Here is a 69,844-nt window from a genome sequence, read left to right on the forward strand (position 1 = left end):
GGTTCGGGTACCTCGGAACTGGTACCGTGTACCAAGGTTCAGTACCCTGCAACAGAATGGCGCAGGCTTTACGCGTTGGCACACCTCGCAAGCACCGATGTACTTGCGCACCCACTTATACTGGTGGTGCCAGTAGAAGTCACGCGTGAGAAGGACGTATGTCTTCTCACGTCCGAGATGTCCCGCAGACGGGACATCGTGATACTCGTACATGATCCTGAGTCGCAGGTCATGGTCATTCGGCACGACAACGCGATCCGCGTTGTCGTCGACTGCATTATAAAGCAGTATTCCGTCGTGCACTCTATAGCGGTGTGCACGCGCTCGAAGGTGCTTGGGCAGCTTCTGACGGGACTTGTCAGAAGGCGCTGTGCCATAGGTCAGCAAGAGCTTCGTGTCCGCGTCGTGCGCGTACGCGGCCTTCACATCGTCCAGCAGAGACGATGTGGGTTTGCTCGATCTCATGGCGTCAATGGCATTGACGTCAGCAGCTTCTACGTAGTCTGGCCGACGTGATAACGCGTCGGCCACTACATTCAATCTTTCGGGTTTGTATTCGACCCCGAAGTTATACTCCGCAAAGAATGAGAGCCATCTCGCCATTCTTTGTGATATGTGTGGTGTCTTCACTGCAGTGCGCAGTGATGCATGGTCGGTGTAGACCACAAACGGTCTACTTCCAAGCAAATACACTCGGAACTTTGCGAGTGTGTATTTCATGGCAAGGGGTTCCTTGTCATGTACCGGATAGTTGCGCTCAGCTGGCGTCAGCTGACACGACTGGTAATAGACGACACGATCACGGCCCTCGTGATCGTGCTGCATCAACGCACATCCGATCGCGAAATTGGATGCGTCACACAGTACGTGAAATGGGCGATCTTGGTCAGCCACTGCCAAGATCGGCGCCTCAGTCAAGCGCCGCTTGACTGCATCAGGCTCTGCTGGCAATCGGTTGTCCAATCCCACACAGCTTCCTTCTTAAGAAGTTGTGACAGCGGGCGGATCTTGCCCGCGTAATCCTCCACGTACTTGCACAAGTACGTGGCCAAGCCAAGGAACTGCCTCAGTTCCTTGACACTTGAAGGCGTTGGCCATTCATTAATCACTCTGACCTTTTCCGGGTCAGGGCGAACGCCATTTTTCCCTACGAGACACCCGAGGACGGGTATCTCGCTCGCCCCGAAGATACACTTCTTCAGGTTCGCGTGGAGCTTATGCTTTCGCATAAGCTCAAGTAGCTTCCGAAGATGCACCCGGTGCATCTCAATGTCGGTCTTCCCGAGCACAGCCCGGCTGTGAATGAACACATCATCGAAGTAGCTCGGTGCGAAGTCGCGCACCGAGCGCAACAAGTGCGTCACGCACCTGTTGAAAGTCGCAGGGGCGTTCTTGAGTCCCTGCGGCATCCCTAGCCACTCCCAGAGCATGACGCTTGGCGTGCTCACTGCCGTGAGAGGGATATCGCTCTCACGCATTAGGATCTGACAGAGTCCATCTCGCAAGTCGAGAGCACTGTAAACGGTGCTCCCGGCCATCGAATCGATGATAACATCTTTTCGCGGTATCGGCGTCTGCGCCGGTACCGTCGCATCGTTCAGCTTGTTGTAGGCATGAACGATGCGCCATCCGCCCTGTGGCTTTTTGACACAGAACGTCGGAGCACTGTGCGGGGACTTTGATTCCCGCATTTGTCCTGCTTTGCGACGACTTTCAAAGAAGTCGTCGATTGCTTTTACTTGTTCTCGCGGCAGTGGCCACTGCCGCGTGACACAGTACTTCGTGCCCGGCACGAGATCAATCTCGTGCTGAATGCCCTTGTCCTGCGGAAGCTCCGCAGGAATCTCTTCCGGGAGTACGTCTTTGTACTCCCTCAACAATTCGTAATAGGGACTCGACTTCAGCGAGTCCCAACCTTGTTCCTCGAAGCGCTCTCGCTCCGTTTTCGCACTGAGAGTGTCTTCACTCTCAGTGGTATTTCCCATGAAGAGCTGCCTCAACTCTTCGCTCTCGCTCTCCGTTCTATCGCTGTTCGAAAGAACGCAGACCTGCTCGATGCATCCATCGTGCAAGTCGCGCGTGAAGCGCTTCCAGCTCATGACTAGAAGCGAAGTCAACTCCGACGCCGTCGTCGGAGGATTAGCGAGTTTCATTTCACGATACTGGAATCCAGTGTCGGTGCGCGTTAAGACGCTTAGCGTCTCGACATCCGGCGTCACCGCCTCAGTCTGCTCAGCAGACTGTTCACGTGGCGTCTCGGTCCCGGACCGAGACTTGCGCAGCGTTCTCCGCATGCGCCGTCTTCTTGTTGTGCGGAGCCCGGCTCCGCACAGTTGTTCTTCTGGTCCAGGCCCGGCCGTGAACAGTTGTTCGCTGGCAGACCCTGTCTGCGGGCGCGCGATATCAAGCCCGGCTTGATCGCATGGCGCTTCGTCGTGCAGCCCGGCTGCACGACAGCATGCAAATTGCGTCACTGCGGTACGTTTGCAACCGTCCGCACTGGTTGCAGCGTCAACTCCCGGAGTTGACACGCCTTTATCACCTCGACTCCAGTTATTGGCGGAGCCCCTCATCACCGAGGGTGCGTCGACTCCCGGAGTCGACGCGTCGTCGTCGACCTGACCTCTTCGGGTCAGGGACTGTCCCGCGCGTACTTGAACGCGAGTGTTGGTTCCCGGAACCGACACATCCTCATCTTCCGACGTCGGCAGCACCGTCGACGTGGATCCCACTTGCGCGCATCCTCGCGCACCCCTTGGGCACTCCGGGACAGCAGCATTAAGCGCTGTCTCGACTGGTAAGTCGTGCGCACCTGCTGGTGCGTGCGCTGCGGTAACAGGGCCATCGCTCTCTGTTCCGCTGCCGCGACCGAAGCGCACGAGCGTGCGCTTCTTCCAGTCAATTACTGGATCATGCCGTGCAAGCCACGACATGCCCATTACCACGTCGAACTTATCGTCCAGGTCCAGGACGATAAAGTGTTCGACAAACACTCGTTGTTTGTACGAGAAACGCACGTTCACGACGCGCTTCTCGGTCTTCATGATGGCACCTGGTGCCAGTCGTACTTCCAGAAGACTTCGAGGTACATTTACCTCCTCGAAGTCAAGTCTCGGCAGGCTCCGTAGTCGAACAAAGTTGTTCGACGCGCCCGAATCTACCAAAGCTCGAAGAGAGTCACTCGCTCTCTTCGAGTAAACCTTCAAGATGACCAGGTTCGGCCTGTCATCTTGCTTCTTGCAGCGAGATCTGGTCTCACTGGGGGCTGCAGTCCTCAGTGTCGCGTGCTCAATGTCGGCGCGTGACTGCATTACCAGTAGGGCACCCCGCGCCTACTGGATGTTCACGTTTTTTGTTTGTTCGCGGCGATGCCCGGTATCGCCACGACGGTCACCATTGTAGTGCACGGGAGCCGTGCACTCTCTGGCAAAGTGACCGATCCTTCCGCAACGGAAGCTTCGCACATTACTTCCGTGCTGCCGGTGACCAGCAGCCGTTGCATTCGAGAGGGCCATTGGTTCCGGACCTCCCGTGCTCACTACCGGGCGCGGTTGCGACCTCAGCATATGCGCATGCAGTTTAGCCTGCCGCAGGCTAAACTCTTCTTGCATTGCGACAGTAATCGCAGCTTCGAGAGTACTCGGGTACTCTCGGAAGAGATAGGTCTTCACGGGCCCATCTCTCAGTCCTTTCATGAACGTGACGACTTTAGTCGCCTCGTCTATCGGGTTGGTCACGATGTTCAAGACCAAGTACCGTGCACGCTGCGCGTAAGCATGAACGTCATGCTTACCCTGCTGAAGGTCGAGGAACTCCGCCCTCGACCGGAACTCGTTTTGATGGGGCTCAAACGCTTGTCTGAGGTCCTCTTTGAATATCTCGTACGTGCTGAAGCACGTAGGATCTGAGAGTCGGCGTCCGTACACCCAACACCTCGCTCGTCCGCCAAGACATGACATGGCGAACGCAACATTTGACAACGGGTCGACGATACGTCGGGCCGCAATGGCTGTGTCGAGTTCGACAAGCCATCGGAGGAAAGGCTCGCCCTCTATTCCTACATAATTGCTCACGCTCAATTTTAATGCTTGAGCACGCGGTGTCGTCCCCGACGACGCCGTCGCTGAGAAAGCAACATCACGCTGCTCCTTCATGATGAACCCCAGAGCAACACCATGTTGCTCCGTCGGCGATAGCGTACGCATCGTAGCTATCGCCACCTCCCCAATGACTGTTGACAGCCGTTGGAGGGCCTCCCACTCTGGGTCCGACAGGTGGGGGCAGTCCGCGCGCGCAACATCCGTTGCAGGCGTATTGGAGCTCTCCATGGGCACCTCCGTGCTCATGAGGTTCTCGGCTCCGCGTTCGTACACCTCGTACGAACGTCACGTAGTTGGTCGTTGGACGGACTACAAAGTGCTATCAGGTGTAGTGGGCCTACTTTGGCTCACTACTTTAGCTTACACGTCGCGCTACGTGTATGAGGAAGCGTAAGTACTAAGTAATAATTTTTAATTAATTATACTTGAGTACACAAGTATAATATAAATAAAATAAAACACCAAGTAGCTAGGTTAAGGTAAAATGAGAACTGTATTGTTTGTAAATTGATCTTCCTCCTAAATCTGCTAAAACTGTTTATCATCTATGAAAGGGGTTGACAGTCAAAGCCCCGCCAATATGCACGTCTCTAATTGGTAGAAAGATGCTGCTTTCTACCAATAGGATCTTTGGGTAGGTGTGGACCACTCTTTGTGGTGGCCCACTTCAATGTATCCATTGGTGTGACTTACACCAAGGTGAGGAAGTATCCAAAACTTTTAACAGATATTTTATATGTTAAACCATAACTGACAAATGTCATGCACAAGTGACTGTTGACACTTGTGTGTGTAACCCCGTTACAGTGGCCGTCGTGGCGATACCGGGCATCGCCGCGAACAAACAAAAAACGTGAACACCCAGTAGGCGCGGGGTGCCCTACTGGTAATGCAGTCACGCGTGCCGACATTGAGCACGCGACACTGAGGACTGCAGCCCCCAGTGAGACCAGATCTCGCTGCAAGAAGCAAGATGACAGGCCGAACCTGGTCATCTTGAAGGTTTACTCGAAGAGAGCGAGTGACTCTCTTCGAGCTTTGGTAGATTCGGGCGCGTCGAACAACTTTGTTCGACTACGGAGCCTGCCGAGACTTGACTTCGAGGAGGTAAATGTACCTCGAAGTCTTCTGGAAGTACGACTGGCACCAGGTGCCATCATGAAGACCGAGAAGCGCGTCGTGAACGTGTGTTTCTCGTACAAACAACGAGTGTTTGTCGAACACTTTATCGTCCTGGACCTGGACGATAAGTTCGACGTGGTAATGGGCATGTCGTGGCTTGCACGGCATGATCCAGTAATTGACTGGAAGAAGCGCACGCTCGTGCGCTTCGGTCGCGGCAGCGGAACAGAGAGCGATGGCCCTGTTACCGCAGCGCACGCACCAGCAGGTGCGCACGACTTACCAGTCGAGACAGCGCTTAATGCTGCTGTCCCGGAGTGCCCAAGGGGTGCGCGAGGATGCGCGCAAGTGGGATCCACGTCGGCGGTGCTGCCGACGTCGGAAGATGAGGATGTGTCGGTTCCGGGAACCAACACTCGCGCTCAAGTACGCGCGGGACAGTCCCTGACCCGAAGAGGTCAGGTCGACGACGACGCGTCGACTCCGGGAGTCGACGCACCCTCGGTGATGAGGGGCTCCGCCAATAACTGGAGTCGAGGTGATAAAGGCGTGTCAACTCCGGGAGTTGACGCTGCAACCAGTGCGGACGGTTGCAAACGTACCGCAGTGACGCAATTTGCATGCTGTCGTGCAGCCGGGCTGCACGACGAAGCGCCATGCGATCAAGCCGGGCTTGATATCGCGCGCCCGCAGACAGGGTCTGCCAGCGAAGGAACACATTACAGTGCAGCCGGGCTGCACGAAGAAACATGCGGTCAAGCCGGGCTTGATACCGCGCGCCCGCGGACAGGGTCCGCCGGCGAACAACTGTTCACGGCCGGGCCTGGACCCGAAGAACAACTGTGCGGAGCCGGGCTCCGCACAACAAGAAGACGGCGCATGCGGAGAACGCTGCGCAAGTCTCGGTCCGGGACCGAGACGCCACGTGAACAGTCTGCTGAGCAGACTGAGGCGGTGACGCCGGATGTCGAGACGCTAAGCGTCTTAACGCGCACCGACACTGGATTCCAGTATCGTGAAATGAAACTCGCTAATCCTCCGACGACGGCGTCGGAGTTGACTTCGCTTCTAGTCATGAGCTGGAAGCGCTTCACGCGCGACTTGCACGATGGACGCATCGAGCAGGTCTGCGTTCTTTCGAACAGCGAAAGAACGGAGAGCGAGAGCGAAGAGTTGAGGCAGCTCTTCATGGGAAATACCACTGAGAGTGAAGACACTCTCAGTGCGAAGACGAAGCCAGAGCGCTTCGAGGAACAAGGTTGGGACTCGCTGAAGTCGAGTCCCTATTACGAATTGTTGAGGGAGTACAAAGACGTACTCCCGGAAGAGACTCCTGCGGAGCTTCCGCAGGATAAGGGCATTCAGCACGAGATTGATCTCGTGCCGGGCACGAAGTACTGTGTCACGCGGCAGTGGTCACTGCCGCGAGAACAAGTAAAAGCGATCGACGACTTCTTTGAAAGTCGTCGCAAAGCAGGACAAATGCGGGAATCAAAGTCCCCGCACAGTGCTCCGACGTTCGGTGCCAAAAAGCCACAGGGCGGATGGCGCATCGTTCATGCCTACAACAAGCTGAACGATGCGACGGTACCGGCGCAGACGCCGATACCGCGAAAAGATGTTATCATCGATTCGATGGCCGGGAACACCGTTTACAGTGCTCTCGACTTGCGAGATGGACTCTATCAGATCCTAATGCGTGAGAGCGATATCCCTCTCACGGCAGTGAGCACGCCAAGCGTCATGCTCTGGGAGTGGCTAGGGATGCCGCAGGGACTCAAGAACGCCCCTGCGACTTTCAACAGGTGCGTGACGCACTTGTTGCGCTCGGTGCGCGACTTCGCACCGAGCTACTTCGATGATGTGTTCATTCACAGCCGGGCTGTGCTCGGGAAGACCGACATTGAGATGCACCGGGTGCATCTTCGGAAGCTACTTGAGCTTATGCGAAAGCATAAGCTCCACGCGAACCTGAAGAAGTGTATCTTCGGGGCGAGCGAGATACCCGTCCTCGGGTGTCTCGTAGGGAAAAATGGCGTTCGCCCTGACCCGGAAAAGGTCAGAGTGATTAATGAATGGCCAACACCTTCAAGTGTCAAGGAACTGAGGCAGTTCCTTGGCTTGGCCACGTACTTGTGCAAGTACGTGGAGGATTACGCGGGCAAGATCCGCCCGCTGTCACAACTTCTTAAGAAGGAAGCTGTGTGGAATTGGACAACCGATTGCCAAAAGGCATTCGATGCAGTCAAGCGGCGCTTGACTGAGGCGCCGATCTTGGCAGTGGCTGACCAAGATCGCCCATTTCACGTACTGTGTGACGCATCCAATTTCGCGATCGGATGTGCGTTGATGCAGCACGATCACGAGGGCCGTGATCGTGTCGTCTATTACCAGTCGTGTCAGCTGACGCCAGCTGAGCGCAACTATCCGGTACATGACAAGGAACCCCTTGCCATGAAATACACACTCGCAAAGTTCCGAGTGTATTTGCTTGGAAGTAGACCGTTTGTGGTCTACACCGACCATGCATCACTGCGCACTGCAGTGAAGACACCACACATATCACAAAGAATGGCGAGATGGCTCTCATTCTTTGCGGAGTATAACTTCGGGGTCGAATACAAACCCGAAAGATTGAATGTAGTGGCCGACGCGTTATCACGTCGGCCAGACTACGTAGAAGCTGCTGACGTCAATGCCATTGACGCCATGAGATCGAGCAAACCCACATCGTCTCTGCTGGACGATGTGAAGGCCGCGTACGCGCACGACGCGGACACGAAGCTCTTGCTGGCCTATGGCACAGTGCCTTCTGACAAGTCCCGTCAGAAGCTGCCCAAGCACCTTCGTGCGCGTGCACACCGCTATAGAGTGCACGACGGAATACTACTTTATAATGCAGTCGACGACAACGCCGATCGCGTTGTCGTGCCGAATGACCATGACCTGCGACTCAGGATCATGTACGAGTGCCATGATGCCCCGACTGCGGGACATCTCGGACGTGAGAAGACATACGTCCTTCTCACGCGTGACTTCTACTGGCACCACCAGTATAAGTGGGTGCGCAAGTACATCGGTGCTTGCAAGGTGTGCCAACGCGTAAAGCCTGCGCGAATGGCGCAGGCTCCTTTACAATCACTACCGACTCCGTTGGAGTGTTGGAAGTCCATGTCTTTGGACTTCATCTTTGGTCTTCCCCGGACAGCGGAGGGAATACCGGTGTTGTGGTCTTCGTCGACCGCTTCAGCAAGATGGTCCATCTTGCTGCGGTGCCGGCAGAAGTGACAGCGAAGTAGACGGTCCGTCTGTTCGTCGACGTGGTGTTCAAACACCATGGCATGCCGACCGACATTGTGTCGGACAGAGACCCGCGCTTCACAGCGAATCTGTGGCAAGAAGTGTTTACACTTCTTGGGAGTCAACTTTCCATGTCGACTGCGGATCATCCGCAGACGGACGGTCAAACCGAGCGCGTGAATCGCGTGCTCGTCGATATGTTGAAGAGCTACGCTCACTCGTTCCAACACTGGAGCGAGTGTTTGTCGATGACGGAGTTCGCCATCAACAACTCGGTGCATGCCTCGACCGGGCATACACCGTTTTATGTGAATGCCATGCGGCATCCCCGTCTGTCGAGTTTACTCGGAGTGGTGGCCCCCACTTTAAGTGGGGGAGGATCTACGACTGCAACACAGCAGCCGCAGAAAGCCGCTGACACCTGCACAGTGTCAGCCGCGACAACAAGGAACAAGACAACCAGGTCTGCGCGGGACGCAGAACTTGGCAGGAAAAACCAAGGGTCGGCGCAGGGCGCCGACACCCAGAACAAGGAGAACGAGTCTGTGCAGGGCACAGACTACACAAGGATCAAGGACCACGGGTCTGCGCAGGGCGCAGACACCGCGAAGAACCACGCAGAGGCCGAGCCTCTTGCGGAGAGCGAGCTGAACTCGTTCAGCTCGGATGCGATTGACTTCATCAATAAAAGACAAGCCGTAATTCGGTTTGTCCAGGACGCGATTGCAACTTCTGTGGATAGACAGAAGCTGAATGCTGATGATGTTGGCAGGGGCAACACAAATGAATTCAAAGTTAGTTCATTGGTTTTGTTATCTACTCAAAACCTGCCTAAACATGCAGTTTCGGATTTCGGAGCAAGTAAGCTTGCTCCACTCTTCATCGGGCCATTCACGGTGATGGCACGCCACGGTAACGCATACACGCTAGACATACCGTCTAGGATGGGGCTCCACCCGACATTTTATGTCGGGCGGTTAAAGCCATACCTCCAGCACGAGCAAAGTGGCTCGTCTGACCCGAAGAGACAGAGTCGGCAGGGGAAACCCTCCTCTCCAGCGCGTAGTCGCGCTGGAGCAGTTAATACAGTCGGGCCTACAGCCCGACCGGCACGTTCAAGGCGGTCTGGGAGACCGCCACAGCCGGGACACGAAGGTACAGAGCGGCAACCGCCGCGCTCTGAAGGTACTCCACGACCGTCGCATGGTCGTGGAGCGACACGAGATGAAGGTCAACACGGCGTTGACCATCGGGGCGTGTTTCCACCACCTCCGCCACCGCTGCGAGACGCACGCGGAGAAATTCGCTGGATCGTCCAGCGAATTGTTGATCATAGGAAAACAATCCGAGGTCCGGATTGTTTTCGCATTCGCTGGAGAGGTTTCCCTCCCCAGCACGACACATGGGAACCATGGAACGTCCTGATGGAAGACGTTCCGGACATGGTGAAGGAATCCGAAACCCAACACGCACTACCAGCAAGAAGGTAGTGCGAGCGCTGTAGTAATCTACAACGCCTGACGACTCGCGTGCTAGGTAATTAGCACGGAGACCATTGAAGCTTTCAGGTATACATATAGTATACCTGTTGTGGTCGCGGTTGCTAATATGCACCGCCACCTGGACGGACAGTGCGCACGGCGCACGGACACCTGCCTCCACCGCAACAGCGTGGAGTTGCTAATACTTGCCTCGCTTCGAGAAGGACTCGAAGTGCTTTGGCGCTTGCTTACCCGATCACGGTAAGCAACAGAAACTCGCTTAGAGATGTCGACGCACAGACGCGGTCGACATCGAAGAATCGTACACAGACACTGTGTTGTCTGTTCCCGTGGTAGCGGCGCACCTCGCGCTACCGCGCATGGTACTCAGCAACAGAGAGCTAACCCTATGTTGCAACGGCAGTCTTCAGCTTGGTCGTGCTCATTGCGGATGAGCACGGAAACCCCCAGCACAAACAATTGACAAGCAGTCAATATTAATTGACGTGTCGAGACCGACACGTCTAAGCTTAACGGGGGGGGGGGGGGGGGGGTAACGGGGTTACACACACAAGTGTCAACAGTCACTTGTGCATGACATTTGTCAGTTATGGTTTAACATATAAAATATCTGTTAAAAGTTTTAGATACTTCCTCACCTTGGTGTGACTTACACCAATGCATACATTGAAGTGGGCCACCACAATGAGTGGTCCACACCTACCCAAAGATCCTATTGGTAGAAAGCAGCATCTTTCTACCAATTAGAGCGTGCATATTGGCGGGGCTCTGACTGTCAACCCCTTTCATAGATGATAAACAGTTTTAGCATATTTAGGAGGAAGATCAATTTACAAACAATACAGTTCTCAGTTTACCTTAACCTAGCTACTTGGTGTTTTATTTTATTTATATTATACTTGTGTACTCAAGTATAATTAATTAAAATTATTGCTAAGTATTTACGCTTCCTCATACACGTAGCGCGACGTGTAAGCTAAAGTAGTGAGCCAAAGTAGGCCCACAACACTTACAGTCTACGATCAGGCTTTCCGATACCGCGTTACACAGCCTTTATAGAGATGCGTCGGAATCTATGGTTCGTAAGTACCGACAGTTTTTATTTATCGTGGGGACGTGTATTTATCTGATTCCAGAGCTCGTTCGAGATAGCAAAAAATCTGCCAGTGTATATTACGTACGACAGCTTTTGATTTTTTTCTTGAAATGCCCGCCCCTTCGAACTAACAAAGTCGTGTGCCTCACGATAATAAGCTCTGAAATTTCGTTTACCTAAATCGGCAGTATCAAGCACTTTCACTTTCGAAGACAGAACTGCAAGCAGTGACAAGTTTCTTGGTGACGCACTCTCAAGGCCTATTACCTGGTCTGGAATTCAGCGATGAACCTGCCAACCGAACCACCTTTTGGAGTCGGACGCGAAAAATCTAGCTAAAAAAATATGATTTACTAAGTTTGGGGGATAACGAAGCCCTGTCAAGATCGGGCCGATTCAACTGTAAGTACTGTTGAGGTCATCGAATTCATCAACGAGGAAGGTCATCACGCCGTAGATGCTAATTTAATCGGTATTTTCCGTGTGGCACTGTGTTGGTTGACCCTGTAGAAGTTCAGCCAGAGCAGCAGCAGCAGCAGCGCTCATATTCACCAAAAGGGTCACGAGTAACCACACGGACCAGCCGCAGTAACGTAGCGAGGACCGGACAATCGTGGGGAAACACGAAAGCAGCTAAGACTTACAGCAATAACATGCGTTCCATCTAGCTCACCGGAACGTGCTTCTAAAGTCATCTGATCGATTTACTAGCACCCAGGTATACCCTCTTCGCTCGGTTGCTTCTGTGCAAGATTTCAATCATACAGGTAATGGATCTTTCTGTGCATACTCGCTCTTCCGAAGATCGGGTGCTCTTCTTCGCCGCCAACCCAAGCGCCATGCGTGGCACAACATCATCTGCACCAGGGACAATGCGAGCAAAGGTTGGATTACCTGGTTGTGGACGTGTAGAAAAACAATCAAACAAGATCGTAGAAAGGCGATGACGTCAAGCGCATGTTCACTTGCAGTGGCACCAGCTAGACGATCCACACCACCCCTCCGCAACGATCTGCACGCTAGTCATTTGACTTGTGCTCTACCAAGGCTGCTATACCCGAGTCACCACCGGCGCGTTTGAGATTTCCCGCCGCAAGGCTCTCCCCCAGTGTCAGGGTTAGTGTCAGGTTCACTCGACGCACTACTGTTATTTCGACCGCAGAGAGAGGATGATATCCCTCCGCGAACGAAACAAAGCTACGAAATTTAGTTGACCTAAATTTGAAAAAGCAGATGAAACAAAGTTACGCCCTGCGTCGATTTTTTTTCTCGTAGCTTACGCATCGTGGACGCGGTCACTGGCAAGCTCTGATTGCTCTAGTCTGCGAGTGAGGAAGGAATTTTACAAAACACAAAGACCCATATTACCTTGGATCAGTGACGACTTCTGTGCTGCGAAGTAATTGTTGTTATGATCTGAAGCGTAAAGATTGATCATATAACCGATGATAGATCGACAGGAAAGTTCTACATGCTCTACAGTGAATTCGCAAATGTAAATTGTGAAGAAAGTGATGGAGTGATACGAATGTTGCAGGTTGCAAATCGCGGTCACGGCAGGATCACCCGTCACCTCCGTCCTCAGCTCAACGCCATTTTGACGAGCAAAAACCACCTCGGCAGTTAGAGCGCTTGTTTGACTCCAGGTGCCGCGCGATCAGCTCGCTTGGAGAGGCATCGCATGTGTCAACCTTCGTGCTACATCAGAATATTTGGCTAATAGATTTCAAGAATACGAACTTATTAAGTAATAGATTTCGCACTTAGCAGAGGTGGACGGCACAGGTATCATATTAATATCGACCATCGGTGCAACAATCAGTGCAACTGCGTTTTGATTGGTAAAAAGTCGGTCTAAACTACACGCGGAGCGCTGGGTGTCCGCCATTCTTCTTGTCGCGGCGAAGAGCTGTCAGGATCGCTGTCACTGGCCGCTGGCGTCCGTACGCTGCGTAGATCCTGTCGATAGCGACGTCGCTCGAGGGTCCCGCTCGAGCGAGGTACGCCACACTATCCCAGAAAGCTTTCCGTCGCGAATATGCGAACTTATTTGCTCCTCTCTCTCTGCTCGTGTGAATTCTTTTGCAGGTTTGGTTCCATTCAAGCCGAACTCATACTCGCGCCACAACTGGAACAAATCTCGCGGCCTCTTGGCCAGCCGCACGACTCTGCGAACTGCACCAACACCAGCAGCAACGTCAGAAACCTCACTGCCCTCTGTCAGCGTTCGGACAACAGGCTGCAATGCGATGCGTCGCATCACAGCCATCATTCTTCGGTGCTCCTGCTGCATTTCTGTTCTCAGCCGAAGGACCTCATTCATGGTGTTTGAGAGCTGGCGCTGCACTCCAAATAACTGTGAGTGTAATGCTGTGAACTCCGTTCGAGTATTGTCTGCGCTCATCCTGGTGGGAATGTTTCTGTGTTCTACAGGTGTGTTGCTATCAGAATATGGGCCGTCTTCTGTGAGCTCAATAAGCTGGAGTTGTGCACCCTCCCCCACGACCTGAATGGGAACCCGTTTGACGGGATTTACCGTAGGGTTTCCGCCAGCATCCCGATACGCTGTAATCACGCGCTGTTTCAGCGCCGTAGGGATTAATGCATAGTCAAACGAGCCGTCGGGCACCAGCGACGCCCACAACAAGACTATACTCAGTTCGTGTGCTACGCCTTCTCCCATTTTCTGCTTGATGACGCTGCCGATTCGGTTGACGAGCAAGTTATCGGTGACAAATCTCATGCCATCTTCGATAACGTAAAAGCACGGGCCCAGTGGACCTGTTAGCACGCTGGCCGTTGCGGCGTCCGGATAAGGCTGCGTGTTATCAATATAAATGTCGACGACACTCTTCTGGGCACGCCACCTCCCGCGACGATTTATAAAATCTCTGGTCAAACCACTTCTTGTCCCGTAAGTCGCTGCCCCTTACGCACGCTGTGAGTCCCCAGGTTGCCTTGCTTTAGCTTGTGAAATTTATCACCGTCAAATATCTCTTGCAGAATGTGTCGGACAACACGATCTCCGTCCACCGCGTTCCCAAACACGTAGGGAGACGCACTACTACTCGCCATTTCAAGGTGAACAGCCAAATTCAACAGGACACACACTCGTGGGTCTAAGCTACCCAGCAAAATCTGCTCCGGGGCGTCACGCTCCTCGGAAATATTCTTTGACCTGCGTAGTTGACAGAGTAATGTGTGAGGGTGCTGTGTATGTTAGGAGTGAAGCTGTCGAACTTTAGCTGCATCATGTCGTCGATTCTTGTAATCATGTGCCATTGCAAAGTGAGAACACTGCTAATGACGTACTTGATGCTGCCTTTGTCATGATTAGAGCGCACAACCTCGAGGAGGTTAATGAACTCTTCGTATTCGATGGGACGCCGGGCGGCGGACTGCACTCCTTCTCGGCGAACCTCGAAGCGTTTCACCGTTTTGATCACCTTATTCACCAGCTCCGAGCGCGTCGGATTGCGTTCTTTTCGAATCGGGTCCCAGGTAACAGCAACACGAGGCATAAAGCACGAGATAGCTTTTGGCGAATGCGAGTGGAAGATCTGGCAAACACTGGCTTAGCGTCCTCGCCAGGGTATGGCTCACCAAACGCACGAAAATTCATCCACCGGCTAACATCTTCAGGTGTGATGGTTAGCAGCATCTCAGTCGTAAATACGGTCTCCGCAGTGTAGGCACGAGCATCGTTAAAGCTCATGAACTCCGTCAAAATCGCTCTGTAGCGCTTCGGTCTCATTTTTCTCCGTCTTGCACTCCACATCGCAAAGCCAGTTTTGCAACAAGGGGAAAAATGACCACGTCTTTTTTGTATGGAGCTGGTAGCATATCCATGCGACAATACAAACGCCTAGAGCAACAGAAATTGCAAACGATACCTCAAAGTTAGCAGGGGTTCCGCCATCTTTGAGGGCGATACCACAGCCTAGAGCCGTTATCCACCAATAGGATCGCTCGCTCAGCGGAAATACTACCTTGGTTGCAAAAGGCCAATTACATATTAATATCGACCATCGGTGCAACAATCAGTGCAACTGCGTTTTGATTGGTAAAAAGTCGGTCTAAACTACACGCGGAGCGCTGGGTGTCCGCCATTCTTCTTGTCGCGGCGAAGAGCTGTCAGGATCGCTGTCACTGGCCGCTGGCGTCCGTACGCTGCGTAGATCCTGTCGATAGCGACGTCGCTCGTGAGTCCCGCTCGAACGAGGTACGCCACACTATCCCAGAAAGCTTTCCGTCGCGAATATGCGAACTTATTTGCTCCTCTCTCTGCTCGTGTGAATTCTTTTGCAGGTTTAGTTCCATTCAAGCCGAACTCATACTCGTGCCACAACTGGAACAAATCTCGCGGCCTCTTGGCCAGCCGCACGACTCTGCGTGCACCAACACCAGCAGCAACGTCAGAAACCTCACTGCCCTCTGTCAGCGTTCGGACAACAGGCTGCAATGCGATGCGTCGCATCACAGCCATCATTCTTCGGTGCTCCTGCTGCATTTCTGTTCTCAGCCGAAGGACCTCATTCATGGTGTTTGAGAGCTGGCGCTGCACTCCAAATAACTGTGAGTGTAATGCTGTGAACTCCGTTCGAGTATTGTCTGCGCTCATCCTGGTGGGAATGTTGCTGTGTTCTACAGGTGTGTTGCTATCAGAATATGGGCCGTCTTCTGTGAGCTCAATAAGCTGGAGTTGTGCACCCTCCCCCACGACCTGAATGGGAACCCGTTTGACGGGATTTACCGTAGGGTTTCCGCCAGCATCCCGATACGCTGTAATCACGCGCTGTTTCAGCGCCGTAGGGATAATGCATAGTCAAACGAGCCGTCGGGCACCAGCGACGCCCACAACAAGACTATATTCAGTTCGTGTGCTACGCCTTCTCCCATTTTCTGCTTGATGACGCTGCCGATTCGGTTGACGAGCAAGTTATCGGTGACAAATCTCATGCCATCTTCGATAACGTAAAAGCACGGGCCCAGTGGACCTGTTAGCACGCTGGCCGTTGCGGCGTCCGGATAAGGCTGCGTGTTATCAATATAAATGTCGACGACACTCTTCTGGGCACGCCACCTCCCGCGACGATTTATAAAATCTCTGGTCAAACCACTTCTTGTCCCGTAAGTCGCTGCCCCTTTACGCAAGCTGTGAGTCCCCAGGTTGCCTTGCTTTAGCTTGTGAAATTTATCACCGTCAAATATCTCTTGCAGAAAGCGTCGGACAACACGATCTCCGTCCACCGCGTTCCCAAACACGTAGGGAGACGCACTACTACTCGCCATTTCAAGGTGAACAGCCAAATTCAACAGGACACACACTCGTGGGTCTAAGCTACCAGCAAAATCTGCTCCGGGGCGTCACGCTCCTCGGAAATATTCTTTGACCAGCGTAGTTGACAGAGTAATGTGTGAGGGTGCTGTATGTTAGGAGTGAAGCTGTCGAACTTTAGCTGCATCATGTCGTCGATTCTTGTAATCATGTGCCATTGCAAAGTGAGAACACTGCTAATGACGCACTTGATGCTGTCTTTGTCATGATTAGAGCGCACCACCTCGAGGAGGTTAATGAACTCTTCGTATTCGATGGGACGCCGGGCGGCGGACTGCACTCCTTCTCGGCGAACCTCGAAGCGTTTCACCGTTTTGATCACCTTATTCACCAGCTCCGAGCGCGTCGCATTGCCTTCTTTTCGAATCGGGTCCCAGGTAACAGCAACACGAGGCATAAAGCACGAGATAGCTTTTTGGCGAATGCGAGAGTGGAAGATCTGGCAAACACTGGCTTAGCGTCCTCGCCAGGGTATGGCTCACCAAACGCACGAAAATTCATCCACCGGCTAACATCTTCAGGTGTGATGGTTAGCAGCATCTCAGTCGTAAATACGGTCTCCGCAGTGTAGGCACGAGCATCGTTAAAGCTCATGAACTCCGTCAAAATCGCTCTGTAGCGCTTCGGTCTCATTTTTCTCCGTCTTGCACTCCACATCGCAAAGCCAGTTTTGCAACAAGGGAAAATGACCACGTCTTTTGTATGGAGCTGGTAGCATATCCATGCGACAATACAAACGCCTAGAGCAACAGAAATTGCAAACGATACCTCAAAGTTAGCAGGGGTTCCGCCATCTTTGAGGGCGATACCACAGCCTAGAGCCGTTATCCACCAATAGGATCGCTCGCTCAGCGGAAATACTACCTTGGTTGCAAAAGGCCAATTACATATTAATATCGACCATCGGTGCAACAATCAGTGCAACTGCGTTTTGATTGGTAAAAAGTCGGTCTAAACTACACGCGGAGCGCTGGGTGTCCGCCATTCTTCTTGTCGCGGCGAAGAGCTGTCAGGATCGCTGTCACTGGCCGCTGGCGTCCGTACGCTGCGTAGATCCTGTCGATAGCGACGTCGCTCGTGAGTCCCGCTCGAACGAGGTACGCCACACTATCCCAGAAAGCTTTCCGTCGCGAATATGCGAACTTATTTGCTCCTCTCTCTGCTCGTGTGAATTCTTTTGCAGGTTTAGTTCCATTCAAGCCGAACTCATACTCGTGCCACAACTGGAACAAATCTCGCGGCCTCTTGGCCAGCCGCACGACTCTGCGTGCACCAACACCAGCAGCAACGTCAGAAACCTCACTGCCCTCTGTCAGCGTTCGGACAACAGGCTGCAATGCGATGCGTCGCATCACAGCCATCATTCTTCGGTGCTCCTGCTGCATTTCTGTTCTCAGCCGAAGGACCTCATTCATGGTGTTTGAGAGCTGGCGCTGCACTCCAAATAACTGTGAGTGTAATGCTGTGAACTCCGTTCGAGTATTGTCTGCGCTCATCCTGGTGGGAATGTTGCTGTGTTCTACAGGTGTGTTGCTATCAGAATATGGGCCGTCTTCTGTGAGCTCAATAAGCTGGAGTTGTGCACCCTCCCCCACGACCTGAATGGGAACCCGTTTGACGGGATTTACCGTAGGGTTTCCGCCAGCATCCCGATACGCTGTAATCACGCGCTGTTTCAGCGCCGTAGGGATTAATGCATAGTCAAACGAGCCGTCGGGCACCAGCGACGCCCACAACAAGACTATACTCAGTTCGTGTGCTACGCCTTCTCCCATTTTCTGCTTGATGACGCTGCCGATTCGGTTGACGAGCAAGTTATCGGTGACAAATCTCATGCCATCTTCGATAACGTAAAAGCACGGGCCCAGTGGACCTGTTAGCACGCTGGCCGTTGCGGCGTCCGGATAAGGCTGCGTGTTATCAATATAAATGTCGACGACACTCTTCTGGGCACGCCACCTCCCGCGACGATTTATAAAATCTCTGGTCAAACCACTTCTTGTCCCGTAAGTCGCTGCCCCTTTACGCAAGCTGTGAGTCCCCAGGTTGCCTTGCTTTAGCTTGTGAAATTTATCACCGTCAAATATCTCTTGCAGAAAGCGTCGGACAACACGATCTCCGTCCACCGCGTTCCCAAACACGTAGGGAGACGCACTACTACTCGCCATTTCAAGGTGAACAGCCAAATTCAACAGAACACACACTCGTGGGTCTAAGCTACCCAGCAAAATCTGCTCCGGGGCGTCACGCTCCTCGGAAATATTCTTTGACCAGCGTAGTTGACAGAGTAATGTGTGAGGGTGCTGTATGTTAGGAGTGAAGCTGTCGAACTTTAGCTGCATCATGTCGTCGATTCTTGTAATCATGTGCCATTGCAAAGTGAGAACACTGCTAATGACGCACTTGATGCTGTCTTTGTCATGATTAGAGCGCACCACCTCGAGGAGGTTAATGAACTCTTCGTATTCGATGGGACGCCGGGCGGCGGACTGCACTCCTTCTCGGCGAACCTCGAAGCGTTTCACCGTTTTGATCACCTTATTCACCAGCTCCGAGCGCGTCGCATTGCCTTCTTTTCGAATCGGGTCCCAGGTAACAGCAACACGAGGCATAAAGCACGAGATAGCTTTTTGGCGAATGCGAGAGTGGAAGATCTGGCAAACACTGGCTTAGCGTCCTCGCCAGGGTATGGCTCACCAAACGCACGAAAATTCATCCACCGGCTAACATCTTCAGGTGTGATGGTTAGCAGCATCTCAGTCGTAAATACGGTCTCCGCAGTGTAGGCACGAGCATCGTTAAAGCTCATGAACTCCGTCAAAATCGCTCTGTAGCGCTTCGGTCTCATTTTTCTCCGTCTTGCACTCCACATCGCAAAGCCAGTTTTGCAACAAGGGGAAAAATGACCACGTCTTTTTTGTATGGAGCTGGTAGCATATCCATGCGACAATACAAACGCCTAGAGCAACAGAAATTGCAAACGATACCTCAAAGTTAGCAGGGGTTCCGCCATCTTTGAGGGCGATACCACAGCCTAGAGCCGTTATCCACCAATAGGATCGCTCGCTCAGCGGAAATACTACCTTGGTTGCAAAAGGCCAATTACATCCAGGTAATTTATGGTTTCATGCCAGTTATTATACATATTAAGCAGGACAAAACTAGCATAATCTCTTCGACATCAATATTTGATTTTGAAGGGTATTTGACTTGGCAAAATCGCACAGCCGCTGGCGCCGCTTTTTAGCTCTGAAATAAATTTCAGAGAGCAATTTCAAATCGCGATTCGCTTCAACCGGGGTTCTTTAGCTATCCCAGCCTACGCAAAGCTCTCGTTATAGGGGGGGGGGGGGGGGGGGGGGGGGGCGAGAGAGGTAACGTACGACGCGCGAGCAGGAATCATCACATGCTGAGCGAGTTCTGGGCTGGCTAAGAACGCGAGGGATGGAGGGTGCTGGGGCAGCGGCGGCTTGAAACATTCCGTGTTTAGCGGTGACCATGGAGTGCGATGCGTTTCGCATGGAGAGGATGCTGAATTTTGCAGGAGCTTTGGAGGGCATGCGTTTCGACTTCATCAAGTCGCGCATGGACAAAGTCTTCGCAATCGAACTCGAGTCCGAAGACGAGTACTTTAACGCGCTGATATCGCTCTCGGAGTACTCGTTTAGGGCATTCAATAAGGATGCGAGGCACCCTATCCCGGGCACCGACATGAAGAAGAGCGACGGGTCCTTCAATAACCTGTTCCACTATGACTACTCCAACAATGTTGACTACGCCTTCATCTACGACTGCCTGGCCAATCCGCTGATCCGAACGCCAGTCTACCAACAGTACTGTGCCAAGCACAGGAATGAGCTCAATGGTATGTGTTTCGATTGCCTGGAGCGCTATCGAGTGGTCACACGCAGCCTCATCCCGCTGATGAAAACGTTGCGCAAAGACCTGTGCAGTATCTACTTCGTGGACGTTCTGTATGATCTCATCCGCTTCGAGAACCGCGATCTGTACGCCTTCATCGCCTATGTGGTCAACCAGTTCAGTGATGGTTCGAGCTTCAAGAGCTTCGTCTCCGAATTCGGAAAGAAGAAGGCGTGTCAGTTGCTGAAAACCATGAACCGCCCATTCCGTCGCATTGACTTCAAATTTGTTCTAAAGAAGTATGTGCCATTGCTCTACATGGTATATTCTTACTGCGCCGACGTGCGAGTGGACTGTCTGGACCGTGTGTACGACTACATGCTGCATGAGGGCCTCTCCGTCTTCAAGACGGTACCAAGCAATCTGGTGGTGGTGGGCTACAAGGTGGATAATCAGCACCGCATCGACATCCTTGAAACAAACGCCGTCCTGGACTTTGCGGGGGCTCGCCAGTTTCAAATTGCCTCGCACACGCTGCTTGAGGGTCTGAACTTCGGATTTTACGATGCCCGCCTCATCGTGTATCAGGAGAACAACACCGTGAATCGTCGAATTGGGAAGCAGTTGCGCAAGATCTACGCCGACTTCAGCTTCAACGGACGCTCGGTTTTCAGCGGCCGAATCATCAGCTCCGAAGATGTGATCGTCGTGGGATTCTTGAAGCAGAGTGAGAACACCTTTCAGAATTTCCGTCTGGATATTCATATCGAGTCAATCATCCCCAACAGCACCAGTGTCGACTCGATGCGATTCATCAAGCACTCGAAGTGGAACTTTGAGGACAATGCTGCCGACGCTTGCTACACCCAGGGCAAGGAGTGACACAGTGATGCCGTGAAAGCGAAGTACTGGTTGACTCATTAACGTCCGCGATTCGCTATGACCACCGTGCTCTCCATGTAAATCATCTGCAGAAACGCAGTGCATTAATCTCGGGAAACGTGTAGTTCAAGTTCTGCAATATCAGTCATGTTGTGATCGATTGCCGTGCTCATTTTCGCCGAGTGTCTAGGCACCAAATCTGTATTGATTATTGAATGCACGCTCAGGGAATGCGTCAAAGACCGGAGGAAGCACGCGTAAATTGGTTTGCGGTTCCGCGAGTGCCAGGCTCCGCACACCAAACTGGTCTGCCCACCAGTTACGTTGTTCACGTTACGCCCGGTAATCAAATCGGGAAGCATGCGAGACCAAATCCCTTCGCTAACTCGCCGATACTGTCACATCAATATCGAGTCGAGCGCCGCTTCTCAGCCATCGCAGCAGAAGGCACTTGGATGTCTGCGACCCGCTAGAACCGCAACTGCAACCGACTTCTCAGTGCTTTCCGCACTACATGTATTCGTGTTGACTCTCGAGTCCCCGTTGGTATCGAAATGCTGCAGAGGGCTACGATCAGAGTCTCGGTGTGCGATGGGGTCAGGTTGTTGTTTTTGACATAGTGTTGACAAAAAGCAAGATGGTGTTGTCAAAAAGTAAGAATCCGCGCGAAAAGGCAAGGATGCTTTAGGAAAGTGCGCATTCGGAAACTTTACGCAAGTTTACGCTAACTTTACGCACTGCGCACAAACTTATATATCGGCGGAACTATGCAAACCAGGTTCTTCAGGAAGGATCTATGGCGCGTTCTTGTGTCCGCCTGTTTGGAAGACTGGGTACGCGTTCTTTCACTCGCATACCAACGCAATTTGCATATCCGATAGCGTCGCAAAACACGATTTTGCGATTAGAGTACGGGCTTCAGCGTCTGGATGACCATGTTACACGGCACCACAGGCGTGGCTTACCGTTCGAATCCTCGCTAAATAGAGGCTCTTTGTTAAGATTTTTTTAGAAAAGAGAACCTCTCTTTGTTAAGTTATGCTTTTTTAAGGAAGAGTGCTCTTCGTAGAAAAGTCATGCTTCATGCAATATCGTTGGACGGCTTGTCCAGCCAGGCTAACATGAACGGGGCGTGAGGATAGCTTGGTCCGCCTGATCATGTGTGTGCACTACCCGAACAGTGCGAGCTTCCATTCGATTCCGAGCTACTGGTGCAGACACAAAGCTGCACGATGGAAGCGCTTGCAAGCGACAATTCCAGCTCGAGTTGCCGCTGACACGTTACTGTTGGCTCATTCGTGGACATGGGCGTGCTCGACGATGCTGCAAGCGTCGCACCGCTGTGGACGCTACGAGACTTCAACGGTGAAGTAGCATACGGACAGAGAGTTGAAGTTAAGCCGTTGAGGCTAGTCATTCCAGTAAGAAATCGGTAAGAATAAGTAGTGAAAGTTGTGTGTGGTTGTGACTATGAGGGAGAAGGGCAGATCCAGGAAATACTCCGCGGAGTTTTCCGGGATGGATCATGTGCCGCTTGGTGTGGGCCGGAGTGGTCACTGTTAACCGTAGGGGGTTTGGTTGAGGCTTTCCCCGGTGCAACACAACCTAACACTGCTCACTTTTGAATTTTCATTCTCCCACACAAGTGTTCTCGCTACGCTCGATTACAACTTCGACGTCTAGTTCTGACGAGAGCCAGAATCTATCATAGATGCTACCTCGCCCTGCCTGTGCTCCTCCCCCGCTTGCCGCCTGCGGAGGCTGCTCGCGCGGCGGCGAGCAGTCGAAGTTCACAAGTGCAGGCCAAAAATATACTATCCAGAAACGTATTTCACTACGCATAAACTTGTATAAGGGCGGGAGTATGCAAAAGAGTTTCTCCCGGATCCAGAAAGATCTATGGCGCGTTCTTGTGTCCGCCCGAAAACCGTCCGCTGCACCACTCACTGTAGTAGCAGTTGTAGCCATCTCCCGATTCGTACCTAGTCGGAATATGTTCGCAGTATGCAGCCATACTGCGAACCAGTCGGCCTGTCAAAAATGGATCGACCTGGGATGCACGTGCTGACGCGCCCTAGCGCGCGCCCAATGGAGGTGCGTGTGGCCTCGGATGCATCCATGACCATGAGCTTCGCGCTGCCGGCCTCGTTTTTGCTGGCGCGTGCTGCGCGCGCCTCGGCGGTCGCTGCAGTGGAAGAAGAGAAAAGTGTCAAAAACGCTGTCGAAAATGTCGAGGACTCGTGGGAAAAGCGCGACTGGGAGCTCGAGGCTCCGTCAACTGTCAAAAACTCGACAGCGCAGGAAGATGACGACGACTGGGAACAGGACGCGACGCCCGAGCTGCCCGACGACTTCCCGCGGCTCATCGTGAATTTGACACGGGTGCAGCGCCACCACTTCCCGGCCGAGTCGGACGAAGACAATTTTGACATGATGGAGGTGTTCCACCGTGTCAAAAATACGCTGCACGAGCACTTTTCCCAACTAGCAGAGGTATTATTTGAACAAAGTAAGTGGTCGATGCTGTTTCTACTAAAAAAGACGAAGAAAACTAGTGTACTAACTTTATTTTTCTGTTTTTGGCATCTTTGACAGAGTCCTGCTTTCACTGCACCTACGGGTCCACGCGCGCCATGATGGACGGACTGCACCTGGCCTACCCGGAGGACTTTTTCGCCATGGTGGACTACCCCACAGTGATTGATGACGTACCACTGCACGAGTATCTGCACACGCTATCGTACCCGTCCAAGTGGAAGAGTGTTGAGTACCTGAAGGACTGCCTGAGAAGGTGCTCGCGAGATATTCGCTGGAAGAGGGACGTGATCACGGAGCTGGAGCTGCTGGCTGAACAAGAATGTGTGCTGTATGAAGAGCAGCAGAAACAACTGGGCGACGAGATCGACGAGGTGCGCGGAAAGGTTTTTGGTGTTGCAATTTTTGTATTCGTGTTTGGAGGGGTTGATGGGTTTTGTTGGTTTGTATGTTGTCGATTTTTCGGCTGTGTAGCTGACGCGCCTACGCGACTCATTCCGTGAGAAATTGGAGAAAATGACACAGCAAGAGGGCAAGCCCAAGGGCCAGTACTTGATGCTGCGCAAGCTGGAGGACATCGAAAACAGGTTGATGCTGCTGCTGGATGAGTATCTGAAAGAACCCGAGTTGGAAGAAGAAGAGTGCTACAGTGCGTTTGGCAACCCCGGAGGAGAGGGCGGCGTGACCACCGGTATGAATGTGCTGGATATGGTGATCGCCATGGTGTTCGGTCGCCTGCCTCTCGATTTTAGCCAAGAGACCACGACGGAGGAGCACTTTCAAATGCTGTTCGACCACCATATTCACATTTTGCGACTGTGGAAAAAGGACTTCGGACGGCTGCCTCCGAAGTCGCGAGCTGCTCCACCGCCAGCTAATGGTTCAGATGCTGGTAGCGTTCACGAATTATCTGGTGAAGGGCGTGCAGCACCTGATGCTTTTGATGAAGAAGAACAGGCTAAGGAGTTCTCGTCGTACTGTCGGGTAGACGATAGCGACGCGTTTGGCTCGGACGGACCGGCAGCATCTGAGAGGTTAGACGACGGCTGGGAGAGTTTGGATATTGAAGAGAACACCCGCAATTACGAGAGTTCAAACGATAGAGACGCCCGCGAAGACAACGATTCAGACGGTTATGGCGCTGATTTTGACAGTGACGAAAGCGAAGACGAAGACGAGTTGACAGAGGCTGCTGCCGCGCGGCAGAAGCTTGAAGCTTCCGAGCCTAAAGAAGCAGCACAGCCCTCGGCCCCTGCTCGGCTACGCCGGAGACGCATTAAGCATACCAGGCGGTCCAAAAAGTTGCAAAAGTCGAAGACTTCAAGACGTGATAGCGATGCGGAGCAGGAAGCTGTTCCGTTCCAGCCGTTCGCATGCACAGGAGCAGTTGGCCTGCTACGACTTGCCAAAGAGAACGAAATGTTTTGAATAACAAATGTAGTGCGACCGAAATGTACACCTTCAATTGGAAGCTTGCGCACGTTAGGCGAAAAGGATGAGCGTGGTACCTTCATTGAGCATCAAGAGTACTAAGGATAAGTTTTCGGGCCCTTGCCGTAGAACTTGTAGTCAGCCTCATGCGTCTTCCAGTCCTTGGTCCCGATTGCTGCTTGCCCGAGTCGCGCCAGTCCCAACTCTTCAAACAATTGCTGAGGCGGTTTTCTTGCTGCCTTCCACAGCGCGAATTGCAACTTCTGGATAGTGGCCTTATTGAGCGCTGAAGCCACTTTCGAGGTCGTATCCTTGATAACCAAGTCAACATTCACTGACGAGCGCTCTTCTGTGCTGGCGTCCTTCTCAACATCTCGCTGCCTTGATGCCGGGGGCGGGAAGAAATCTTGGGCTTCCCTGAGAGTGTTGCAGCGGGCGTGACATCGGAGGTCGCAAGGAAGACAGCAATTGCAGCTGAAATGACGTGGGCGAAGCGCATAATTCTCTCAGGCGAACTGTTGCAAGCTTACGCGTTGCAGTGCGAAGCGAGAACTGAAAAGAGTGACTCGATTTCAAAGCTTGCATGCAGCAAGCGTGTGATAGCAACGTATCCCGCGCATCACTAAAATGATCATGTTAGCGCTGACAGCAAAGATGACTTGATTCAAAACTAAGGCTAGCGAGACTATATTTTTTGAAGTCTAGAGCTTTATTGCTGAACGCGTGCAAGTAAATAGTTCAGCGGCACACTGCAGTTTCAGTTAGAGAAGGAGTTTTATTTTAACCTGTACGGATTGAGCTAGTCGAATTGCTACGCATCGAAGCAACGTGAGCGGTAAGCGTCTCGACACCATTATATGACTACTGTGGGTTCGAAACCTGCTCGCGCGTTGAAGTGCACGAGATATGCAGAGCTTTCGGTAGAAGCCTGATCCCAACTCACGGCTGTTGTTTACTCTACAATGGAAACCTTCCATTACCGTAGGCTGTGGAAAACACCATCTTGCTGGCACGGCAAAGGGTATCTTCAGCGAAATCATCGACAACACACAACACCATTTCCCGGGCACGCACAGAATATTCTCAACGTAATCGCGCTGTGGCTTGGCAGGTCGGGAAAATCTCTACAAACCGCTGCCCTAAAGCAACAAGTGGGAAAAAGTTGTGAATAGGCTGCCTTTTCAAAAACTTGTGCCGCACATGTATTTGAGAACACCAGCCAGAAGATTACATGTAGTACTGGTAAGATACCATACCAACTATACCCGATGAAATTATGACAGCTCAACTGTCGATATCATCTGAAACCCATTACATACATCAGGTATATCATGATTGGGATTACCGGTACCAATAAAAACTGTCATCGACCTTGTGCTTCGTGGTTTTCTATCGGATTCCCAGAATGACTTGCCTGGAGTATGGGAGCCAAGGTGAGCCAGTGACTGACTCGCAAATAGCGAATAGCGGAGACTACAATATCTTGTCAACAACAAAAAACGATTTCAAGTAATTTGAGAACGTCAAACAGAACCGTCAACGAGCAACGCAAATGCGTTGGCATATTGCTGCAGAGTCCTTTACTACTGGCCCAGTAGTCCTGGCCCAGAGCTGCAGAGACTGTCACCAGTACGAGTCTGTCCAAGCTCAGGTTTTCCGATAGCGGAGGCCGGACCATTTTGCGAACTCAAAACTAGCGACCTTGATGGGACTCGAACCCACAACCCCCTGATTAGAAGTCAGATGCGCTATCCATTGCGCCACAAGGTCAGCTTGTTAATACAGCCAACCAATGCAGCACAATCCTGTGCATAGGAGCAGAAATTGGTGTGAAATACAGAGACGTTCTCCAAAAACACAACTGGTCAAGGTGTCACCACACCACGAACTTATCGAGGCTGCATTGGGCACTGCACCGACTGGAATCTGCCAATAAGTGAGCAACAGGAAGCTACCAGCAGGCGTCGGGCTGAGCCTGCGTGACCGAGAGTCGAGATGAAAGGTGTCTATTTATCTATACCACTGGCTGTCTCGGTAGCAAGAAATCGGAATAATCTACTCCACTCCGTCCGTCTGGCGGAAGCGCTTCAAAATGCCCATGAAGAACGCCTTGCGGTTGTTCACGAGGTCGCTCACGCAGCGATTGTACTCGTCCAGCGCCTTCTTCGCCGTCTCGTAGTCGAACCACGACAGGAAGTCGATCATGCGGTCGTCCACGTCTTCCTTTTGCAGCTTGTATTCCGGGCCGTCGATGTGTTTCTGGATCAGCGCCTTGGTCTTCTCTACCTGCACGTTGCTCTGCTTCTTGCGCAGCAGGTCGATCTTGTTGCGCCGGTTTTCCGACTTGTTGCCGCCGCCGCTGGCGGTCAGCTCGACGTTAATTCGGCGGCCCTGCAGCAGCGTGTGGTGTCGGGAGAGCGCAGCGCCCAGCGCCTTGCTGTCCTTGACCTCGATGAAGGCCGTTCCTTTGAACTTCTTGGTCTTCTTATCCGTGAGCATGCGCAGCTTGATCTCGCCCGCCTCGGCGAAGTGCTTGCGGATGGACGCCTCGGTGGCTCGGAAGGGCAGCTGGCCCACGAAGAGCGTGAGGTGGATGCTCTTGTGGTTGGCGGGCTTGCCGTCCTCGTCGGTCTGCTGCTTCTTGTTCTGCTTTTGCTTCTTCTGGGGCGGCTTGGTCTCCTCCACGCCCTCGGCCTTGCGCTTGGCCTGACGCTTGAGCAGCCGCCGCTGCTGCGCGTTAAGTTGCTCGCCGTCTGCAGCTACCGCGACATCCGCCTTGGCGTCTTCCGCCACCTGCTTCTCCAGTCGCGCCAGACGACGCCGCTCCTTGGTGTTGAGTTGCGCGCCGCTGTCTTGAGTTGTTGCAGCGGCAGCATCAGCCTCAGTCTTGACGGGCTCTTCCTTGACGGGTTCCGGCTCGGGCTTGACGACGGGCTCCTCCTTCACTGCTGCTGGGGGTTCCTGCTTGACGTCCGCGCTCTCTGCTGCTGCTGCTTCTGCTGCTGCTGTTGCGCCCTCGGCCTGCTGGCGCTGCTGCTCGCGCAGGAGCTTGCGGCGCTGCTTGGCGTTGAGCGTGGAAGGCAGCGCGTCCATGTTATTGGCAATGGTATCGGATTGATTGGCTGGCGGGTTTTTGTGTAGACATGGTGTGCACAGCTGCTCCAGACGTACACCACCGGATCCACTTCAACTTGGACAGCTTTTCGACGTTAACAGCAAGTTAGTTTTATTGCACTGTGGCATCAGAACACAAACGACGTCGACAGCTTGCGCGAGGTGCCGCCCCCGCCTTTAGTTTTCCTTCGGGAGTGCGCGGCGAGCGGCGCGAACATGTCGTCGTCGATGGTGCCCATGGAGTTCGCCACCGCGAACACCGTGGCCGAGTTGCGCCGGAACCTGTCGGTGCCGAGACCAGACAAGGCCGAGCCGAACGCCCGCTTAGGAGGCGGGAGGCTGCTCTTGGGGCTGTGTTCGCCACGATGTGCTGTGAACCTCCTGGCTGCGAGGGGAGGCGGCGAGCGCATGCTCAGCATGGCCTCCATCTCTGGCGTTAGCGACTCGTAAACGGCCCGCGGACAGTGCAACACCGTCAGAAACTCCTGGAACACGCGCGAGGCCTTGAAGGCGTGGAAGGCTTCGTCGTCCATATTTTCCAGGATCTCCTCTCGGACCGCAGCAAACACGTCACGTCCAACGCCATCTGAAGACAGTTCGTCTTCGATTGCTGCCAGCACACCGGGCGAGATATTCACTGGCGTCGTCGCGGTCTCCGCTAGAAACTTGAGATATATCACCAGTGCTCGCTCGTGAAGACGGTCCTCGGAGATGTCCGCTTCCCACTTAAAGTCCTCGATGTACTCGAAAAGCGCGACTTCGTGATGCTGGAGTCGCGTGACACAGTCGGCCGCCCACAGTTTGTGACCTTCGTAGTGCTGCATGATATGATCCGGGTGCGCTCGCTCGCGCAGACACTTGATGCAGAACTCAGCAAAAAGCTCTGGTAGAGTAGAGAAGAACTCGTGGAAATTCTCAGGCATCAGCTTTAGCACGAGGCAGTGGTCCAGACACCGGACATTCACCAGTGACCCGCAGTTCAGCAGCAGCGCTTCTTGGCCGAAGTACCCTCCTGGATGTACCAACACCAACCCACTGCCCTTATCGTTCGCATCATCGCTCGTACCATCTTCGTTCTCAGCCTCGACGATAGTGTCCGTGCTGCCGTAGTCTATCTCAACGACACCACGTAGAAGCACGTAAAAGGCAGTATTCCGGTCGCCGCGACGCATTATCATCGAGTCGAATTCATAGTCGACTATCTCGCTCATATAGCTCAGCTCCTGTAGTTTGAGAGGAGGGATCGCGTTCAAGAAGGAGCAGCCCTGCTTAATGAGAGTATCCATGAAGTTGAGGCGCACGTGTTCAAGTAATACCACAGCTGCGTCAGGGGCGACCTTGAGGAAGTTGCAGAACGCGGTGCGATCCACATACACCAGAAGAGCGTCGTCTAGCGCGGTGATGCTACATACGCGCGGTATCTTGAACACCAGCGATATCTCGCCGAAATACGACCCGGTACCCATGCGCTTTAGAGCCTGAATCTTCTTGTCTCCGAAAGCTCCGGCGGCATTTTCCTGAAGCGCCACAATACTTGTTCTCCGCCCTGGCCCTCTTTCAGGGGTCAAAGCAGTAAACGTCGGCTGCGCTGCGTTGAGTGAGACTTGCAGAGTGGCTTGCAACGAGCCTTTGATGCAGACAAAGAACCTGTCGCCAATTTCTCCTTCCACGCAGACCGACTCGCCGCGTCTCACGAAAAGGTACGAGCACATGTTGGCGAGCATCACCAACCGCGTCATCTCCACGCGCTCTAGGAACGGGATCTCCACAAGATAGTTCACCACCTCTGACTCCACGATCGACCCCATCAAATGAAGCTTCTCGGGGGCTGTCATGGCCCCCATGCCGCCCTTTCCTTTCCTACCACCGGAGAAGCGCGCAGTGTTTTTCATCCCGACCGCGTGCACCGTCAGGCGCGATCTGAGCTTCGAAAACTTGTCAAAGTTCAATTTGAGTAGCGTGCACCCGACGAACGGATCTGCCGTGGTCTTGTTGAGCTCGAGCAGGGCCGCCAGCTTCTTCCTCGCCTCTTTGGCCGTGCGTGGGGCGTCGTCGCTGTCGTCGCCCATCATCTGCGCGACCAGCTGATCCCGCGCGACGTACGAGATGTAGTCGCCCGTCTTGCGCTGGCAGAGCAGCTCGGACACGAGCTGGCCGGAGCTGGCCTTGGGCAGCATCGTGCTAATGTCCACGGAGCCCTCGGCCACCACGACGAAGAAGCGCGACGCGGCGTCGTTCTTGATGAGCGCGCCCTTGGCGTACTTGGCCACCTGGAAGCACTCGGCCAGCTCCTGCAGCAGCCGGTCGTCCATCATCTGCATGAACGGCAGCTTCTTGAGCGTGTCCAGCACCATCTTGCTGCTGTCCGGGCTGTACTTGGCCGCCGACGCGGCGCCGCCCATCGCACAGCCGGCCACTTAGTCAGTCCGCCACCCGCCAGTACGCGCAGACAGACAGTGCTGTCCTCCACTCCGCTTTGCGCTCTGACCCCACGCCCATGAATAGCAAGCAGCAAGCAAGCTCCGCAGCAGCGTACACTCCTCCACCCCTGCAAATAGCCCCATTGCGCACAAAAATGTAGCCATCCGCTCACTTCAACGACAAACACTCCTACTTCGTGTAGTGAACACCAAATCCACGTCCACCACACCAATATCGCCATAGCCAACCAAGCCACTCGCTCATTGTGTCATTCGCCTCGTAGCGTCACCTTCTCGCCGACGATGGACGCGCTCGCGGGCGCCGCGGCCGGCAAGGGCCACCGCAAGGCCAAGGCCGGCGCCAAGGTGAACAAGCAGAAGCGCAAGGCCTTCGAGAAGCAGAAGAAGGAGCAGCCGTCGCTGGCCGAGCAGCGCAAGAACCCCAAGGCGTTCGGCGTGGCCAAGGCCGGGCGCGCGCGCAAGACCATCCAGCGCAACCTGGACCGCGCGCACCGCAAGGAGTACGTGCCGCAGCAGAGCCGCGCCGAGGAGCTGCCGCCGCCCATCTCGGTGGTCGTCATGGGCCCTCCGGGCAGCGGCAAGAGCACGGTCATCCGCTCGCTGGTCAAGCGCTACACGCGCCACAACCTGGTGGAGGTCAAGGGCCCCGTGACGGTCGTGAGCGGCAAGGACCGCCGCATCACGTTCTTCGAGTGCCCCAACGACCTCAACGCCATGCTGGACCTGGCCAAGATCGCCGACCTGGTGCTGCTGCTCGTGGACGCGAGCTTCGGCTTCGAGATGGAGACGTTCGAGTTCCTGAACGTGCTGCAGGTGGTGGGCTTCCCCAAGGTCATGGGCATCCTCACGCACCTGGACAGCTTCAAGAAGAACAAGAGCCTGCGCAAGACCAAGAAGCGTCTCAAGGCGCGCTTCTGGACCGAGATCTACCAGGGCGCCAAGCTCTTCTACTTCTCAGGCATCTCGGCCAACAAGTACCCCAAGGGCGAGATCCAGAACCTGTCGCTCTACATCTCCAGGATGAAGTTCCGCCCGCTCACGTGGCGCAACTCGCACCCGTACATGCTCGCGGACAGGTTCGAGGACGTCACGGCGCCTGACGATATTCAGCGCAACCCGCTCGTGGACCGGCGCGTGACGCTGTACGGATACCTGCGCGGAACGCACCTCAAGCCGGGCATGAAGATGCACATTGCAGGCGCTGGCGACTTTTACATGGACAGTGTCACGGCCATGCCCGACCCGTGCAACGTGCCGTCGAGCAAGAAGACCGCGGACGGCACGGTCAAGAAGAAACACTTGACCCAGAAGGACACGCTGCTCTACGCGCCCATGTCGGACGTTGGCAACATTATGTACGACAAGGACGCCATGTACATCAACCTGAGCCAGCTGAACTACACCAACCCGGACACGGGTGACGTTGTGCCGGACGAGCAGGACGCGAATGGAGTCGACACCAGTGGCAAGAGTGGCATGCGCATTGGCCTGGGAGGCGAAGGCGTGGAGATGGTCCAGAGCATGCAGAAGATGGATGTCGGACTTGATGAGCGATTGAAGGGCGCAAGTCTTTCCCTCTTCAAAAACACTGCTGCTATTCGTGCGGATGAAGTTGACAGCGATGAGGAGGAAGAAGAGGGGGACGATGACAGTGACGACGATGATGAGGATGACGACGATGAGGATGAAGATGGCAAGCCGAACGTTGGCAAGCCTAAGGAGGCTATTGTGCGTGACAGCAACGGCCGTATGCGCCGTCGCGCTGTGTTTGAAGACAGTGAGGAGACCAGTGAGACCGCAAAGAATGGCGCCGAGTCGGAATCCAACGATGATGACAGTGACGACGACAGCGAAGAAGAGGAGGAAAATGAGGAGGAAGAGGTTACCGAGGAGCAGTCGCAGCTTCGGTGGAAGGAAAACATGGTGTCTCGTGCTGCTGCAAACTTTCTGGAACGTGAGCAGGCCGATGTGAATCTGATGGAGCTTGTGTACGGTGAGCGCCAGAAACTCCACATGACTGAATGCGACCTTGAGAACGAGGAAGATGCTAAGAACGGTAAGCGTGCGCCAAAGGTTGACAGCGACGACGAAGACTTTTTCACCCTGAAGCGCAAGTCGAACGCCTCCGGAGAATCCTCTTCGGCGTCCGAGAAATACAACACTATCAACGCGATGGACTGCTCTCGCTTGCATCTGGGCTCGGATGACGTGAGCGACTGGACTATGCCGGATGTATTGGAGGGCATTCGTAACCGATTTGTGACGGGTTCGTGGAAGCGCGTTAACAAGAAGAGCGGTGACGATGATGAGGAGGACGTTGAGGACGGCAATGCTGACCCGATGAATGATGACGACATGGACGGTTCCTTTGAAGATTTGGAAACTGGTGAGGTTCACAAGGGTGCTGATGACGCTGACAGTGATGATAACAGCAATGACGGCAGCGATGATGATGAAGATGAACAGGAGGAGACCGACGAGCAGATCCGCGAGCGTCTCCGTGCGCAGAAGTCAGCAAAGAAGGCTGTCGAGGACGACGATGACATCGAAGTTGGAGGCCAGAAGAAGAACAAGGACGATGAGGACGAAGAGATGACGGAGGTTATGGTGGAGGCCAAACGCCTTCGCGAAGAACAGGCTAAGCGTAACGCTGAGGAGTTCGGTGATGAAGGTGAGGACATGCGTCTCCAACTGGAGGGTTTCCGCAACGGTCTCTACGTTCGTATCGAGTTTTCGGGTGTGCCTGCTGAGTTCGTGCGCTACTACGATCCGAAGAACCCGATCGTTGTGGGCGGTCTGCCGAACATGGAGGACACCTTGGGTCTCGTGCGTATGCGTTTCAAGAAGCACCGTTGGCACAAGAAGATCCTCAAGACCAATGACCCACTGGTGTTTTCAATCGGTTGGCGTCGATTCCAGAGTCTTCCGCTGTACTCCATCGAAGACACGAACGAGCGTCACCGGTACTTGAAGTACACACCGGAGCACATGCATTGTCATGCCACCATTTTCGGTCCGATGTGCCCCCCTAATACAGGCGTGGTGGCCTTCCAGACGTTGTCTAATAACGCTGAAGGCTTCCGTGTGAGCGGTACTGGCGTTGTGCTAGAGCTGGATCACAAGTTTAACGTGGTCAAGAAGCTGAAGCTGATCGGTACGCCCAGCAAGATCCACAAGAACACGGCTTTTATCAAGGGCATGTTCAACACGGAGCTGGAAGTTGCCAAGTTTGAGGGCGCTAGCGTTCGTACTGTGAGTGGTGTGCGTGGTCGAATCAAGAAGGCGCTTCGTGGTGAGAAGGGTGACTTCCGTGCGACGTTTGAGGACAAGATTCTGAAGAGTGATCTGGTGTTCTGCCGCACGTGGGTGCCGGTGGAGCCCAAGCAACTGTACAACCCGGTGACGTCTCTGCTCACGAACGTGAAGGGATCGTCGAAGAAGAGCGCTATGGGACTTATGAAGACTACGTTTGAGCTGCGCAAGGAGCAGAAGCTGGCGGTGCCAGTGAATCCGGATTCACTGTACAAGCCGATCGTGCGCAAGGAGCGCACGTTCTCGGCATTGAAGGTGCCCAAGAAGCTGCAGGCTAACCTGCCGTTCGCCAGCAAGCCCAAGGAGGACAAGAAGAAGGCCGGCAAGGGGTACCTGGCGAGCCGCGCAGTGGTGCTCGAGCCGGAAGAGAAGAAGAAGTACGGTTTCATGCTTCGTGTGAACACCGTGCGTCGTGATCGTGAGGCGACTCGCAAGGAGCGCCAGAGCAAGCGTAACGCAGAGAATCTCAAGCGCAAGCAGCGCGAGGAGAAGCAGTTTGAGGGTGTGCACAAGGCGGAAAAGAAGGCCAAGTACCGTGCCGAGGGCAAGGAGGCTGCCTACCGGGCCCAAAAGGCAGCGAGGGGCTAAGTGCAACGGGCTGCCTGTATCGGTGTATCTACTAGAGCTGCCACTCACTCAATAATAGAGCTACAACACTTTCAGTCTTTTGCTCGATTGCCATTGTTATATTTCCACTGCACTGCGATAGCTGTGAACTCGGCAATTTTCACGTGCAAATCACCTACTACTCCGTCTCAAAATTGATGTCCCATTGTTGTAGAACACATGCGCGTTTTGTCAATATTTCGTCTTTTGCAGCGCGGTTTGGCAAATACGACGCGGCGCGTTCTCACCGTTTGAACCGTGCGCTTATTTACTCAGCAAGGTTAGTTTTGACAGCAGAGTGACGAAATGAATGGCCACGGAGGTGATTTAAGAGCTGGGACAGGGCGGCAGATCGCAGATGTCGCCCTTCCTCCTCAAACCAAGCGTCCAGCTCCGCCCATTCTCCTACTAGGTTTATTCACAGCCATACAAGCCCGCCAACGTCTGCGAACACCTCGCAGCTTTGATGCGCTCATTGATGCCGTTACAGCAGCGTACTGGGAGCTGCCGCCATCGACAATTAATGCCGCGTTCTTAAGCCTGCAGGGGTCGATGGACTTGTGCATTCAGGATACAGGAGGCAACATGTTCAAGCCTCCTCACATGGCCAAAGCGAAGCTTCAGCGGGAGGGAAGACTGCCTCTGAGCCTTCAGTGCTCCCCCAAAACAGCCCTAATTGTGTCGCAACTTACAGGGAGCAGACTACTCACCATAGTTAAATCAAATACAGTTTGAGGACATCATTTTAGAGACTAAAACAAGAGTGGGATGGGACCTCAATTTTGAGACGGGCGGCGGATTCACAGCATATGAGGCAACGCAAAACGAAACGATATCAAGGCATAAAACCTACTTTTTAAGTTTGATATCGCATTCGAAAGAACTCATAGCGAGCTTTCGAACGGTTATCCTGTTTGAGTTTGATTTCAGTTTCCCGCCAAGTTATTACCGTTTGAAAATTAGAATTTTCAAATATTCCTTAACTTCCCCAACCCGAGGTCTTTCGGTTGCGCCCATTAACCGAATCCCTAGACACGATAATTTTTATCCCAAATTTCTATAGTGAAATCAACATATTTGGTAACGTGTCCTTTTCAAAGTCGGGACGGCACCCGACCCCTAGCTCTTCCTCAGCTTCCTTACCGTGTATTTCGGCTACAACGTGTCTCCTCGATACATGATAGCACTTTCATCGTGTCTTTTTGTGATAGAAAATGAGCACTGTCCAGCCAAAGACATAGCAATCGCTGAGTAGCCAGTGCAAAGATTAGTTGAAGTAAAAGCATATGGCGATCTGCAAAAACGGCAAGATAATGCAGTACCGCATCGCCGAAGTCTTTGTTCGCACCTGATCTGCAAGGTGTTTGTGGGTGCCAATGCTAACATGGGACAGTCCAAATACATTCGGTCAGATAAATTTTTGTAGCCATCAGGTAAATTACACACTTTTCATTCTCTGGCTATTCTTGGTTGGCACCGCTTCGCCACGCCGCCGCTTCGCCTCTGCAATCAGTGTTGGACTGACCGCGTGAGCGAATTGAGGGGGGGGGGGGGCTTGTGTCCTAAGACGGTTGTCGCCGTTTGGTTAATTCCCCGTCCAACACTAAAAGGTGCGTTCATCAAGCATATAGCTCTTCGCTATCGCTGTCTACTTACGCGCTGTATTGCTGTGCTCTGTAGGTCGCAGGGCCCACCGCTGTAGCTCAACGGGAGAGCGCCCTGCAAGGGAGACGGGGGTTCAACTCCTCCCAGTGGTCTATTTTCAGCTCCAAGTCGAAGAGTCACCCCAAGGTCAAGCGGTGCAACTCGGTGTTCGAAGGCGCACCTCGGTGGTCGAAGCGACAGAAGTGACGTCAGGCACTGGTGAAACGTCGATCTGCACTGCAACAACAAGGCTCGACTGCGGCACCATGCACGCAGTCACGCAGCCAGCACCGAGGCAATAACAGCGTAATGTATGCAACTGAGTGAGCGTCTTATTTTCAGTTCTTATCTGTTCGCTATGTTTAGACTATGGCTTCTTCGTAATCTTCTTCAATGTCTCTAGTAGCGTCAATAGTCTCGGTGGTGACCTCGTGCTTACGCAGAAGCATGACCATCGCGTTTAGACTAGGCACTGTGCAGGGAGGAGCAGGAAGAGACAGAGGTTGCTCTGGCTGTAAGCTTGTCTCGATCTTCGCCTTCCGGAAGCCTGCCTTGATCGTCGTCGACGAAAGGTCCGCCCAGGCATCCTTGATCCACATCACTAGCTCTGTACGCGTTGGCGGCAACATCTTGAAAGCCACCGCCGCGCCGGCAGCTCGAACTTGGGCAACAAGAAACTCGACCCATTCATGGCGGAGGCGAACCTTGAAGGGCTGGTTCCACGCGACGTCAGCCGGTTGGCAGACGTACGTGTACCCCGGGGGAACCTTGTGGAGCTCGACATTGAGCAGGCGCGCAAACATGAGCACGTCGGTCCGCCAGTGTCCGGAAAAACCATCCCAAAGCAGCAACACTGGCTCATGCATGTTAGGTCGATGCAGAAAGTGGTAGCTGAGGAAAGCGATCGACAGCTCACTGTTCCACCAAGCGGTATCATTACCGTAGATTTGCACGCCATGTTGGAGTGGGCCAAGCTCGGACCAAAGCTTCCGGCCGAATCCATGACGTGTCGCGGTGTTTTCTCTCGCGGTCTCGGAAATCTTAGATGGCTTGGTCTTGAAGATGAGAAAGGGGTCCAGCTTGGTGCCTTCGTTGTCGCCAAGCAGCATGACCGTCACGCGTTCCTTGGTCTTTCCTGCACACCGAACCCATACCGTCTTAGCGCCCAGCGGCGAGACAGTCTGGGTAGGAACGTACTCGTAGTTGACACCTATGCGAGGTCTGTTAGAAAGAAACACTACCATAACTAAAGAAACTACAAGCTTACCAGTCTGGTCAGCGTTGTACACCTTCGATATCTTGAGCTCCTTCATCTTGTCTCGTACGATGACGCTGAATTCCGCGGCCTTGGTTGCAGCATCGTCGGGTGTCGTCTGACCAGCACGGGTTCGCCGGCGAATGGAAAGCTTGTGGCGGCGAAGGAAGTGTTTGCGCCAGCTCCAGGTTGCTGCGAATGCACCGTGGGTTAGCTGACACTCGCGGAAGAATTCGAGAGCCTGAAGCTTCAGCATAAGCGCTGTCACCGGTACACCGTCAGCTCGTAGGGAGTTGATCCACTCCACAAGCTGCTCCTCCGCTGTAGGGGGGAGAGTCGCACCCATGCCACGGCTGCGGTCGCGGCAGTGGAGTCGAAAACCGCTCAAGCACTTTGCCTCTATCGTAGCACGAACAGCCTTCCACGCGTAGTACTGGCGCTTCTTGTTCGGTCGCTTGCTGGGGCTCATCTCAGGGTGGAAGTGCGAGACAGCATCTTCCATGGTTGCCGTGTCTAAAAAGACAAGCACATCTAGCTTGTGCTGGTAGGAAACAGCCGTGCGCTTGTAGAGCTTCGGCCGTGCCCCCTTGCCTGTTGTACGTTTTCTTCCTGGGTTTGCCATCTTGTCTTGGAACTAAAACTTGTTATGGCAGAAGGTGGTGGTTGCTTTGAGTGCGACTTATGACATCGATTCGAACGTAATTTATATTGTCGGCTGTCCGTGAAAGCGATTTATGTAACGGGGTTACACGCACAAGTGGCTGCAAGCCACTTGTGAATTTAACAGATAGGTTATCTGTTAAAAGTTTTGGATACTTCCTCACCTTGGTGTAAGACACACCAATGGATACATTGAAGTGGACCACCACAATGAGTGGTCCACACATACCCAAAGATCCTATTGGTAGAAAGCAGCATCTTTCTACCAATTAGAGCGTGCATATTGGCGGGGCTTTGACTGCCAACCCCTTTCATAGATGATAAACAGTTTTAGCAGATTTAGGAGGAAGATCAATTTACAAACAATACAGTTCTCATTTTACCTAATCTAAGTCACTTGGAATCCTTTCTTACTTAACTTATATTTGTGTATTCAAATATAATTAACCTAAGTAATTACTAAGTACTTACGCTTCATCATACACGTTGCGCAACGTGTAAGCTAAAGTAGTGAGTCAAGTTAGACCCACTACACCTGGTAGCACTTTGTAGTCCGTCCAACGACCGACTGCTTGACGTTCGTACGCGGTGTACGAACGCGGAGCCGAGAACCACATGAGCACGGAGGTGCCCATGGAGAGCTCCAACACGCCTGCAACACATGTTGCACGCGTTGACTGCCCCCACCTGTCTGATCCAGAGTGGGAGGCCCTCCAACGACTGTCAACAGTCATTGGAGAAGCGGCGATAGCCACGATGCTGCGTACGCTATCGCCGACGGAGCAACATGGTGTTGCTCTGGGCTTCATCATGAAGGAGCAGCGTGATGCTGCTTCCTCAGTGACGGCGTCGTCAGGGACGACACCGCGTGCTCAACCATTAAAGTTGAGCGTAAGCAATTACGTGGGAAGAGAGGGCGAGCCTCTCCTCCGATGGCTTGTCGAGCTCGACACAGCCATAGCGGCTCGACGCATCGTCGACCCGCTGTCGAAGGTCGCGTTCGCCATGTCCTGCCTTGGCGGACGCGCAAGGGGTTGGGCGTATGGACGCCGACTCTCCGATCCTACGTGCTTCAACACGTACGAAGTGTTCAAAGAGGAGCTCAAACAAGCGTTTGAGCCCCCACAAAACGAGTTCCGGTCGAGGGCGGAGTTCCTCGACCTTCAGCAGGGTAAGCATGACGTCCATGCTTACGCGCAGCGCGCACGATATTTGGTCTCAAATATCGTGACTAACCCGATTGACAAGGCGACCAAGGTCGTCACGTTCATGAAAGGACTTAGAGATGGGCCCGTGAAGACCTATCTCTTCCGAGAGTACCCGAGTACTCTCGAAGCTGCAATCACCCTTGCCATGCAAGAAGAGTTTAACCTGCGGCAGGCTAAACTCCATGTAAACGTACCGAGGCCGCAACCGCGCCCGGTAGCGAGGACGGGAGGTCCGGAGCCAATGGACCTCTCGAACGCAACAACTGCTGGTTACCAGCAGCAGGGAGGTAACGTGCGATGCTTCCGTTGCGGAAGGATCGGTCACTTTGCACGGGAGTGCACAGCTCCCATACCCCCTGGAGGTGGCCGTCGTGGCGATGCTAGGCATCGCCGCGGACCAACAAAAAACGCGAACATCCAGTAGGCGCGGGGCGCCCTACTGGTAATGCAGTCACGCGTGCCGACATTGGGCACGCGACACTGAGGACTGCAGCCCCCAGTGAGACCAGCTCTCACTGCAAGAAACAAGATGACAGGCCGAACCTAGTCATCTTGAAGGTTTACTCGAAGAGAGCGAGTGACTCTCTTCGAGCTTTGGTAGATTCAGGCGCGTCGAACAACTTTGCTCGACTACAAAGCCTGCCGAGACTTGACTTCGAGGAGGTAGATACACCTCGAAGTCTTCTGGAGGTACGACTGGCAACAGGTGCCATCGTGAAGACCGAGAAGCGCGTCGTGAACGCGCTTCTCGTACAAACAACGAGTGTTTGTCGAACACTTTATCGTCCTGGACCTGGACGATAAGTTCGACGTAGTAATGGGCATGCCGTGGCTTGCACGGCATGATCCGGTGATAGACTGGAAGAAGCGCACGCTCGTGCGTTTCGGTCGCGGCAGCGGAACAGAGAGCGATGGCCCTGTTACCGCGGCTCACCAGTCGAGACAGCGCTTAATGCTGCTGTCCCGGAGTGCCCAGGAAGTGCGCGAGGATGCGCACAAGTGATACCCACGTCGGCAAGGCTGCCGACGTCAGGAGAAAAAGACGTACTGGTTCCGGGAACCAATACCCACGTTCAAGCGTGTAAGGGACAGTCCCTGACCCGAAGAGGTCAGGTCGACAACGGTGCGTCGGCTCCGGGAGCCGACGCACCCTCGGTCATGAGGGGCTCCGCCAATGAATGGCGTCGAGGTGACGAAGGCGTGTCAACTCCGGGAGTTGACGCTGCAAACAGTGCGGACGGTTGCAAACGTACCGCACTGACGCAATTTGCATGCTGTCGTGCAGCCGGGCTGCACGACGAAGCGCCATGCGATCAAGCCGGGCTTGATATCGCGCGCCCGCAGACAGGGTCTGCCGGCGAAGGGACACATTACCGTGCAGCCGGGCTGCACGAAGGAAAATGCGGTCAAGCTGGGCTTGATACCGCGCGACCGCGGACAGGGTCCGCCGGCGAACAACTGTTCACGGCCGGGCCTGGACCAGAAGAACCACTGTGCGGAGCCGGGCTCCGCACAACAAGAAGACGGCGCAAGCGGAAAACGCTGCGCCAGTCTCGGTCCGGGACCGAGACGCAACAAGAGCAGTCTGCTGGGCAGACTGCGGCGGTGACGCCGGATGTCGAGACGCTAAGCGTCTTGTCGCGCACCGATACTGGATTCCAGTATCGTGAGATGGAACTCGCTAGTCCTCCGACGACGGCGTCGGAGTTGACTTCGCTTCTAGTCATGAGCTGGAAGCGCTTCACACGCGACTTGCACGATGGACGCATCGAGCAGGTCTGCGTTCTTTCGAACGGCGAAAGAACGGAGAGCGAGAGCGAAGAGCTGAGGCAGCTCTTCATGGGAAATACCACTGAGAGTGAAGACACTCTCAGTGCGAAAACGGAGCGAGAGCGCTTCGAGGAACAAGGTTGGGACTCGCTGAAGTCGAGTCCCTATTACGAATTGTTGAGGGAGTACAAAGACGTACTCCCGGAAGAGATTCCTGCGGAGCTTCCGCAGGATAAGGGCATTCAGCACGAGATTGATCTCGTGCCGGGCACGAGATTGATCTCGTGCCGGGCACGAAGTACTGTGTCACGCGGCAGTGGCCACTGCCGCGAGAGCAAGTGAAAGCGATCGACGACTTCTTTGAAAGTCGTCGTAAAGCAGGACAAGTGCGGGAATCAAAGTCCCCGCACAGTGCTCCGACGTTCGGTGCCAAAAAGCCACAGGGCGGATGGCGCATCGTTCATGCGTATAATATGCTGAACGATGCGACGGTACCGGCGCAGACGCCGATACCACGAAAAGATGTCATCATCGATTCGATGGCCGGGAGCACCGTTTACAGTGCTCTCGACTTACGAGATGGATTCTGTCAGATCCTAATGCGTGAGAGCGATATTCCTCTCACGGCAGTGAGCACGCCAAGCGGCATGCTCTGGGAATGGATAGTAATGCCGCAGGGACTTAAGGACGCTCCTGCGACCTTCAACAGGTGCGTGACGCACTTGTTGCGCTCGGTGCGCGACTTCGCGCCGAGCTACTTTGATGATGTGTTCATCCACAGCCGGGCTGTGAGAAGACCGACGTAGAGATGCACAGGGTGCATCTCCGGAAGCTACTTGAGCTTATGCGAAAGCATAAGCTCTACGCGAACCTGAAGAAGTGTATCTTCGGAGCGAGCGAGATACCCGTCCTCGGGTGTCTCGTAGGGAAGAATGGTGTTCGCCCTGACCCGGAAAAGGTCAGGGTGATCAATGAATGGCCAACGCCTTCAAGTGTCAAGGAACTGAGGCAGTTCCTTGGCTTGGCCACGTACTTGTGCAAGTACGTGGAGGACTATGCGGGCAAGATCCGCCCGCTGTCACAGCTTCTCAAGAAGGAAGCTGTGTGGAATTGGACAACCGATTGCCAAAAGGCATTCGAAGCAGTCAAGCGGGGCTTGACTGAGGCGCCGATCTTGGCAGTAGCTGACCAAGATCGTCCATTTCACGTAGTGTGTGACGCATCCGATTTCGCGATCGGATGCGCGTTGATGCAGCACGATCACGAGGGCCGTGATCGTGTCGTCTACTACCAATCTCGTCAGCTGAAGCCAGCTGAGCGCAACTATCCGGTGCATGACAAGGAACTCCTTGCCACGAAATATGCACTCGCAAAGTTCCGAGTGTATTTGCTTGGAAGTAGACCATTTGTGGTCTACACCGACCATGCATCACTGCGCACCGCAGTGAAGTCGCCACACATATCACAAAGAATGGCGAGATGGCTCTCATTCTTTGCGGAGTATAACTTCCGGGTCGAATACAAACCCGGAAGATTGAATGTAGTGGCCGACGCGTTATCACGTCGGCCGGGCTATGCGGAAGCTGTTGACGTCAATGCCATTGACGCCATGCGATCGAGCAAACCCACATCATCTCTGCTGGATGATGTGAAGGCCGCGTACGCGCACGACGCGGACGCGAAGCTCTTGCTGGCCTATGGCACAGCGCCTTCTGACAAGTCCCGTCAGAAGCTGCCCAAGCACCTTCGAGCGCGTGCACACCGCTTTCGAGTGCACGACGGATTACTGCTTTACAATGCAGTCGACGACAATGCGGATCGCGTTGTCGTGCCAAATGACCATGACCTGCGACTCAGGATCATGTACGAATATCACAATGCCCCGACTGCGGGACATCTCGGACGTGAGAAGACATACGTCCTTCTCACGCGCGACTTCTACTGGCACCACCAGTATAAGTGGGTGCGCAAGTACATCCGTGCTTGCGAGGTATGCCAACGCGTAAAGCCTGCGCCATTCGCGCAGGCTCCATTACAATCACTACTGACTCCGTCGGAGTGCTGGAAGTCCATGTCTTTGGACTTCATCGTTGGTCTTCCCGCGGACAGCGGAGGGAACACCAGTGTTGTGGTCTTCGTCGACCGCTTCAGCAAGATGTACCATCTTGCTGCGGTGCCAGCAGAGGTGACCGCGAAGCAGACGGCCCGTCTGCTCGTCGACGTGGTATTCAAACACCATGGCAAGCCGTCCGACATCGTGTCGGACAGAGACCCGCGCTTCACAGCGCACCTGTGGCAAGAAGTGTTTACACTTCTTGGGAGCCAGCTTTCCATGTCGACTGCGGATCATCCGCAGACGGACGGTCAACCGAGCGCGTGAATCGCGTGCTCGTCGATATGTTGAAGAGCTACGCTCACTCGTTCCAATACTGGAGCGAGTGTTTGTCGATGGCGGAATTCGCCATCAACAACTCGGTGCATGCCTCGACCAGGCATACACCGTTCTACGTGAATGCCATGCGGCATCCACGTCTACCGAGATTACTCGGAGTGATGGCTCCCACTTTAAGTGGGGGAGGATCTACGACTGCAATACAGCAGCCGCAGAAAACTGCTGACACTTGCACAGTGTCAGCTGCAACAATGAACAAACCACATGAGTCTGCGCAGGGCGCAGACTCCTCCAACAAGAAGGACAAAGACCACGGGTCTGCGCAGGGCGCAGACACCGCGAAGAACCACGCAGAGACCGGGCCTCTAGCGGAGAGCGAGCTGAACGAGTTCAGCTCGGATGCAATCAGTTTCATCACCAAAAGGCAAGCCGTAATTCGGTTTGTCCAAGACGCAATAGCAGCTTCTGTTGACCAACAGAAGCTGAACGCAGACAATGCGGGCAGAGGCAACACAAATGAATTTAAAGTTGGTTCATTAGTTTTGTTAGCTACACAAAACCTGCCTAAACATGCAGTTTCGGATTTCGGAGCAAGCAAGCTTGCTCCGCGCTTCATCGGGCCGTTCACTGTGTTGACACGGCACGGCAACGCATACACGCTAGACATTCCGTCTAGCATGCGCCTCCATCCGACCTTTTACGTCGGACGGCTGAAGCCATACCTGCAGCACGAGCCATCTAGCTCGGCTGACCCGAAGCCTCAGCAGGAGCCGAGGCAGAAGCGGAGGACTTGGCCTCGGCGACGAGCAGCCTCTCCTCCAGCGCGCGGACGCGCTGGAGCAACCCCTTCATCTGGGTCCCCAGCTCGACCTGGATGTTCGAGGCGGTCTGCGAGACCGCCGCGACTTGGGCCTTCTGGTTCGCCAGCTCCTGTTTCAGGGCGGCGAACTCAGCGCCCTGCAGACGCTCCACGGCGGTCACCCGGTCGTGGAGAGGCGCATACTGATCAGCCCGGGGCTGATCATACCCGGGGCGTGTTCCCACCCCCGCCACCGCCGATCCGTGACGCCCGCGGCTCAACCCGCTGGATGGTTGAGCGGATTGTTGACCATAATATCCCGAAAACGAACCCTCAAGGGGCTCGTTTTCGTATTCGTTGGAGAGGATTTCCTCCCCATCGAGATACATGGGAGCCGCGGAACGTCTTGCTGGAGGACGTTCCGGAAATGGTGAGGGCGTACGAGGAGCAGTACGCGCTGGTGCAGCGGAAGTAATACGAGCGCTGCGGTCATTGCTAACGCCCGAACCTTCACGTGCTAAGAACTTAGCACGGAGCTCTTTGAGACTCTCGGGCACACGGAATGACGTGTACCCGTTCAAGTCGCGGTCACTCAAGCAGACCGCGCCTGGGAAGCACTTCGTGCACTGAAAGCCCTCGGGCACAGCGCACGGCACATTAGCCTCCTCCGTAGCAACGTGAAGTTGCTCCAACATTCCACGCTTCGAGTACGTCTCGAAATGATCACGCGCTTGCTCAATCCGATCACGGTAAGCACTCGGCCTCTTGTTGAAGTTTTCAACAAAGGCGTTCCAGCTTTGACAAAGTGCATGCCATTCGGGCACTTTGCTGCGAGAAGAGGTCTTCTTGCTTTGAAACCATCGGGGCTCATGAAAGAGTCCGATGTAGTAATCGCGCCTTTGATGCGTTTCCGCATCAAAGTGCAGCTCGGCAGCCACAGCGTCATCTTTGATGGCGCTGCATACGTACAGCGGCACCTCATTCGGAGGTACCGAGTTCCCAAACCGGTCCGCGATCTCGGACGCGGACGGCATCCATGGATCGCGCGCTGCAGGTGCAGCGCGCGGAGAGCCTTGAGCTTTGACATCACGCGCTGCAGGCGCAGCGCGCGGAGTACTGAGAGCCCCAGCGGAAGCGAGTGGGGTATCGCTCTCAGTACGCGAACGCTTCGAACTCGAAGCGTCCGATTCGTCCCCTTCACGCGGGCGAACGTTCTTGGCGTGAGGGTCGAGCGATTCGCTCGACACTGAGTCTTTACGCTTTGAGGGCGAGTCTTCCTCGCCCTCCATGTCTTCATCGTCGTCGTCGAAGTCGACGACGTCGCCGTACTTCGCCTTCTGGCGTTCGAAGTAGTCGTCGATGGAGAGATGACTCCCCACCGACTTTGCGGACTTCTTCTGAGGCGCGCTCATCGTTGAATGAGCGCGGATTTCTTCTCCAAACGCGGAGAATTGACGAATGGTCAATTCCGAAGATTGACGTGCGGGGACCCCGCGCGTCTAACCTTAAGGGGGGATGGTGTAACGGGGTTACACGCACAAGTGGCTACAAGCCACTTGTGAATTTAACAGATAGGATATCTGTTAAAAGTTTTGGATACTTCCTCACCTTGGTGTAAGACACACCAATGGATACATTGAAGTGGACCACCATAATGAGTGGTCCACACATACCCAAAGATCCTATTGGTAGAAAGCAGCATCTTTCTACCAATCAGAGTCATCCATATTAGCGGGGCTCTGACAGCCAGCCGCTGTCAACCCTTTCATAGATGATAAACAGTTTTTAGCAGATTTTAGAGGAAGATCAATTTACAAGCAATACAGTTCTCATTTTACCTAATCTAAGTCACTTGGAATCCCTTCTTACTTAACTTATATTTGTGTATTCAAATATAATTAACCTAAGTAATTACTAAGTACTTACGCTTCCTCATACACGTTACGCAACGAGTAAGCTAAAGTAGTGAGTCAAGTTAGACCCACTACAATTGATGATATCGGTTTTCGAGTAAATGACACGGTGATCTATGACATCGATTCCTGCGACAGGAATATTATGCTACGCGGATTGATGCATTCTCCGAAGGACTTATGACAAAAGCGCGAATTATGACTTCGGCGATGCGGTATATTCAATCCGAGTCAATTACACCTACTTAGACCGTGCCCGAGTCATCAATGGCGGGTGTACGCTGACGCCGCGGCGGGGGAGCGACAGCTGCCGAATCGTCGCTCGACTGACCACCCGAATCGCACCCACCACTCTCGTCGTCAACTGCGACACGAGCAGGCTTCAGGGCGCAGAGTTTTCGCTTGCGCCGCGCTTGAGGGATCAATGTTCCGTCCTTCCAGTACTTGTGCCATATCTCAAAGCACGAAGTCGCCACCCCGTTGCTCGTATGCTTTACCTTGTTACACAGAAACACGCGCGATGCGAGCGCGTGCTTCGAGGAAGTCTTCAGCTTATATGGTGCACAGTAAAACGTCGTTTCCCCTCCACGCGCTTGATCCGCTCGCTTCAACACCGAGCAAACTTTGCACGCCCGCTGTCTGCGCTTCCGCGTTTCCCCGCCGTTGCCCTTCTTCCACTCGTCAGTCTGGACAGGTACATGGGCGGTTGTCGCTGTGTTGGCCTTTGTCGGCGTAGGCTGGAGGCCGTGATGACGCAGCAGTTGGTCCCAGTCGCTCGGTTGGAGCTGACAAAGCTCCAGGTGTAGCAGCTTCAAGAAGCTGACGTGCGATACTTTGCTCTTGCCATCGATGATGCGGCGCGCGTTGTAGGTGATGAAGGCGTTGATAATTGCAATGTCGATTAGGCCGAGAAACAACGACTTGTAGTATTTTTTGTAGTGCCTGGCCAGCTGAAGCGAATACCTGTTTTATAATACATGTTAGTCGTTTAGCTCAAAGTTGTATGTACACGATAAGAGAATTTGTCGCTGTAGGCGGAGTTGATCATGGACATCAACTCCGCCCATGAAAGTCTGGTAGTCCTTGACGAACCTTGGACACATTAATTCAGCTTGTTAGCCGGTAGTTGGAACACGGCGAACAATACGATCCGGCGTAGCACTGCCTCCCGCATCGAGCACAAATACCCCTTGGTTGTCACACCAGCGCGTAAATTGAACCTGAGGAACTTGACGCAACTTCGCAATGTGAAAGATGCCTCTCGCGATCCAAGCCGGACACTTGTTCGACTCCTTCCGCCCATTCTTCTTCTTCTTAGGTAGGTTCGCAGTGCACAGGCCCTTCTTGTTCGTCATGACAGTACCTACACTGTAGAAATTCATGGTCAAAAGTTGCATGGCGATAACAACCGAAGTGTAGAACCGATCGGTCACGATAAGGCGAAACTCGGGTGGACCAGTTGGTCCAAACACTTGACGAAGGCTTCTGACAACTGCTGCAGGACCCGACTTGGTATCGGGCGGAGTGCTGCCGTCTTGAGTTTGCCGCTTTCCGCAGTACACTTCGAAACTGTACAATACACGATAGATTTATTTAGTTAGCATGTATCAGACCCGTTAAGCTAACTTTGAAGCCAAAAAAAAGAGAGCGTGCCTTTGGGCACGCTTTCTTACTTACCGTATACAATATGCGGACTCGGAACAGCACAACATGAAGCGCTTGGTCCCCCCAGCGGTGTGGCTTATCCTTCATAAATATTCGCATCTTATTGAAAGGCGAGGTGGAGGGAAGCATCGCCTCATCAAAAACCATCACGGCTGGGGGAATGAAGTTCCTTTGGAACGTGTCTTGGAGAGAGTCAATGACCGGACGAAGTTTCCAGACGCGGTCGGTAGCAGCTTGAGCGTCCGAGTTGCTGCTGAAGTGAAGATTGCGCGAAAATGGTCAAATCGATCACGCGTCATAAACTGACCGAAGCAGCCACGTGGGATGGCTCCTTCGTCCGTGGTCTTCCAGTGATGAGCGAATTTCTCCTTGTTAGGAGCAATTGTCCGCGCAATAAGAAGACCAATAAAGATGCACAGATCTTGACCCGAAATTTCAAGCGTTTTTTGCAAAGTTGTCTTGATTTGTTGTGGGGTTTGCACTTGAAAATTTGGTTGCTTCTGCTGTCGGGCCAGTTGCTTGGCATGTTGGACTTGCACGCGCGCGTCCAAGTTCTCGTCAAAGTAGTCGTTACTCGCTCCTGCGATTTTCTCCAAGAGCTGGGGAATCACAAAACGTAGGAACGCGCCAAGAGCGGTCGATGCAGCATGTAGAGCACCAGCAGTAGGTCCCTGCTCGCCATTGTAGATACCAGGATAGTCTTCACGAATCCACCCACTGGGCCGGTCTTCATACGGCTCATCCATGTAGGGAATTGGCGTCCTCAGCTGGGGTACGGTCCACCCATCTACCCGCATGTCATCAAGTACGCATGTCGGCACTGCACCACGAGCCACGGCATCCATCCCACCAGCTGCATTGATCAGTGCGGGATCGAAAATGAGGTCGGTCGGAGAGTTTGTTTCGTCATCGGAGCTGGGATCCGGTTCGACCCAGTCGACTTCATCATCGTCATCGTAGACCGAGCTTCCTTCAATCCCGCCGTCGGAATCAAGCGCTGCGTAGTCGCCCGTGTCGCCAAGGCAGACAATGTTAGGATCCTCTGCAAAAGTGTCTAAAACAATATAACAATACACGTTAAGTTTGATAACATGTGTCATTATCGTGTATATACACGATACACATATCGAATACCGGAGGACTAGAAGCAACTTCGTCTTCCTCCGTTTCTTCGTAGAGTGTGTGCGTGCGAATAGGGGCCACCGATCCATTTGACGTACCGTCGCCATCCGGGGATGGATCAGGTTCTCCATCACTGCTGGCATCATCTACTGCAGCGACAAAGTCGTCGCTTAGGCTGCGTTGGGGTGCTGGGGCTAGAGACAGCGTGCAAACACTGGTTAGTTCCCACCGAAAACAGTAGCATTGTCAATATATCTCGCGTACCAGTTGTACACTTACCACCTTGCGAGCTTGCCGCGTTTTCTCCATCGCTCAATACGTGTGGCGACGTAGCAATCAACTCGCGGATGGGGACAGGGGATTCTGGGGATTCTACATAATGAAAACGATTGTTAGTATATAGAATAGAAGTCGCAAATGAAACCGCCATTTACCTGCAACTGTCGGATTGTAGGGGTTGTCACTGTCTTTGGTCATCGCTTGGGTCTGGGCTGCAAGTTCAGGCGGCTCTGTATGATACACGATAGTCAGCAGTGCGATTTGTGTCTAATACAAGTAATTCAGTGCGTACCCTTTGGTGTCTCATTGTTGCTTGCGGAATGGTTCTGGACCGCAATGGCGTCCGAGTACGCCTGGCTCTCCACCTGCTTCTGCCGCTGAAGCTCGTCTATCGACAAATACGACGCGTAAGGTATTGTAAAATATCCACCAAAACGTCGAGCTTACCGAGGTCCAGCCAATCCAAATACGCCATTAGCTCGTGCTCGCCGACAAAGAAGTCATCGCCGCGCACACCTTTCTTGCTCTTGCCGGGCTTGATGTAGAAGAATTCATTGGACAGGCCTGCTGGGCGCTTGGAGGTCCAGCCTGCGCGCTTGGGCTCTCTCCAGCGAGCTTGGAACGCCATGACGCGAGCGTTTGGCTGGAGCGAGGGAGATTTCGAACTGGACCGAAAATAAGTGGCGCGCAAAAGCACCTTCTACTTTTGATACGAATATGTGTCCCCCACATAAAGTCTTCGAGATGCTATATTCTTGAAGTTCACCTTGCTTGCATCTTTATGTAAGCCTGCGCACAACCCATGCACACTTGTGCAGGAACGATGTGCTGAACCCCATCCCTATTTGACGACAAATTTGTATAATCCCATACAAAAACTAAGTATAAAATTCCTGAACGTACCTTATACGACATTAAGCTTTTTTTTTCTTAACGTTCCTTATACAACGTCTCGGGTTGGGGGGGGGGTAAGTTCGATTTTATTATTATTGCATAATCTGTAGTGAAATTTTGCGAGAATTTCGATTATGGCATTGCTTTCACCCTACGAGGAGGTTAACACACCTAAAATCCATGTTTAATTTAAGTTCGCATGTACTTTTTGTGTCTTAACAATCGTAGACGATTCAACTGTTACTGTCATTTCGATACGGCGTTAAGTATCACTTTGTTTTGGTGGAGCTTTCTCTTCGATGATACTTCCAGTATCTTCATTTTTTCGCTCGCGACGACGTTTCTTGATTGCCTTGACATTCTCTTCTTGCTCCGGGGTTGGTGAAGCATACAGGCTGTCCGACTGAAACTCGGCAGGGACGTACTGGCGTATGGATTTGTACAACTGGGTAGCTTTTTCGGAGTTTACCTTTGGTCGTGGCAGTGCCTTCAAATACACCTTTAAAAGCCGCTCTGCATGATCTCGATCAACATGAACACTGTCATACACACGTCGCAAATCGTGACGAACCGGTTCGTCACTTGGAAGTGCCCTGCATTCCACTTCACCGGCGATATCGTCGCTCATTCTAAAGAGTTGGTACTTCTGTATCGATTTCACATTCTTGTACATGTCATCCACTACAAATTTGTAATCCCGGAATGCGTTCGCGTCGGCGACGTGGATGCATTTGTTTGAAGTAGGCGACTTTTCAACTGCATCCGGGGCATTCTGCCCCAGACTCGCTGACTTCATCGTAACCGCCTTCCTCAGCTTCTGATAGTGATGGTGACGTAGGCTCCCACTCGCTATCACTTGTAGAGACGACTTCGTCGTCGCTTGGGGTGCTCTCTCGTCCAGGATTCTCTTCTATCGGGGTGCGAACTTAAGGAACGATCGATGTGAGTGGCTGTGCAGCGCCAAAACACAAAACCCGCTTTTTCTCGGCTTTTCACTTATGTACGATTCGGGGCTCTGAATCTTCAATCGACTTTTTTGAAAAACCTCAAAATGGTGGATAAGTATCAATTCGTTTTGCGTTGTCTCATATGGTATGCCACAATAGACATTTTTTCCGTTGGTCGTTTTGCCTTGCTTGCCTCTCCTCCAGAATATTTTTTATCCTGGATGTCAAATTGCAATTTTACCAACACGGACTAGGCAACTCGTCAACACATAATTTGAGAACGTCAAACCCAAAATCCGAGACTTTGCGTTCCTTAGTACCATTCGTCGGCATCGTCACTGGCAGTATCAATGACCAGTACATGTACTAGCCTCTAGGGTTTCTGGTAGCGGTGGCCGAACCATTCTACGAACTCAAAACTTACTACTTTGATGGGACTCGAACCCACAACCCCCTGATTAGAAGTCAGATGCGCTATCCATTGCGCCACAAGGTCAACGTGCTATGACAGCCAACCAAAACAATCCTGTACATAGGAGAGGAACTTGGTGTGAAATACAGACCACGCGTTCTCCAAAAACACAACTTGTCAACGCCACACCACGAGGCTGCTTTGGGCACTGCACGACTGCAACCTGCAAAAGCCAGGAACAACAATTTACCAGCAGGCGTTGAGCTGGGCTTCCGTGGCCGAGAGTGAAAGAAATCGGTGAAAGCTACTGGTAAAATGTGGGCGATCAAACTTATTAACAATTGCAGTACTACATTCGCCACTTTTCACTGTTATGTGCGTGTAACACCGCCGTCGCCGCAGGAGCTTTTATTGCCAAACTGTTCCATCATACACGCGAGCTCCACCTTGCACTGCTCCAAGGTCGTCTGACGATCATCGTACCGCTCACCAGTCTTGATAATTGGAACAAAAGCATCCTCACCGCTTCTACCAGCTCTGGTCTTGAACGAAGCCTCGTGTGGGCAACATTCCCAGCATTCTGCATAATACCGTGCATTCTCGATGTCATCAAAGGTGGTCGTCATGGATTCTTCAGGGCCTCGCAAAAAATGTTGCACTCGATTGTTGTTACTGAACTTGGCATACGGCATGAATGGTTTGTCCAACTCTAAGAGGTCCGCCAATACAGTATGATATTGAATTGGATCCACCGTCTGCCACTAATAAAAACTGCAATTTAAATCTAAACAATAATAAAAATTGCCGCAATTTACATTGTATTGGTACAGAAATGATACAACTTCTATCACTTTACAGAGGGATACTGCAGTTGAGACCGCAATTTTCACAATCTATTGGTGCTAGCTGGGAGTTGAACATCGTCATCAACAGGTTCAGGGAACCCCAGGCGGCGCAAAACTGTCCTGATCTCGTCACTATCAAGATTAAAAACTCGGTTGATCGGCGATAGAGGTAGTGTTGCCAAACGAGCAGCTCAAACGGGGGCGGGGGGGGGGGGGGGGGATGATCGCACGCACACGTGGAAATAGATATCATTCCGGAGACGCATGGCTCTGTGGATTCGCCATAAAATGAGAAGGATCTCACGAAGATGGCGCCATTCGTCATGGACATCGCGGTCGGACGGGAACATCAGCAGCTTCCACCCCAGGGAGCATCGGAAATCTGGAGCCTATGGTTCTGCCACAAGACCTACACTCGACGAAGCAATGCGTAGTAGCCTCTATAGCCCGGCAGCCAGGGCGCACACAGTGTTGCGCCAGCGGTAATACTGCACTCAAATGACCCTGGCCTATAGACTGGACTAGACTTTCGGTGCACTTTTTACAAGTTTATTGCCAATAATTGGGTCAATGTTATATTGTATTGAGGTCAGTCTAGTCCAGTAATAAAAATTATATTGAAAAAACTGATTATTTATTGTATTGCACTATTTTTTTCCGACCTCTGCAACTCTTCAATTTGACTCTTTAGCCACTTCATGCGGTTGGAACTGGTCGCCTGCAATAACGCACAAATCTTGCCCATACTGTCACCAGTTTCCAAGTGGCTCGACAGCGTTTCAATAGTTTGCCGAAGCGCACTAGGGTCGTCTTGCTTCAGTTTTTTCATCAGCGCTTCATAGATGGTCTTGTCAGTACACTATATCGCTCACTCCCACAGCAACAAACAATTTTGCTCTTACAGAATTTCTTAGCTTCATCGCCATCTCCAGGGCCACTTTAAGTAGTGCTTGCTGGGCCTCTCCCGCTTGACGATTATCAATCACTCGAAGTGCAAGTTCCACGCGGGAGCAACCAACGGTTGAACAAGCAGTTTTGCCTGAGGAGCTTAGAAAGACAGGGTCAATTTCATTCCAGTCAAACGCGCGTGCAGGCGCGACGAGGGATGGAATCAGAGTATCATTATCTTCCACACCACCAAGAGAGGAACACAGCTCCGTGAAAAAAAAAGCGCTTCACCAGCGTATGGTTCCCAACTTTCAGCAGCAACTCGAAAAATACCAGGCACAATTTGCTGACCAACCAATCGGGTAAGTCTTCACACCGTTTCTTCTCCACTTCAAACCTCACTTTTACGCGGTCTAATAGTTCTCGAAGCATATTGGAATCGATTGGTTGGCGAGTGAAAAAACATCAACAGCGACATCCATAAGCAAAAACTTCACAGCATTCCTGACGTGTTAATAGGCCATATCACTATCGCAAACCTCGCATGCTTCGTACTCGTCGTTGGTCTTTCGTTGCCTGTGTGTCCGTTGCCTTTCTTGGTTTCGTGTGCCATCCATAGCTGAGAAAGCGATTGTTGGATAGGATTGAGGAAGTCGAACGCTTCTTGCATATTGTTCACTTGGCCAAGACACTCTCCGGCCGTCGTGTACCATTCTACACATTGCTTGCGGGCATACTCCACCCAACCTAGTTTTTGAATACTCTTTCCGTGGTTGATTTTGTGCGTTAGCTCGCTAAATAACACACCAGTTCTTGTCTTCAGCGGCGATTCGATTAGTCTCCTCCAAAGCGCCAAACATCACGCGGTCGACACCTTTTAACGCCCGAGAGCCGAGATCATAAGCGCTCTTGTAGGTATATTCGTGCGATAGTAGCAGAGCAAAAGACTTGTCTCTGGGGCCATGCTACCAATTGCCAAGTCTTCACTCAGTGGCTTGTTGGTTGCTCGTGCCAGGTGACGTTTTTTCGGTGGCAGACAGATTGAGTATACCAAAGCACGACGAAATCCACTAGTGACCTTCTCCAAAGCATGCTCGGCATCAGCATAATGCACTGCATAGTGCGGGAGGTAGGCCGCTGTGCCATCGCCCTTGCCAAAACCATGACGGGATCGTACTTCTCCACCTCGATACACCACCAAGCCACCGCCATCATGTAAACTCGGTGGCTGAACAATCAAAGGAGCGATCCGTCTTGCTTCTCCAGTCTTGGTGTTTCAGAAAATGACCGCCCTCTCCGTAAACGTGCAGCTTGCAGAGGAAACATTCCAAGTAGATGTCCTTGTAACCTAGGCGTTCCGAAATTGCGGACTTCATCTCGTCCATACATTTGCTCCACTCAAGGTTCTTGGGTTGAGCCTTTTCAGGCTCAATCTGCTAACTATTCCGCACTTCATCGTCAATCTTGGTGTCCATATTGTGACCGAAGGGGGACTTCTCACATTTTGCGATCAGTCTCCCAGCAACATTTTCGGAGAGAGGGACTGGAATGGGCCCAACACCTTCAACATACAGCCCCGGGGCCACGGGCAGTAAGTCAGCTTGCTCTCCAAACGAGTACCCTCCAGCATGCCCGTCAATACGCGCTTAAAGGTAGCGACACATTTCGTCCCGGTCGGGGCTGGAACGTCATCAGGTTTGCCTTCAGCACCAAATGGCCATTTCCCACTTTCAAAGTCCTTCTCAAACCCCATTCTTCTGGAACGGTCGCCATACAAATGGTCAGGATGTCCAGTCCAGTGGCATCCCTAGATCCATAATAGAAGAGGGTGGCGCGCGATTCAAAATGAAATTGAAAGGCAACAATTGGGCCGCCGGTGCGAAAACCTGAGCAACGATAAAATTCTCAATCGTAGTCTACAATAATCGTGAACTGCGTGGGCAATTAATGAAAACTAAAACCATTATTGATAGATGCAACGAGTAGTGGCGAGTTCTGCGAACATCTTGAATAGTTGCCGCTAAAGTGCACACATCAGCTAAATTCCAGCGTCGCGGTTCCGCGCTTAGCTCGAGCCGGAGAAGAGCTCATGGGACGTTCTTACCGATTGCATACTATTGGCAATCGGTTGGGAAGGATGCCAAAGAGCGCAGTTACGTGAGCGCACTGAAATAAGTAGCGTAGTTTTCCACGATGGCAGTTCTCGGGTCGTTCGTCGGCAACCCGTTCCGAAGCCCCAGGGATGCTGCTCGGGTCGTTGCTGGCAGCCATCCGTGCCATCATCGGGCCAAAAGGAAAGGGTGGGGATGCCGTTTACAAACTCGAAGTTGATATGGAAATGTTAAATCACTTTTCACAGGGGTGTATGCTGAAGTTATCAACTTTTACTCCTCGTTGCTAGGTGGAGATCGGATCAATGGGTTGGCAACAAAGCACCTAGTTCATCGGATGACACTCTCTTTCCCTCTTTAGCCGCTCTCTTATTCATGTCCGCAATAAAATAAGCGGCGTAGTTGTCCACGATTGGGTCGTCCGCGTTCCGAAGCCCCAACATACTTGGGATGCTGCGAGGGTCCTTGTTCTTGAGGATCCACGAACCAAATTGCGTCTCCTGCAAGTTCTTTCCGAGTGTCGCTAACTTCGGGTTCTCCGTGAGAGACTGAAACAGTTTGGCCACCTCTGCTTCGGAGTTCGTGGTCTTCAGCAGAAAGACGTAAACTTCACCATCATGCCAACCATGGCCCCACTTCTTGGCTCGATACATCTTCACATACTTGAGCCATTGCAGAACAGTCGGGTTGTCTTCAAGCTTAACTCCGGCGTTTGCTAGGTGTAAAGAATTGAAAACCTGCTTCGGGTTCGTCCGATCCCTCAGCCAAACCTTGTTCGCGAGATTCTCAGCAGATGGACCGGCCTTCGACAAGAGCCCCGCGAGCGTTGACACTCCCGGAACACCACCTCTCTCCTCGTCGCTGATTCTCAAAGCCCTTTTTGGGAATTCCTTGTCCGTAGCGAACAGTAGCTGGTCAGCCACAACAGATTTGTCGGGATGCGCTATTGCCGCAGCTTCTGCGTGGAGTGCTACAACTGCCAGCCATAGCACCACAAATTGGAAGCGCATTACTGTTGGCTGGCGTTTGTTTTGTGAAGGCTCGGTAGTGTCGTGTCTGCAGGGAAATCGATGACACGCTGGGGGGAGACGGCGAGGGTCCCAGAAGTTTAGCCGTAGTGTATTGCCAAAGGTAAACAGCAAAGTGAAGAGGACACGAGGTACAGTATTGTGCGTCAGTAAGGGACGGGTATACAATTAATAGCCTGTGATACTCAATAGGTCCGGTTCGCCGTCCAGGTGTAAATACCGCATAACAGAACTCATAGTTCGCAGATATATCATAATTCGCACCTCGGACTGACCAATCACAAATCGGCGACGTTATATATAATCCCTTAATTTTTACCTTTAACTGAAGGTTACAAATTCCATCGCTTCAAAACCAGTCAATTGCGGCTTCACAATTGGATTTCGCACCAATCCACCACCTTGCTTCACAGCCTCCAGCCACCAAACGTGCCTGCTAGCATGCCTCGTACCGGAAGGAAGCGAACCACGGGCAATGGCTCTAAACCTAAAGTGTACCAATGAGTGACCTAATTTTTGGGTGGTCTTTTTCTTGCAGGTACGATCTTACGATTTCGACTCACCTTGGGTGCGAATTATGAGTTCTGTTATGCGGAATCAGGAACTGGGGACGAGCAATTAATCAGTCCATACACCATACTGGTAGTCTATCAGTGGTAGATAACGTTTCATCTCACGATGAAACGGGTCGAATCCTCCACAATCTGCGAGTAGAGAAGTTGCCGCCAAACACCACGGGCAACGTGCAACCGATGGAACAAGACATTATCCATTGTATCAAGAGGCAAACTATCGCAGAAAATCCTTGCTACGGATCGCTTAGGCGAAGGAGTAGATAATCCATACAAAGTCGACCTCCTCACTTCTCTAATGTGGTACGAGACGGCTTGGAGTCAGGATAGTCCTGCGACGATACTACACTGTTGGAATCATTCGGAACTTGTCAGCAAACATGAAGTATATACCTCACTAATTCAATAAAAAATTATATACTTTCGGAATGTATATAAATCAGGCGTCCCTTATTGACGCACAATACTGTACTCCTAGTGCTGCGGTTCCTTCTAACTGGTGACGCCGCAGCTACTGTAATCGAAGTTGTTGTTAGCTAGTCATCAAGTTTGTCGTTACGGTGCATAGGATTTCTGGCTGGTCATCAGCTTTACGTTATACACTCCTGGCCAAATTAATCCGGCCACCCACACTTTGAAGCGTAACTCACTCAGTTTTTACGATCTGGCGCTGTGCTTTGGGTATGTTGTTCCTGACGTAAGTATTAGTACGGGGTTTGTGCTACCAACGCAGTTTTTGTGGTTTGAGAGGTAGCTCCTATCCAATAAACCGATTTGGCAAAGTGGTCTAAACTTCCGGCCACTATCGCCATAGTTAAACCAATACAAATGTACTGAAATGATTGTACTCGTAATGTGTTTTACCTCCCTTCATCTCAATCACTTCGATGCAGCGTCACGGCATCGACTCAACCAACTTCACTAGCGTCGCATGATCGATGCAAATCCACTCAGCTAAGATAGCAGTAGTTAGTTCACCAACATTCGAGTACTGCCGTCCATTTGGGTAGACGTTCCGGGTCTACAACGCCCATTGATTTTCTATAGGATTCAGGTCGGGTGAGTGGGCAGGCCACTTGAGCAAGTTGATCTCCTGTTCCTCGAAAAACTCCATGGGCTCCTTAGACGTATGGATCGATGCGTTGTCTTGTTGGTAGACAAAGTCTGCACCGTAGTTTAGATGGGCGTAGGGCAACCAAAACTCTGATACCGAGTAGACGTAGTGTGCTGAAGCGTGTTGCTGCTAGAGCGCTCGACCGCGTCGCGTTATTGCCTTACAGTCCTTGCAATGGCTCTTATTGAGAGCCCGCCTTCCCTCAGCCCGCAGATACGCCCTCTCTCCTCGTCGCTTAGACACGCTAGTATGCCCAGTGTCAGGCCCACCTCTGGCCTGCTGAGCAAGCAAGCCAGAGCGATGCGGCGCAAAGGCTCTGGCTTGCTTGCTAGCGGTCAGAGGCTTGAAGTTCCTGTGGCAGCTACCCGAGAGGGTCAGCCGTCACAGTGAACATGCATTTTGTAGGAAAAACATGAAAAAGAAACATGGAACATGCATTTAGTAGAAAAGAAATGAAAAGAAAACAAAAAGACGCAGGGTAGTACATAGTCAAGGAAAACCCCAGAAATACGCAAAGAGAGCCCTGTGCTCGCGTAGGAGCACAGCGAGGCATGCATGTTAGGCTAGCAGTAGCAATTCAGTATTAAATAAACCGTCTACCCCGCACATCGACCACAACTACCGCGCTTCTCGACAGGACCAACACTCGCACCCACTTCAACGACAAACACTCTTCGGGCCCAACGCGACATCTGGTAGCACTTGCGGGGGGAAGGCTCGCTGCTGCACGGCACTCAAGGGGGAGGCTTTTTCAGCTTGAGGTGTAAGTGTCACGTCAGCGTGACCAACCCAGCTGTTGGGGAGACTTTGGTACATTAATAGGGCAACCTATTATTGTACGCTGACCGTGGGAAAGAACTGGAGGGCAGCCGTGGTGCAAATTTGTTTTGCATCTGGCCCCGGTGACAGCCCATTTGCCCAAGTAGCTACTGTTCTCAAAAGACTGCACCGCATATAAATCGAGCACTATAAGTCTCGAAGCCGGTTAGTCAGTTTTTGTTCTTGGTAGCCCGGCACAGCAAAATTTGGCGAAGCGAAGACCAGGACGACAACCGTCACCGCTCGACCTCTCACGCGTCATCGACCTCTCACGTGTCATCGACCTCTTCAAAGGCATCGAAGAAGTCCAAGACCTCCCACAGCGCATAACTCGGCCAATTTTAGGAAGTAGCATAGGCTATTTTCTTTAACAGGTTTTCTCATTTACTTCTTTTAGTCAGTGCCCCTAAAAGTAGATTGCTCCCACCGGTATCAAGTTTCAAGGGTGAACACACAAAGTACGAAGTTTTCGCGTGTTCAAGATGGCGGATCCGGCCCAACTAATGCATAGTATGTTGGCGGCCATGGAGAAGCAGACAGAATTGATCGACGAGCTGCGCAAGTCAAGGCAGCTGTCGCAACTAAAGCTGGATGGGATAAAAATGCCCAGCTACGGGGGGACGCTCAAGGAATCGTTCCAACTATACCGGGAGCAGGTGGAGCAGTACTTTTTAGCTAAGGGCATAGACTGGAAGGATAGTAAGTTGAGTGGACGCATTTTGGCTGTGTTAGCGGGATCGCTGAAGTATGGAGCCGCGCAGTGGTACATCGTCAAGAAGGACGATGTGAAGAGTGTGGAAGACTTCTTTTTGAAGCTGGAGGAAGAGTTCGTGCCTCCAGATCTGCAAGAACGTCTTCGGGACCAGATGAATGACTTGAAGGAGCGTCAGTGTCGAGACTTGCCCGATTATATCAGCAAGTTCAGGCACTTGATTACTCAAGTCAAGGAGATGAGCGAACTGGACAAGATCATGTATTTCTTGCGTGGTCTGCCGTCAAGTATTCGGGAGGAAGTCCAGTATCGCAGGAGTGCAACGTTGACCGACGCTATTACCGTAGCGCTCGACTATGACCGGTCTCACGCGCATCGTGGACGCTCGGATGGAGCACACGACAGACCAAGGTACCGATCGTACGACAACAGACGATCGAAGAGCAACAACGATGGACCAGTGCCGATGGAGATCGACAACGTAAGGGTACCGTCGAAGGAGGAATGTATGCGCCGAAACCTGTGTTTCCGGTGCGGGAGTAGCGCCCATCGGGCTCGTCAATGTCCCATACAGCCGCAGCAGACGCAAATGGCTAAGCGGAATGCGCCGAAGTACAACAACTCGGGCAGTAATCAAGGGCGTAAGCCGAGGATGAACATGGTCCTCGAGGATGACGAACAGGTGGATACTGTCGTCATGGATCGCGTGACTATGAGTGTGGCTGACATCCAGGAACAAGCGGATGAGTTACAGGCATTCATGGACAAGGCACGTGTACAAGTGGAAGAGACTGTCACTGCAGCGTCAGAAATGACGGAAGATGCTGGCTCGTGTGGACTACAGCCAGTTGAAGAACCGAGTTTGCATGCGATGCAACCGGAATTGGAGTCTGGTGTGTGCGGATCGCCGCCAGAGCAGGAAGCTGAGTTGCATGAGAAGCAGCCAGTGAAGTTGGTTCAGCAAGGATCGCAACCAACAAGTACAACGGAGACCTTGAAGGTGAACGCAGTGAAGTCCGAACGTACGAGTAACCTTTTCATCAGGAAGGGTCGCATCAATGGCAGAGATGTCCGAATTCTGTTGGACACGGGTGCAAGCACGAACATGATTATGCCAGGTTTGGCTAGTAATGTGCTTCTGTCAAGACGACTTCAAGCTCAACGCTTTGATGGCACGTTGACACCGGCGATGGATGTCAAACACGTGGAAGCGCCAGTGAGCATGGATGGGTACTTCTTTCCAGCGATCGAGTTCGTGGAATGGAAGTTGCCGGAGTCGCACGACGTCATTTTGGGGAAACCGTGGTTTAAGGACTACAATCCTCAAGTGGATTGGCAAAAGGAGGAGGTTGTCATACCTGACCGGATGCAATTCATCGACGTCGATGCACCGTCGTTCTCGCACAACTTGAAGGAAGGCGAGTATGAGCAGGTGTTTCGGGTAAAGATACAACTTGTGCCCGAAATGGAAGGAATTCCAGAACCGATCTTCAACGTAGTCGGTAAGGAGTTCAAGGATGTGTTTCCGGAGCAATTACCAGACGGATTGCCTCCGATGCGTGAAGTCAACTTTGAAGTGACGTTGAAGAAGGGGGCTCAGCCAAGCTCTCGTGCACCGTTCCGCATGTCGAAGATGGAACAGGATGCTTTCGAAGAATTTGTCAAAGACAAGTTGAAGAAAGGATGGATTGAAGTGTCGAACTCGCCGTGGGTTTCGAACATCTTCGCTATCCCGAAGAAGGACCCAGTCACAGGTCAAATGCCGAAAAGGGCTGAATGGTTGCGTAGCGGCAATTTGAAGATTCCGTTGCGTTGGGTGTTCGACTACCGCTATCTCAACAGCGTGACTGTCATTGCCAAGATCCCGTTGCCATTAATCGAGGAGTTGTTCGATAAGATGGTAGGTTGTGTCATTTACACGTTGATCGACCTTGCGCAGGGATATCATCAAATGCTGGTGGTGAAGTCAAGTCGTCCGTACACTGCGTTTCGAACACACAAGGAAACGTATCAGTGGTGTGTAGCGCCCATGGGAGTGGCTGGAATGCCAGGGACATGGTCCAGGCTCATGCACAAGCTGTTCGACAAGTACGAATTTGTCGTCGTGTATCTCGATGACATCTGCATCTTCTCGAAGAGTATGGAGGAGCATGTGGAGCATCTGCGTGCAGTTTGTATGGTACTGCGTCGCGAGAAGCTTTTTGCGCACATGGCAAAGTGTTCGTTTGGTCAGTCCGAAGTGGCTTTCCTAGGACATGTTGTCTCGCAGGCAGGAGTAAGCGTTGATCCGCGTAAAACGGAAGCGATAGCCAAGTATCCGACTCCGACGAATCGAAAGGAGTTGTTGAGTTTCTTGGGTTTGGCAGGATATTATCGCAGATTTATCTGTGATTTTGCCGAGATTGCTCGTCCGTTGAGGGATTTGACGAAGGGAGATGCCCCATGGAATTGGACGAAGCCTGTGGAGGACGCGTATTTGCATCTCAAGCTCGCACTTCAGCAAGCGCCTACGCTGAAGTTGCCGGACTTTGAGCGACCGTTTATCGTGACGACGGACGCGTCAGGACATTGTATTGGTGGAGTTCTGTCACAGAAGTATGACGGAGCAGATCATCCGATTGCCTTCTATTCGAAGAAGTTGGATAAACATGAGCGTGGATGGCCTACGCATGAGAAGGAGCTACTAGCTATCAAAGTGGCTACGGAGAAGTGGAGACACTATCTGCATGGACGCCCATTCGACGTCTACACGGATAACGCAGCGTGTTCGTGGATGTTGCATCACCCACGAGTGTCACCAAAGATGGCTCGCTTTTTTGACACACTTTTCGCAATACACGTTTACTTTGCATCATGTGCGAGGTAAGATGAACGTCGTAGCGGATGCGCTCTCACGGCCTCCACCGGATGGACTGGAAGACGAAGAGGAGAAAGAAGCACCTCTTCCGGATGTGACGTATACGGTTCATGACTGCGACGACGAATGCGCGAAGAATGCCGCACCAGTTCATGACCACCGTATTAAGTCTGCAGTGTTGCGCAACTTGTCAACGGATGATACTCACCTGTTACTCGACGATGTCAACTTACGGGGGGAGGGTCGCCCGATTGGCGTAGCACAGCAGCAAGTCAACAGCGTCGACTATCATTTTGTAAGTCCGCACTTGGCCCCTGAGACGAAGAGAGTGTTTCAGGAAGGATATGAATTAGACCCTGCTTTCAAGCAACAGTGGTCTAATGGAGCAGGAAAGGAGAAGTTCGTCAAGCACAATGGGCTTCTGTTTTTCAAACAGACGAAAGGCGAAACTGTCTACCGACTTTGTGTGCCGAAGGTAAAAGAGCTTCGCACAAATGTCATGATCGAATTTCATGATGGAAAGACGTCCGTGCATCCTGGAAGTCGACGTACGTACCTGAAAGCAGCGCAATGGTACTACTGGCCGACTATGGACCGCGACGTAAGGGAATACGTTCGCACATGTGAGACTTGTGCACGATGGAAGTCCAGTAGCCAGAAGAAAAAAGGACTACTGATGCCGATACCAGTGCCAAAGGAATGCTGGGAAGTGGTGTCAATGGATTTCATCACGGGTTTGCCAGTGTCGGAAGGGTTTGATGCAATACTAGTTGCAGTGGACAAGTTGTCCAAGCGAGCGAAGTATGCACCAACGTATTCGACAGCTGACGCGAAGGACACGGCTAAAGTGTTCTTTGATGCAGTTGTTCGGCATCACGGATTGCCGAAGGTCATCATCAGTGATCGCGACTCGAAGTTCATCTCGGACTTTTGGAAGTCATTGATGAAGTTGATGGGTATCAAACTCAGCATGACAACTGCGCACCGAGCTCAGGCAGATGGCCAGACGGAGCGCCAGAACCTCGTGCTCGAAGATGCATTGAGATGTATGATCTCGTATCACGGTGACGATTGGGTTAAGCACCTTGGGACTATCGAATATGCGCATTCGACCCTCGTCAACGCGTCTACGAAGTTCGCGCCATTCGAACTTGACACAGGACGTAAGGTGTCAAACATTGTGGCAGAGGAGATGAAAGACCTGCTGCAATCGGAGAATGATGTGACGCTCGCGGAGTTCGCGAAGAACTTTGCGAAGGAGCGACAGGAGATCGTAGAACGTGCTCAGAAGAATTTGGAAGAAGCTCAAGCAAGACAAAAGGAGTACTACGATCGCAAGCGCAGACAAGTTGTCTTTAAAAGAGGTGACTTAGTGCTGCTCGACACGAAGAACTTACCGCTGAAAACCGTAAACAAGAACACGGAATTGAAGAAAGCGAAATTAGCGGCTAAGAAGGTTGGACCGTTCGTGATTGAACGTATGGTGATCGACAACGTGGCGAAGTTGATACTTCCGCGCACGATGAAACGTCTTAATCCGACATTCAACGTGGAGTTACTGACCCATTACCAAACGAATCGTGAGGATTTTCCGAATCGACCGATTCCGAAGGCTGTACCTCTAATCTTGGACGAGGACACTGGAGAAGAACTCTACATTGTGGAGAAGCTGCTCAAGAAACGAACTAGACGTCGCAAACGTCAATGGCTCGTGAAGTGGCATGGGTTGCCGGAGCATGAGGCAACCTGGGAAAGCGAAGCGCAGATCAAGCACGTTTCGCATTGGCGTCAACTCCTGGATGAGTATCGACTACGCCAACGCGAAGTCAACCAGGGGGAGATGTCAGGCCCACCTCTGGCCTGCTGAGCAAGCAAGCCAGAGCGATGCGGCGCAAAGGCTCTGGCTTGCTTGCTAGCGGTCAGAGGCTTGAAGTTCCTGTGGCAGCTACCCGAGAGGGTCAGCCGTCACAGTGAACATGCATTTTGTAGGAAAAACATGAAAAAGAAACATGGAACATGCATTTAGTAGAAAAGAAATGAAAAGAAAACAAAAAGACGCAGGGTAGTACATAGTCAAGGAAAACCCCAGAAATACGCAAAGAGAGCCCTGTGCTCGCGTAGGAGCACAGCGAGGCATGCATGTTAGGCTAGCAGTAGCAATTCAGTATTAAATAAACCGTCTACCCCGCACATCGACCACAACTACCGCGCTTCTCGACAGGACCAACACTCGCACCCACTTCAACGACAAACACTCTTCGGGCCCAACGCGACACCCAGTAATAACTGCGAATGGAGACTATTCGGATAAGCTAACAGCAACGACGCTATCGTCCATCAATTCCGTGGTTGGACAGCAACGCAGCTGCATAGCTACATCCATTTCAGTACGTTTGTCTTGATTTAACTATGGCAATAGTGGCCGGAAGTTTAGACCACTTTGACAAATCTGTTTATTGTAGAGGAGCTTCACCTCAAACCACAAAAACTGCGTTGGTAGCACAAACCCCGCACTAATACATACACCAGGAACAACATACCCGAAGCACAGCGCCAGATCGTAAAAATTGAGTGAGTTACACTTCAAAGCGTGGGTGGCCGGATTAATTTGGCCAAGAGTGTACACACGATTTATTGTCGCTGTAGTGGGTCTAACTTGACCCACTACTTTTGCTTACACGTTGCGCTACGTGTATGAGGAAGCGTAAGTACTTAGTAATTACTTAGGTTAATTATACTATACAAGTATAATATAAATCAAATAAAGATTCCAAGTAGCTTAGTTAAGGTAAAATGACAACTGTATTGTTTGTAAATTGATCTTCCTCCTCAATCTGCTAAAACTGTTTATCATCTATGAAAGGGATTGACAGCGGCTGGCTGTCAGAGCCCCGCTAATATGCACGTCTCTAATTGGTAGAAAGATGCTGCTTTCTACCAATAGGATCTTTGGGTAGGTGTGGACCACTCATTGTGGTGGCCCACTTCAATGTATCCATTGGTGTGACTTACACCAAGGTGAGGAAGTATCTAAAACTTTTAACAGATATCCTATTTGTTAAATTCACAAGTGGCTAGTAGCCACTTGTACGTGTAACCCCGTTACAAAACGTTACGTGGGGAAGATGCGGCACCGTTGCACGACTACTGGCGAGACGTTTGAGAACGTAGTGGCTACCGTGAAAGGTTCCCTGAAGCCAGAGACGCTGAAGAACCTAGCCGCGTACGTGCTGAAGAAGCCGTTCGCCTCGGTGACAGATGAGGACATCATGAGTGCTGTCAAGGCACGCTGCCACACGCTCAAGAACGATTTCGTTGCAGATGTCACGTCGCTGTTTCGTCAAAACCTCAAGATGAACCTTTCTATGGACGATTGTGACGCAAGGGTCTTCTGCTACTACAAAGACGTTAACGCTATCATGGAGGATAATGGACTGCAAGGACTTATCGGTACTGGGAATGAGTATGATGATGGCTACATGAGCAGAATGAAGGCTCGCTGTCGTCTTTTGGTTGACAACCTGCAACCCCCAGTCCTGAAAGCTCAAATCACCCAGCTCTTCGAGTTAGAGAAGCGTGACTGTAAATTTGATGATGTCGCCCTCTTTGATTTGATACTGGAACACGCGAAGGTGCAGCAACGGTTTCACCGTATATCACAGGATTATTCTGCAAAGACTGACTCCAAGTCGTTCAAATCAGAACGCAAGCAGCAGCGACATGGAAGCGCCAAAGCCACGACAGCACAAGCCTCGACGACAGCCGCGTCGACGTCAACAGCCGCGTCAGCTCTAGCAGCCGCACGGGCCCCGCACTCGGCTCCAACCCCGCCACACGATGGTTGTCTATTCTGCAAGCGAGCACATTGACTCAAGGACTGTCCTACCACTACGAATGCGCAGCGAGCGGAAGCACGAGAGAAGTTCAAGGCTGCTAAGGAGCAGCGCACTGGTGCGTTGAGATCCAAGGCTGCACGACACAGGACAAGTGCTAGATCGGTCTGCATCAACGGTCTCCTCACGGTTCGTTACATCCCTGACACTGGTGCTGACAGAAGCATCATCCCGGAAGGCATCGTAACCTCACTTCGTGCAGTGCAACCGACTCACTCACCTGTCCTATTAAGTGCGCCAGTGGAGGCAGAAATGGCGGACGGACGCCGGCTGGTATGCGATCATGAACTGCTATTGGACCTGGAACTGACGACGTTGGCCGGCCTGGTGACGCTGCGGGTAGTGCCGTGTCTTATTCTGAGGGTGGCGGCGACGAGCTACAGCTCGGACGTGACGTGCTGAAGGGACTCGGCATTGATGTTGAGCAGCAACTGGCTCAGTTGGCCGGCCCTGCATTGCTTGACGGTGAAAAAGATGCATTTCCAGTGGGTGGCGAACTCCCTTTTGCGCCAGGACCAATCAACTCTCTCGAGCAATTGCTAGAATGTGCGGTAGGGAATGGGCTCCAGGAAGTGCATGTAGGCGCTGTCCGTGCGCTGCTAGAAGAGTTTCCGGATGTTTGTCGCGAAGCGGTCTGAGCAGACCCACCGGTGAACGTCGAGCCACTTCAAGTCACGATGCAGTGCCCTACCGCAGGGCGCCGCGCAAGTACGCGCCTCTGCAAGCGGCTTTTATCCGTGACTATGTCAATGCATTGGTGGGCGAAGGCCTCATTGAACAGAATAACTCGGCGCGTTGGGCATGAGCTGTGGTCCCGGTTCGTAAACCTGGGACCCAAGATAAGTTCCGGTTGACGATAGATTACTGACCTGTCAACAGCATGGCCATCTCCATCGCCGGTACTATGCCTTCGATCGCTACCCAAGCTGACGCCTTCCAAGGCAAGAAGGTCTTCGCGCGATTCGATTTCACCCAAGGTTTCTGGCGATTGCCCCTCCATGAGGACAGCCGAGAGATTTTTTCGTTCGTGATTCCAGATGGTGTATTCACACCAACTCGGGTCCCACAAGGAGCGATGGACTCCGCTTTACACTTTCAGAGTCAAGTGCACGCCAAACTGGCTCCGCTGATCCCGCAATCGGCTCTAGTGTTGGTAAACGATGTGATCTTATTCGCGACCACAATTGCTGAGTTCCTGCAAACGCTCCGAGCGTTTTTCGATATTGTGACCGAGGTTAATTTCAAGCTCAACATGGCGAAGTCGTCGCTGTTTGAGCTCGAGATCTTGTGGTGTGGACGTCTCATTTCCTATGAGGGTATTCGTCATGACCCGTCCCGCGTCAGTGCTCTGGCAGAACTTCCACTACCCGCGACAGTCGCCGATCTGCAGTACTTCGTGTGCGCCACGAATTGGCTACACGACTCACTTCCTGGCTACTCGAGAATTATTGCCCCCTTACAAGACAAACTGAATGCGGAGCGCAACGGAATTGGTCGGCGCAGTCGCACTGCGTTGAATGTGCCTACTAAATGGACAGCTGATGCAAGAGCCGCGTACCAAGCTGTTGTGTCATTAGTGAAGTCCTCCGCCTTGATGGTTTTCCCCGATCCCGATCCCCAGTTGCTGCTCTTCACGGACGCTTCTGCTACAGGCTACTCAATCATTGTCATGCAGGTCCGATACTGGGATGTGTCCCGGCCTGTCGACGAGCCGAACCATGAGATGGTCGTGTGCAAGGGCGGTATGTTCACGCACTCCGAGTTAAACAGGACCGTAGTGGAGAAGGAGGCTTATCCGATTGTTAAAGCCTGCCACGATCTCGACTATCTCCTGCTGGTTCCGCCTCTACTGCGATCATGCAAACCTGGCTGACATTTTTGCGCCCAATATTGAGCTAAAAAAAACACGTTCGGGATCGCTTACAACGTTGGGCGATGCGTCTATGTGGTCTCCACTTCACTATCGAACACATTCCTAGTGGCAAGAACATTTGGGCTGATACTGTTTCCCGGTGGCACACCCGCGAAATCGTGGCTGAGGCCGCTGTTCAGACACGCAGTCACCACATTGTCCCCGTGGAGGACCTATCTCCACTCCGCTCCCCAGCAGACGACCAATTTGTTTTCCCCAAATGCGCTGATATCCACGCTGCCCAACTTACTGCCTCCCGCGAGCGCTCGTGGTTGCAGCACGCTTCGGAGGAGGAGGATGGTGTGGTGACAAAGGACAACCGCCTTTGGGTCCCCACTAGTGCCAAAGATCTGCTCGCCCGAAATATGGTCGTCGCCCATTGCGGTTCGCAAGGCCATCGTGGCCAGGATGCTATGACCTTGATGCTGAAGGAACGATTTTACGTCATGAATGTGGACGATAAAGTGGCCAAGTTCGTCCGGCAGTGTCTACTCTGTAAACACGTCAAGGGCCCTCGTCAAATTCCGCGACCATATGGCCCTCTACTGACGCCGACGCAGAGAAACGAGGTGGAGCATTGGGATTTCCTGTCCCTTGGTGAAAGTTACGGCGACTCGAAGTACTTGTTGGTGGTGAAGGATGGTTTGTCTCACTTCTGCGAGCTGCTTCCGTGTGCCACACCAACCGCCTACGTTACTGCAGAGCCGCTGACACTCTGGTATGCGCGGTATGGTTTACCACAAACTCTCCTTTCCGACCAAGGGACCCATTTCCGGAACAAAATGGTGAAGCATCTTGCAGCGCGGCTGAAGATGGAGCTACATTTCACATCTGTATACTCACCTTGGCTGAATGGAACGGTCGAAACGTTAAACAGGGATGTCCTGCAAGTACTCCGGGTATTGCTGATGGAATATGGCCTGGCCCAACATGAGTGGCCTTACCGGTTGCCTGCTATTCAAGCCAACCTAAACCACACTCCAGTCCCATATACGCCACCGTGGAGGTGTTCACGGGACTACCAGTGTCCTCATCACTGGACGCTATCGCGGAGCATGCTGGCAGTGAACGAGCTGAACGCGTTATCGACCTTCGCGATATTGGCGGTTTTGTGGATCAGCTTCGCTCTTCGCTGTTCGATATTCATCGGGAGGTGGCAGACGCGAAGGAGCGCCAGCGACTCCGAGATATGGCGGCGCATAAGGGCACTCCCGTCAACGTCGATGTTGACGATTTTGTGTTGTAGTCGAGAATCGATAAACGCTTGCCGAACAACAAGCTATTGGGCCATTGGGTCGGCTCATTCAGAGTGGTCACTGCTCTCGCCCATACCTTTGAAGCTGAGCACCTAGTCACCGGACGAAAGTGTGGTGTCGAAAAATGCAGCTGAGACAGGGTGCGCAGAAGACTCGAGGCGCCGGCGCCAACTGGCAAGTCACAACCCATCGCTAGTCATTGGACCAAACTCCCCGATCGCTGATTGGCCTAAATTG

General features: G+C 52.5%; 10 protein-coding genes across 12 annotated transcripts; 3 read left to right on the top strand and 7 right to left on the bottom strand.

The window, feature by feature from the left end:
* Window positions 1-15,201: 15,201 nt before the first annotated feature.
* On the bottom strand, window positions 15,202-16,855 carry IUM83_04870 (uncharacterized protein; the record flags this gene model as incomplete). The annotated part of the gene is made up of 2 exons (XM_067928971.1): window positions 15,202-15,508; window positions 16,647-16,855. 2 exons carry the CDS (start codon window positions 16,853-16,855, stop codon window positions 15,202-15,204), a joined length of 516 nt encoding a protein of 171 aa, XP_067796273.1.
* A 559-nt stretch (window positions 16,856-17,414) lies between these two features.
* Window positions 17,415-19,070, bottom strand: IUM83_04871 (uncharacterized protein; the record flags this gene model as incomplete). Its single annotated transcript, XM_067928972.1, has 2 exons — window positions 17,415-17,721; window positions 18,862-19,070. The coding sequence occupies 2 exons, from the start codon at window positions 19,068-19,070 to the stop codon at window positions 17,415-17,417; spliced, it is 516 nt and encodes a 171-aa protein (XP_067796272.1).
* An 886-nt stretch (window positions 19,071-19,956) lies between these two features.
* Window positions 19,957-21,201, top strand: IUM83_04872 (uncharacterized protein; the record flags this gene model as incomplete). Its single annotated transcript, XM_067928973.1, has 1 exon — window positions 19,957-21,201. One exon carries the CDS (start codon window positions 19,957-19,959, stop codon window positions 21,199-21,201), a length of 1,245 nt encoding a protein of 414 aa, XP_067796271.1.
* Window positions 21,202-23,289: 2,088 nt separating this feature from the next.
* IUM83_04873 (neutral zinc metallopeptidase) lies at window positions 23,290-25,164 on the top strand (the record flags this gene model as incomplete). Its single annotated transcript, XM_067928974.1, has 3 exons — window positions 23,290-23,710; window positions 23,797-24,110; window positions 24,211-25,164. The coding sequence occupies 3 exons, from the start codon at window positions 23,290-23,292 to the stop codon at window positions 25,162-25,164; spliced, it is 1,689 nt and encodes a 562-aa protein (XP_067796270.1).
* Window positions 25,165-27,222: 2,058 nt separating this feature from the next.
* IUM83_04874 (h aca ribonucleoprotein complex subunit 1) lies at window positions 27,223-28,260 on the bottom strand (the record flags this gene model as incomplete). The annotated part of the gene is made up of 1 exon (XM_067928975.1): window positions 27,223-28,260. One exon carries the CDS (start codon window positions 28,258-28,260, stop codon window positions 27,223-27,225), a length of 1,038 nt encoding a protein of 345 aa, XP_067796277.1.
* Window positions 28,261-28,409: 149 nt separating this feature from the next.
* On the bottom strand, window positions 28,410-30,683 carry IUM83_04875 (Dicarboxylate/amino acid:cation (Na or H) symporter (DAACS) family protein; the record flags this gene model as incomplete). Its single annotated transcript, XM_067928976.1, has 1 exon — window positions 28,410-30,683. The coding sequence occupies one exon, from the start codon at window positions 30,681-30,683 to the stop codon at window positions 28,410-28,412; it is 2,274 nt and encodes a 757-aa protein (XP_067796276.1).
* A 321-nt stretch (window positions 30,684-31,004) lies between these two features.
* Window positions 31,005-34,622, top strand: IUM83_04876 (arf-GAP with GTPase, ANK repeat and PH domain-containing protein 9; the record flags this gene model as incomplete). The annotated part of the gene is made up of 2 exons (XM_067928977.1): window positions 31,005-32,333; window positions 32,391-34,622. The coding sequence occupies 2 exons, from the start codon at window positions 31,005-31,007 to the stop codon at window positions 34,620-34,622; spliced, it is 3,561 nt and encodes a 1,186-aa protein (XP_067796275.1).
* A 2,024-nt stretch (window positions 34,623-36,646) lies between these two features.
* IUM83_04877 (NPP1 protein) lies at window positions 36,647-38,041 on the bottom strand (the record flags this gene model as incomplete). The annotated part of the gene is made up of 2 exons (XM_067928978.1): window positions 36,647-37,494; window positions 37,552-38,041. The coding sequence occupies 2 exons, from the start codon at window positions 38,039-38,041 to the stop codon at window positions 36,647-36,649; spliced, it is 1,338 nt and encodes a 445-aa protein (XP_067796274.1).
* An 8,485-nt stretch (window positions 38,042-46,526) lies between these two features.
* IUM83_04878 (uncharacterized protein) lies at window positions 46,527-47,993 on the bottom strand (the record flags this gene model as incomplete). The annotated part of the gene is made up of 4 exons (XM_067928979.1): window positions 46,527-47,244; window positions 47,374-47,392; window positions 47,561-47,850; window positions 47,959-47,993. The coding sequence occupies 4 exons, from the start codon at window positions 47,991-47,993 to the stop codon at window positions 46,527-46,529; spliced, it is 1,062 nt and encodes a 353-aa protein (XP_067796281.1).
* A 99-nt stretch (window positions 47,994-48,092) lies between these two features.
* On the bottom strand, window positions 48,093-49,822 carry IUM83_04879 (uncharacterized protein; the record flags this gene model as incomplete). Of its 3 annotated transcripts, none has more annotated exons than XM_067928981.1 (6): window positions 48,093-49,000; window positions 49,167-49,262; window positions 49,348-49,440; window positions 49,503-49,577; window positions 49,640-49,735; window positions 49,795-49,822. In XM_067928981.1, the coding sequence occupies 6 exons, from the start codon at window positions 49,820-49,822 to the stop codon at window positions 48,093-48,095; spliced, it is 1,296 nt and encodes a 431-aa protein (XP_067796278.1). The 3 variants fall into 3 exon arrangements, with proteins under 3 accessions (XP_067796278.1, XP_067796280.1, XP_067796279.1); XM_067928980.1 differs by having other exon boundaries at window positions 49,333-49,440; XM_067928982.1 differs by having other exon boundaries at window positions 48,809-49,000; window positions 49,081-49,262.
* Window positions 49,823-69,844: the final 20,022 nt, after the last annotated feature.

Source organism: Phytophthora cinnamomi (assembly GCF_018691715.1).
Source record: "Phytophthora cinnamomi strain GKB4 chromosome Unknown Contig17, whole genome shotgun sequence".
Taxonomy (NCBI): domain Eukaryota; phylum Oomycota; class Peronosporomycetes; order Peronosporales; family Peronosporaceae; genus Phytophthora; species Phytophthora cinnamomi.